Source organism: Lactuca virosa, chromosome 9 (assembly GCF_052849685.1).
Source record: "Lactuca virosa cultivar CGN04683 chromosome 9, Lactuca_virosa_CGN04683_v6, whole genome shotgun sequence".
NCBI lineage: Eukaryota > Viridiplantae > Streptophyta > Magnoliopsida > Asterales > Asteraceae > Lactuca > Lactuca virosa.
The window spans coordinates 237,667,412-237,739,500 of NC_136434.1; the positions used below are offsets into that span (position 1 = coordinate 237,667,412).

At 37.8% G+C, this 72,089-nt stretch overlaps 2 protein-coding genes and 1 long non-coding RNA gene across 3 annotated transcripts; 2 read left to right on the forward strand and 1 right to left on the reverse strand.

The window, feature by feature from the left end:
• The first annotated feature begins 23,761 nt into the window (after positions 1 to 23,761).
• LOC145136012 (uncharacterized) lies at positions 23,762 to 26,501 on the forward strand. The gene is made up of 2 exons (XR_013720173.1): positions 23,762 to 25,389; positions 25,776 to 26,501. It is a non-coding gene; the product is annotated as an uncharacterized LOC145136012 (long non-coding RNA).
• A 1,387-nt stretch (positions 26,502 to 27,888) lies between these two features.
• On the forward strand, positions 27,889 to 28,443 carry LOC145140408 (uncharacterized). The gene has a single exon (XM_079073911.1). It carries the CDS (start codon positions 27,889 to 27,891, stop codon positions 28,441 to 28,443), a length of 555 nt encoding a protein of 184 aa, XP_078930037.1.
• Positions 28,444 to 31,106: 2,663 nt separating this feature from the next.
• LOC145137543 (endoglucanase 25-like) lies at positions 31,107 to 34,992 on the reverse strand. Its single transcript, XM_079071673.1, has 6 exons — positions 34,317 to 34,992; positions 33,436 to 33,749; positions 32,900 to 33,361; positions 32,189 to 32,324; positions 31,931 to 32,103; positions 31,107 to 31,823 (listed from the first exon to the last, which is right to left on the reverse strand). The coding sequence occupies exons 1-6, from the start codon at positions 34,687 to 34,689 to the stop codon at positions 31,419 to 31,421; spliced, it is 1,863 nt and encodes a 620-aa protein (XP_078927799.1). The 5' UTR covers positions 34,690 to 34,992; the 3' UTR covers positions 31,107 to 31,418.
• Between the last annotated feature and the right edge of the window lie 37,097 nt (positions 34,993 to 72,089).

Sequence of the window (72,089 nt, forward strand, 5' to 3'; positions counted from 1 at the left end):
GACGTTGCCTATGGGTGGCCATGACATGGAGTCCTGTTGAGGTTGACTTTGAACTTGACCGTTGACTTTGACCATGTTTGACTTTTGGTCAATTTTGGGGTTTTAGGGTGTAGACAAGAGAGGGTACTTATTTGTTGTTGTTAGGTGTCTCATTGTACCTATCTACCCAATGTGCGAGTTTTTGGGTGTTAGCTGCTATTCGCGAGGTGAGTCTTTACACTATACTTGCCTGTGTGGTAGTATATGTTGACTAACTGGGTCTTATCTATTGATTATTGCTATATGTGAACTGACTAACTGATAACTCCTAGAGTGCTGTGAGTCCATGGGACTACTGATTGTAATGCCCGATTCCTAGTACGTAATTTTAAATATGAGTTTTACATTTTATACTGGGACTTGACGAGTTGGTGGACCCAAACTCGTCGAGTAGGGGCTAATCTTGGACGTGGGTGGAAGAGTCTACTCGACGAGTCAGAAGCCCCAAATCGACGAGTAGATCTGTCTAAATGAAACCCTAAATTTTAGGGTTTGCACCCTATTTAAACACCTTATATGGCCTCCACTCCAGCCTCCATCACCCTCAGACCCTATTCTTGAAACCCTAATCAGTTTGTGAGTGTTCTTGAGCTATTTTGTGGCTTTTTAGTGATTTGAAGCTTGGAGAAGGAAGGAAAGGCTTGGAGGTTCAAGAAGAAGGCAGTAGATCCAAAGTTTTGGTTGCATTTCCAGTTTGTTTGAGGTAAAAAGCTTCAACCTTGGATTTCCATCACTTAGATCATATTTAGGGATTTCATCTTGTCATTTTTGGGCCATTTCTAAGTCACTCTCAGGATTTGAGTGCATATTAGAGTAATGACTTCTGATCTGGGAACTTTTGGGCTCAGGAAGCTCAAAGTTGCCACCTTTATTGAGTTATGGCCCTATCCCATTCATTAGGACTCCTTTATGGCTTAGTTTTGGTGTTTTAGCTTCATAACACCCAAGCATGCACGTAAAGTTTGTAACTTTACATGTTATATCGACCCTAGGAGGCCAGATCTATGGTTTGGATGCAATAATCACGACTGAAATCGACTGTATGGACTTGGACTTTAGGGGACTCGGCAAGTAGGGTTATGGTTCCCCAACCTTTTATGTTTATGAGCAATCTGGTTGAGTCTAAAAGAGGACTCAACAAGATGGACGTGAATATGGACTTGAAGATCAAGGAACTCGACGAGTTCCAGGATGAACTCGGCGAGTTCAAGACGATGTCCTAACTGATATGAAGTAGGACTCGACGAGTTCAATGATGAAATCGGCAAGTCAATGAGCAAATGTTCCGACCTGTATGAAGGAGAACTCGACGAGTCCAAGGAAGGACTCGACGAGTTCAAGTGGAAAGTCTCGATTCTGTCACAAGGAGACTTTCCACCTTTATTGAGTTACGGCCCTATCCCATGCATTATGATTCCTTTATGGCTTAGTTTTGGTGTTTTAGCTTCATAACACCCATGCATGCACATAAAGTTTGTAACTTTACGTGTTATATCGACCCTAGGAGGCCAGACCTATGCTTAAGCCCGACTGAAATCGACTGTATTGACTTGCACTTTAGGGGACTCGGCGAGCCATTCATAGGACTCGGCGAGTCGGGTCATGATTCCCCAACCTTTTCTGTTTCTGAGCAATCTGGTTGAGTCTAGAAGAGGACTCAACAAGATGGATGTGAATATGGACTTGAAGATTAAGGAACTCTACGAGTTCTAGGATAAACTCAGCGAGTTCAAGACGATGTCCCAACTGATATGAAGCAGGACTCGACGAGTTCAAGGATGAACTCGGCGAGTCAATGAGAAAATGTTTCGATCTGTATGAAGGAGAACTCGACGAGTCCAAGGAAGGACTCGACGAGTTCAAGTGGAAAGTCTCGATTCTGTCATAAGGAGAAACTCAGCGAGTTAGAGGATAACTCGATGAGTCCGATCGCAAATTCGAGTTTCTCTGAATTATGGAACTTGACGAGTTGATGGAATAACTCGGCGAGTTGAGTCAACCAGGATGTTGACTTTGACCATGGCATTGACCTTGGCTTTGACTTTTACCTGAGTTGACTCTTGAAAGGGTTATGAGTATGAAATGGTAATTAAGGAAGGTTGTTATGTGTAGGATTTTGAGAGTAGTCGATTCCAGTGCCGAGGACAGTTCAGTTACTGCACGACACTGAGGTGAGTTACCTTCCAGTAGGAGTGGGTCTAAGGTTACAATGTCGGCCCACTAGTAGGAGATGTTTGTTAGATGATTGTCTTTGTGATAATTGTTCGGTGTGCCACTATGCTTTATGTGCTAGTATGTTATGTCATAGTATAGTAGTGGTAGGGGTGAAATAGTCCCCAGTTATCGGTTGAAAGATACCGAAGGGGAGGCCAGCACCCAGATATGCTAGGTAGTCTATGATAAATGTATGTATGCTAGGGTATTATGTAGTAGTAGTAGGGGGTGAAATAGTCCCCGTATCCGGTTGAAAGAGACCCAAGGGGTAGGCCAGCACCCTAATATCCTAGGCAGTTACCGGTTGAAAGAGACCGAAGGGGTAGGTCGGGCACCCAGATATGCCTGACAGTATGATGTTATATGGTATGTGGTATCATAGGGGAACTCACTAAGCTTTGTGCTTATAGTTTTCAGTTTTGTTTTTAGGTACCTCTTCATCAAAGGGGAAGGAGCCGGCACGGTACATCGCATCACACACATACAGGATTTCCGCATTATGAGATTCTTGGGATTGTAATCTGACATTGTTACTATTTTATGATATGGTTTTGAGATATGTAACTATGGTTTTATGAAATGATATGACTCGATGATGTTTTCTATAAATGTTTTTCTAAATCGTTATATCAAAATGAAATTTTTGGTCTTGAAAATTGGGATGTTACAAGTTGGTATCAGAGCCTTGGTTTGAGGGATTCGGACACACCTTCGGGGATGTCTGGACTCAGATCGAGGGTTTGAATGATTTTTTAAAAGAAAAATAGTTTTTCTAAAATTTAAGGTAAGGAGTTTTGATAAAGAACAAGGTGTGTGATGTGTGCAACCGGCTGAGGTCAAGTAAGTTTTCCCCAAGATTCCCATACATGTTATGTTATGATGTGATACGATTATAAGAATTTCATGCTAGATTAGGGCTAAGGATCTAGGAAATGCCTTATGCGCCTGCTATATGTGCTTATTGAATTACATGCTAGAACTGATTAGTCCGTAATATGATGGCCTGAATAGGATATGTTGTTGGATTAGGTGTCTAAGCCCATAACTATAATTAGTATGTACTTGACCCGAGAGTAGCATGGTCCATTTGGGTTGCATATCACCATGACAATTTGATAGGATGGACTTTTGAGAAGAAGTAATTTATGATTTATTAATATATTATAAGTTCTAATATATTAATATGAAATCATATTATTTAATTAGTATTGATCAATAATTAATTTAGTGATCAAAAGATACTAATTAAATATAAGGGGTTGATTTGGTAAATCATTCATTCTTATGGTGTGGGCCAATGATCCATGATTCCTTAGGTTGGGCTAAACCCATGTGACAATCCATGGATGATCCATGGAGGTTTAAACCCATGGAGCCTAAGGAATATGGAAGGTCATGCCCATTAGGGTTTACATGGTGTAACCCTAATCACGCCACACTATATAAGAAGTCCCTTAGCATCCAAAAATGCACACTAGTGTTCTATGAGTTCATATGAGGCATTTTTGGTGCAAGACATTCTCTCTCAAAAGGTCTTCCTTTGTCCAAGGTGTGTTGTGATTCCATTTGAGGCATTCACATTATTGGTGCTAAGTTCTTAAAGGTCCAAGGTTTCTAGCTACAACAAAAGGTATGTCATCTAACTAGAATTTTGTAGTAAAGATACTTCATTGTATGCTAGTTAGGATGATGCTTTGGAAAAACGAAGTTTGCATGTATATTAGAGAAAACGTAGATCCAAAGCATCTAGGGTTGCATGTACACAATAGGAGTGTTAGAATGCTCAAACCCATCGGTGGTATCAGAGCCTAGGGTTGTTTTACAATATACTTGATGCTACTTGCTTTCAAAACCTTAAAAAATCAATTTTCTGCTGTCTAGTCAGTGGACTCGCCGATTCCACTGGGGAACTCGACGAGTCCACCCTATAATCTGACCAACTCGCCGAGTCAGTTCATGCACTCGACGAGTTGGTGCTCCTGGATGCAGATTTTCGAGTTCTAAGGCTGGAATTGGACTAGGATCATTACCCTAAACTGTTTTTGAACTTATAAACCCGTTTTTGATGTGGTAATGACCATGCTTATCCAATTTATAAGATAGTTGTCAAAGTTTCATGTTTTGTATTAGTTTATATGGTTAGGCTAATTACATGAAATTTGTTTGATATGAATTGTCTTGTTCTTATGAGTTTAATTTAGATCATAGACAATTTTTTTGATTTTCTTGTTAGAATTTTTTTTTTATCTAAATGGTTTTGATGAATTCCATAACTTGTCCTCAAGTTATGGAAAATGAAAGGTTTTTTCTTTTAAAGAGATCATTAAAATCATAGGTTATGGATTTTCAAGAGTCTTTTCATTAAAACCTATATTAAACTCATAAGTTATGAATTTAAAAAGTTTTGACAAGTTTCAAAACATGCCCTCAAGTTTTGGAATTTGTAAAGTTTTACCTTTTCAATACTTTAGTTCCAAACCCTAGAGTTTTAAAAGTTTAAAATTCAACCCTTATACTATTATAATATTATAGGTTTAATATTTATATATATGTATAAGAGTAAAGTCAGTCTTACCGTTAATAGGCCTCATTCACGAAGCCAGTCTATAAGGTTACTGCCTATAAAATGGCAGTTTAATGGGTGTCCACTCTTACCCACCGCTTCCTTGACTGGTGGAGGGTTGTTAGCCGAACGGGTTTGACAGGACATTTAAATTCTCATTAAAAGTATAATGAAATCCTAAGTAACTGAACACTTATAAATTCCCAATCTTAGTTACTTAGGAAAATGTGAATTTGGTGCTAACCCATGAAATTGCACTTTACACTAGGGATGAAAGTGGGTCCGAACCCGACCCGTTAGACCCGGACCCGGAAAACCCGGAAACCGGAATTGAAGGATTTGAAGACCCGGAAACCGGACCGGTATATACAAACCGGTTCCGGTTCGGTTCTGGGTATGTGGCCGGTTTAAGTGGGTCTAGAACCGGAAAACCAGGAAATGTCAAAGTTGATAGGATGAAACCGGGTAAAGTGGATTTAGAACCGGAAAAATGAAAAAAAAAACTGAATTTTTGTACTTAGTGGTTTGAAATGAATTTATGTAATATATACTTATATAGTATATAGTTTAAGTAATATATACTTATATAGTAATATATATAACTATAACCTAAGGAAATGAAATTTAATTTGGATCAAACTCATAAAAATTGGTTTGAATGTATCATGTTGGAATATTTTAGGCTTTAGATAACTAGCATGAGTTGTTTTGTCATCATTTTTTAGGGGTTCTATCATCTTATATATAATTGGTTTGAATGTTTGAATTTTCTGTTATGGTTTTAATTTGCTGATTATAAAGTCTAACAATTTGGATTTTCTTATGGCATTGGATCAAACTCATAAAAACAATATACGATAACGAACGAATTTGTAAATTACTATTGATTCAGCTATTATACTATTTTGTACATAATAAGGCATTTTATGTTTAATCATTTTAAGAAGGCTGTTGTAATCTAACGATGCTCATAAATACAAATACAATTTGTTAGTAAGAGACAAACCACCGAATTTCAATTTTCTAAAGATGCTTAATAAATACAAATACAATTGGTTAGTACGTGATCACAGAGAGTAGAGGTGTGAATTGATTTTTTTTTTTGCTAGTTACGTGATCACAGAGAGTAGGTTGATGTCGATCACAATGGCTAAGTAAGGAAAAAATCAATAATGAAGAGGAATGTCAATCACAGATTGAAGAGCACCATCGAACAATGTGAAAAATATGGAGACAAGGATGTGTATATGTATCCAATTAAGCTAACGGCTAAGTCGACGTAGCTTAAAAAACTCTCTACATTCCGGGTTTCCGGCCCAATTACCCGGTTCCGGTTCTTTTACCCGGTTTACCCGGACCCGTTGGACCAATACCCGGAATACCCGAAACCCGGATAAGGCTATTCCTAAAACCCAATACCCGGACCGGTTTAGCATATTCCGGTTCAACCGGTTCCCGGTCCGGTCCGGTTCCGGTCCGGTTTTCCGGTTATAAATCTCATGCCTACTTTACACCTTGTTAAGTCGTTAGTGGAGCGTGTGTGGTTAACCGACACACTAATCTGGGACTGACAGTGCGTGGCAAATGGTAGCTTGATGTTAGTCATAGATCAATGGAGCGTGTGTGGTTAACCGACACATTGATTAGGTGGTTGTAACATTGGGTGTACCAAGCTAATTTGCATGGTTATTCACACCTTGTTTGTGATCCTCGGCATCCCAGTCACAAACATGAAGGGCGTAATCAAGATTTAAACATGCCATTGAAAAGTTCAATGAATCTCAAAGGATCTAGGAGTTTCAATTCACTTAAAACCTAAAATTCTTTTTCGTTTTTCGTGGTGGAAATTGGTAAATCGTCATTTACCTACCTTCAAATATTTTGCAATTGGATTACGGCATCCCTCTTCCGAATTGTAAAATATTGTGTTGGGTCCTAGCCTTAATATTTCATTTGAGTGTTATATTAAGGACCAAAATCAACTAAACTTGAATTTCTCCCATTATAGATGTCTAGTTTAGACAACTATGGTCTTATCAAATCTTTTGAATAACCTTTCTTTATAAAGATGATTTTCCATAAGGCGATCAAGGTGAAAGATTAATCCCTTCTTCGTGCTATAGTGGAACTTCACATCCTCCACCTCCTCCATTTATTCTCCCTAACCCACAAGTTCAAGGTCACTCAAAGCCCTATTGGCAGGAAGGAAAGTCTATATGTGCTCACATCTTCGAGATGAAGTTACATATTGACAAGCTGGGAGAGTTGGGTGTCGAAGTCTCAGGGAAGTTGGTTGTTGACTGGGTTCTTCAATCACTTCCTAAGTCATATAGCGGGTTCTTTAAGGACTACTATATGGGAGATCATGACATGACCCTTATTAATCTTAACATATTTTCTTGTTGCTGCTGAATCAGCAATGATTTGGCGCACTTGTAAAGCAATTTGATTGGAAGAACTACTCTCAAAACTTCCATGGAGAGTGACAATGGTAACATTGAAAGTCTAAAAAAGCTTTCTCTTCCCAATGGAAAGGGATCGGCCATGGTCAAGTCATTTGACCAAATGGTAAAGAGAAAGGCTAAGCATGAGATAGTCCTGTGTACAATTCACAAAGAGTCCATATGTTTATGTTGCCAAGAGAAGGGGCATTGGTTGCGAAGCTGCCGTATCTACCTGAAGGACCACGAGGATGGTAAAGTCAGAGTGTATGACTCTACTTCATGTAAAATCCACTATCTAACTCTATTAAGTTCCTGTTTGGAGATTCTTAATACATGATGTAATGTAATTACATTTTGATGTTTTGAAGAATCGAAGAAGAGAAAGGAAGCTTAAAGGAAGAGTATGTTGAATCTGGTCGCGAAGATGGATTTCGATCGCATGGTTCGATGATCGGATTTTTGAGCTGTTGCTTAAGAGTTATGATAGGTTGCTTGGAAATATCTAGTAACATAGTTTCATTTGTAATTGCATTGTAAGGAAAAGTTTTTTCGCATTTTATAAATAAATGAAAATTTTGATTTTGTTTTATTTTATATCTCCTTACAATGACATTTGTGAAAATTGATGTTTATGTATGTTTCTAGCAATATTAGGAAAATGGATTTGATTCTTTCGTTTGTGTTTGTGTCATAATTTACCAAATAAGGAAAGATTCTCATCACCCAAGTTTCAGTTGGATAGAAACTTGGAATCATGCAACTTGTAGTGTGTGATGAATGAGAACCTTCATCTTTGGGAAATTAAGACTAATTCTTTGTTCACATGTATATGTGAGTCAAGTGAAGGACTAGGGGATCGGGTACACTGGGTGTGCGCTAGTCAGGTCCACCACAAAGAGCGATAAGACTATTCGTTATAATGGTTATGCTTACAAGTTTAAGTGTAATTCTGAAACATTGGAATAGTTTCAATGTTTTGCATAACGAATGAGAAGAATCAAATTGGGCAGAAAGATAAAAGTTTCTCCGATCTGAAAAGATGGGAGAGTACTTGAGTATCATGTTTTATGATCATCTTAATGATTATGAAAACCATGTCACAATTGATCCTCTTAGGATATCTTAGTGCATTTGTATGGCTAAGAAGAGGAATCGTGAATTGTTGAAATGGTTAAATCAAGAAGATGAGTCATACTTCGTTGCAAAACAAGTCTTAGAGTCATACTTCAAGATTGTGCCTTGAGTGACATAATCATAGGAAAAGTTTGTAACACTCATCAAATGTAGAGTTAAATGTTTTTACTCTTGTACATTTGAAATCGGTAAGTTGTGATGTCTTGGTAAGGACAAAGACCAACTAAGACCAATTGTGTGAAGTGTTTATCTTGATAAGAATCTGCACTAACTCTTGAATATTTATTTTGTCAAGGAATGGTTCTTGACAGAGAATCTTATATGTCAAGAGGTCAGTGGGAGTCTTAAAGATCTTGACAAGTTTCAAGAACTAATCGAGAAGAAAACCTCTTGTTTATCACTAGCACATGACTTGAGGTTTGTAACCTATCGTGTTGACATATTCTTGTTTCGGTGCCTATTCCAGTTAAAGTTGACTATGTATGTGAGTTCTATGAGTTCTCAATTGTTTGCATAACAACTTGGAAGAAATGGTAGGCCCTTGTGCCGCCAGGTGGTAAGAAATTAAGATTGAACAAGTTCAGTCCATATGAGTTTGGATTTGTCACTACCCTTGTCTTATGATTATGGTTATGATAAATTCACATGGATAGGAACACATACACCATAAAATCTAAGTGTCATAAAGTTTCTCTCCGATTCATGAAAATGATGGTGAGGAAACGCTTTCACTAAGTAGATTTTAAGGAGATAGAATTGTGATATTTGCATTCTCCAATTCAATCATGATTACGGCATCCCTATTCATAATTTGAATTGTGAGAAATGGCAAAGGGTCAAAACATTTGAGACTTATTGCAGTAAGTTCTAAAATTGTTAAGACACACATGTGAGCTATCTAAGGAAAGGTGTATGAGTTTGAGAAGCCTAGATAAAGTCTTATCAAAGCATCTCGTATCAGAAATCTGAACTTTGATAATGAAAGTCAATAAGTATTGATTTCTAGAAGTCCAGCTGATTTCTGGGTACATGTCAAAGCTAGTGGGAGCATAAATGTTATGCTAGTAAAAGTATTGATTATTATGCTAGTGGGAGCATAATCAATTATGATGAATGTTGCAAGTTAGCAATGTTAATTATAGAAAACAAAAGTTTCAATTCGCAAGTTGCAGGGTTTGAAAAGTTGTTTTGCTATAATTAAGGGAGAGGAATTCATACTTCATTTCAAATCTAAAATCTTAGATTGAGATTTTAATCAGATTTAAACAAATATATATATGAATGTTATGTTGGAATGGTTCAACATAAGGAAATTCTATATATGGGTGTGTTAATTGTGTTCTCAAAATTTGACTATGATTACGACATCTCTTTTCATAATTCGAATGATGAGAACATGGCAAATAGAAATATTATAGCAAAAGACTGGTCAAGTATCATGTCTTTATGTAAGACATCATGAATCGTGTCCTATATGCTTCAGGTATAGGATCGATTACATGTGCTATAATATTCATTCGTTCTAAATATTTTCCAAATGCCTAGGGCATTAAGAGGGAAAAAAGAGATAGAACCGGATATGACTAAAGTGGTTAAACAACTGTTAAAGGACAATCTAAGGTTCACCGAGGATTGGTCACTTAAGGGCAGTTGGAAGTATAGTAATGGATGGACTATATCAACATTATTATAAATAGAAAGTATTCTTTTAATAATGAGTTGTCATATGGAAAATATGGAATGTTTTCATATTGGGTGTTGGATATTAATAATCTGTGGTTAGAAACTTTTATGCAAGAAGGATGTTCAAAGGAATGCACTTTGAATTTGAGACTTCGCTTCCATAGAATTGTCTTGTAACAATCTCCAAAGGAATACTTTGTAATATCATTGGTCAAGTCTCCGTGACTTTTGGTACCTAGACATTACAAAGGAATCATTGCATGATAGTTTAGAATCAAACACATTCTGGCAGTGACAAGAATTTAGAATTCTTACACTGGTGATAAAGATTTGGAATTGTGAAATGAGTTTCATTGAAGATGTGTTCAATTGATCTATTTCACAAAGTAAGGACCATAGACAAACATAGTGTGCATGCTTGGAGCATGGCATAGCTATTGTTTTAATTCAAGTATTAAGTTGATTATTCAAAACATTATACAATGAATAATGAGTAATCAATATGGCTCAAAAGTTTTTGGGGCATATAGGATTAGCATTATTATTGTGTTTCACTTTGCATGTTTTGACTTCCTGAATAATTAGGTTATTCAAACCATCCACAGTCGATCATACTTTGGAAGTAGGTATTGAGGAAAGACTGTCATGAATGGGTCTGTAGTTTGTCTAGGTCTTTTAGACATAGCTGCAGTGTTCATGAGTACTCCTGGAATAAGATTCGAGTATTAGATTCAACCCACGCTCATCTGAATCACTTCATGGATTTTATCACGAGTAATTAGTGAGACGATAATATCTTTTATTCTTGAAACAGAGACATGTGAGTTGTAGTTACAAGTCGGTTGCACATTGATGATATGTAAACGCACCGGTAACTCGGTGTTATAAAACATATCGTTGTGTGTGATTTGATGAGTATATAGAGCAAGAATATGAGTCGAAGTTTATCCAATCCTTTTACCCTTGGAGGGATAAAAGCGATATCTGTGGGCCCCTCGATGATTTAGTGATGACACCCCTAAGCGCTTGGCCAAGCCTGGACTGATTTGATTTGTTCAATTAGTCAGTCGTCATAAATCGGAAATCGGGAAACAACAGATGGACAGAGAGAATGATTTTAAATCCGTGTCTCGGTCCATCAGATATCTAGAATAGAGGAATATATGATCCCTTATCTAATGGACGTGTCATTGACTAGGTCAGAGTTCGACAGCGGCTTTTAAAAGCTACGATTGCTAGTCAGGATTTTGGAGTCGTACTTACAATTATAGTTATTAGGCTTATCCAAGTGGGAGACTGTTCGATTAGGTGTCTAAGCCCATAACTATAGTTAGTATGTACTTGACCCGAGAGTAGCATGGTCCATTTGGGTTGCATATCACCAGGACAATTTGATAGGATAGACTTTTGAGAAGAGGTAATTTATGATTTATTAATATATTATAAGTTCTAATATATTAATATGAAATCATATTATTTAATTAGTATTGATCAAGAATTAATTTGGAATTAATTTAGTGATCAAAAGAGACTAATTAAATATAAGGGGTTGATTTGGTAAATCATTCATTCTTATGGTGTGGGCCAATGATACATGATTCCTTACGTTGGGTTAAACCCATGTGACAATCCATGGATGATCCATGAAGGTTTAAACCCATGGAGCCTAAGGAATATGGAAGGTCATGCCCATTAGGGTTTACATGGTGTAACCCTAATCATGTCACACTATATAATAAGTCCCTTAGCATCCAAAAATGCGCACTAGTGTTCTATGAGTTCATATGAGGCGTTTTTGGTGCAAGACATTCTCTCTCAAAAAGTCTTCCTTTGTCCAAGATGTGTTGTGATTCCATTTGAGGCATTCACACTATTGGTGCTAAGTTCTTAAAGGTCCAAGGTTTCCATCTACAACAAAAGGTATGTCATATAACTAGAATTTTGTAGTAAAGATATTTCATTGTATGCTAGTTAGGATGATGCTTTGGAAAAACAAAGTTTGCATGTATATTAGAGAAAACATAGATCCAAAGCATCTAGGGTTGCATGTACACCATAGGAGTGTTAGAATGCTCAAACCCATCATATGCTTGGTATGGTTACCCAATGCTCGAATGCTGCTTGATTTGTGCTTTTAGGAGTTCTAGTTATCTTTAGCTAACTAGTAAATGAATACGTTAAGTTACATATTGCGAAGACTAAATAATTTCAGAAGGTTAGGTCTAGCCCTATTGCGCAGCTCTTGTTTGAGTCCAACCGTTGTAGGGTAGGACCTCTCATTCGAAGAATTATCTGGTCTTAGCAATATGTAATGGTATTCGCAAGCTAGTTAGGTAAAGGTAGCAGGGATTCCTTATGCAACTGATGGCAGAGAGTAGGTCGGAGAGTTACCCTAGGGTAAGCCTAGGATGAGATTAGTGCAGTAAACAGTAGTAGTAGAAGGGACTTGGTGAAGTCAAGGCAATACTTGAGGAAAGTACGAAGAATAGATGTGGAAGGTAGTATGGGCCCGTACTACTGAAAGCAGAGGATCCGTACTCGAGTCAAGGAGGGCTGAAATAGAACCAGGGAACTTGTAGTATGTGAGACCTCTCGCTGTTATGTAACACCCTAACGATTATGTGTTTTGTTTCAGAATGGTGATGATTACGCGACACGGAGGGGGAGGATCAGGGTCAGGATCAGGTTCAGGTTCAGGATCAGGTGTCGAGCCAGTTGATGAGGGAATGCGTGAGTTCATTGCTTCTAAGATCACGAGTGGCATCCTTGAGTCGACCCCGGTGATTTTCGGGTCAATCAAGGAAAGGATTATCAAGCTGATGGAGGATCGCCTCAGGGCATTTCAGAGTGACATGGCTGCCATTCAGTCAGGGACACACACACTCTCCTTCAAGGACTTCAGGGGATGTGGTGCACCAGACTTCCATGGGGTGAAGGACCCCATTGTTGCTAGGACATGGATTGTAGACATGGAGTCTGCTCAGTTGACAAGCTTCTACCCTAAGGGTTCGAAGGTCCGGTATGTTGCAGGGTGTCTGAGGGACAGAGCTAGAGATTGGTGGGAGGTGGTTAGTGATTCGCTGGGAGCCCCAACCATTGAGGCCATGACCTGGTCAGACTTTGTGATCAAGTTTAGGGCTGAGTTTGCGCCGGCTGTGGAGCTTCAGCAGCTGGCCAGGGAGTTTATGGATATGAGGCAGACGACTGAGATGGTGGCAGAGATTACCGCCAAGTTCAGGGAGAGGGCCTTACTGGTACCTCAGTATGCGGGGGATGAGGATATGCGGAAGACCCGCTACCATGACATGTTGAGAGCTGACATTTGGAAACATGTCAGCTACTCAGCATGCCCGACATTGGATCACATGATTGCGAGGGCGAGGGAGAGGGAGATTGACATTGAGCACATCCGGAAGAGGAAGGCGGAGACTGAGCAGGTTACTAGGGTTTCAAGGAAGAACACAAGGGATCCGACTCTAGGTCGAAGGGCCCGCATGGCTGGGGCCGCTGTGGGAAATGCGGCAAGTCACATGAGGGAGTTTGTAGGTTAGGGACATCGGGCTGCTACAAGTGCGGCAAGACTGGGCACTTTGGTAGGGATTGTACTACCCCTACCCCCACCTTTCAAACATCAGACCTGATTTGCTTTCATTGCAATCAGAAGGGCCATAAAAAGGCCAATTGCCCGAGATTGACAGTAGCAGCAACGCCAGTGGCGGCGCCAGCTCCAGCGACCCTGCAGATTACAGATAGCCGACAGGGCAAGACGGATGCTCCGGTGGTGAGGAGCCGAGCCTTCCAGCTGACCGCCAAGGAGGCGCGTGCCGCACCAGATGTGGTGACGGGTATGTTTTCTTCTCCCTAACTCTTATTTCATGTCAGTTTTGATATTTATGTGTTGTGTTGATGTGTTATATTTAGGATCGTTCCATGTGAACGTCATCCCAGTTCAGGTGTTATTCGACTCGGGGGCTACCCGATCGTTTGTCTCTCTTGCCCTTAGTAAGAGGTTTTCTGAGTCTTCGGGGATGTTGGATTATCCCTTAGAGGTCGAGATTGCTGACAACCGATCTGTCCGGGAATCATAGGTTTTCAGAGATTGCGTTTTGAGGTTATACGACGAGCGTTACCTCGTGGATTTGGTTCTCATTCTGTTACATGGGAACAAGGTTATCATAGGTATGCACTGGTTGAGCCCTAATGGGCGGTGATCGACTGTGCGCAGCAGCTGGTACGTATCAGGACCCCAAGTGGGGGAGAGCTGGTGATTCAGGGTGAGAGGCCGCAGCGAGGGCCAGCTTTGTGCTCAACAACGAGGGCTAGGCGCTACCTTCAGCAGGGTTGTGTAGGGTATGTCGCCTACGTTATTGATACCCGGGAAGTGGGTAAGGCGACCGTGAGCGATGTGCCAGTGGTGCGAGAGTACCCAGACATATTTCCAGAGGATCTGCCTGGGATACCTCCGGAGAGACAGGTAGAGTTATGGATCGACCAAGTCCCTGGTGCGGCTCCGATAGCCAAGGCACCATATCGGTTGGCTCCTCCCGAGATGCATGAGTTGTCTACCCAGCTGCAGGAGCTGCTAGACATGGGATTTATCAGGCTGAGCAGTTCGCTTTGGGGAGCCCCGATCTTGTTTGTGAAGAAGAAGGACATGTCGCATTGGATGTGTATATATTATCGGGAGCTGAACAAGGTAACGGTGAAGAACCGTTACCCACTCCCGAGGAACGATGATCTCTTCGACCAGCTACAGGGGGCATCTTGGTTTTCCAAGATAGATTTGCGTTCAGGCTACCACCAGATGCGATTCAGGGAGGAGGACGTGCAGAAGACTACTTTTCGGACTCGCTATGGCCACTACGAGTTCGTGATGATGCCCTTCGGGCTCACCAATGCTCCTGCCGCATTCATGGACCTCATGAACCGCATGTGCAGACTGATGCTGGATCGGTCTGTGATAGTTTTCATTGATGATATCTTGATTTACTCCAAGACATAGGAGCAGCATGAGGAGCACTGGCGGGAGGTGTTGGATACCCTGAGGAGGGAGAGCTTGTACGCCAAGTTCTCCAAGTGCGATTTTTGGTTGCGCGTGGTGCAGTTTCTGGGGCACCTGGTCAACCAGAACGGGATTTTGGTTGTCCTGGCCAAGGTGGAGGCTGTGATGAGATGGGAGGTTCCGAAGTCTCCATCTGAGATTCAAAGTTTCCTAGGGTTAGTAGGCTATTACCGGAGATTCATTCAGGACTTCTCCAAGATAGCAGTACCCTTGACCCGGCTGGCGAAGAAGGTCGTTGTGTTTCGCTGGGGGCCTGAGCAGCAGGCAGCGTTTGAGACTTTGAGGCAGAGGTTGTGCGAGGCGCCGATCTTAGCCCTGCCTGAGGGCATGGAGGATTTTGTAGTAAACTGCGATGCGTCCATTTCAGGATTGGGCGCAGTGTTGATGCAGAGAGGGCACATCATCGCCTACGCCTTGAGGCAGCTGAAGCCTCACGAGGAAAACTACCCGACGTATGATCTAGAGTTGGGGGCGGTTATTTTCGCTCTGAAGATTTGGCGACATTACCTCTATGGGGTCCGTTGTACCATTTGCACGTATCACAAGAGTCTGAGATACCTCATGGATCAGCCGAATCTAAACATGAGACAGCGTCGGTGGCTAGATGTGGTGAAGGATTATGACCGTGAGATCCTCTACCACCCGGGGAAGGTCAATGTGGTGGCCGATGCTCTTAGCCGCAAGGCAGCCCCGATCAGAGACATTTGCATGCGGATGACAGTAGTGACTCCGAATCTGGAGCAAATCTGAGAGGCCCAGCAGGAGGCTATGAAGGAGGAACATCGGAAGAGTGAGCGTATTGTGGATCAGGTTTCCTCCATCGATTATGATAGCCGTGGGTTGTTGACGCTACACCGTAGAGTGTGGGTTCCATATCATGGAGGTGTGCGCTAGGTCTTGATGGGGGAGGCGCACAAATCCATATTTTCTATTCATCCCGGGGGGACGAAGATGTACAGAGATCTTCGTCCTGATTACTGGTGGCCCTACATGAAGCGGGATGTAGCCTGTGTCACACCCCCAAACCAGAACGGCGGAAATGTTCGGCGGCGGAGGACGTCATGTCAAGTATCACAACACATGCATTATAGTAATCAAAGTACAACAACCATTGCATTAATAAGGTATAAGTTTTTACATAAGTGTTTAAACATTACATATTCGAACATCAAAAGTAGATATAGTAAACAACAAAAGACACAACACAGTACTAGGTTGTACCTATCTACTGGATTATTGAGAATACAAGTTATTTCGAAAGAGAGGATCAGCATTTAAGCTGGTGAGTTCATAAGTATTAGTTATGGTTGTTATAGTTTTAAGAAAATGATTGAGTACGCTCCAGAAAGTCCTATACTTTCTGCTTCACAACTAAAAGTAGTTTTAATCCCATAAAACCGTTCTATTCCGTTTGAGTGTTATTATACTCATAAAAAAGGATAACATAATTTTAACTTACCATAAAATTATAAGAAGGATGTTTTCCATTTTGTTTGTGGAAAGTGATTGGTACAGTAGTATTTCTTAAAAATACACTACTGGTGTAATAACCACCCTATTATTAAATTGGTTAATTAGGGTTTAAATGTGATAAAGTTGTAACCATGCTAATAGACTAGAATGAACACGACGACCTTCCGGTGTCGAAACTAAATATGTGACATTTGTCACCCCTTGGCCTGCCTGCCGGACTGTAGCTAACAGTCGGGATGTGGGATTGTCAGTCCCGTATAGATATATACACACAATGCCCACTCTCCCTCCAAGAGACTTTTTTTATAATAATGTAGCATAGCAAGTATATTGATATATCCTGAAGACGTACTATCACATTTTGGTTTAAGTAAAAGATCGAATTATATCTTTTTCTTGACAAAGTAGTTTAACCTCGTATACTTATCTAGAAAATAGATTTCTCGTTTGTTTCATAAATTATTCCTATTATAATTTATATGGTCTATCTATTTAGCATGATTTCTCATGAATGTACCCCTTTGCTCAGCATGATACAAAGGTAATGATACCAACTGAAGTAACATTTTATATTCATATATGTATAATATATATAATTAAGAAGGAAACGACCTTCGGACAAATAACACCACCTTAAGCCTATATCCAAACAAGGAAAAGGAAATAAGGCAATTCATTAGTCCTAAGCCCTTTAAGCCTTATTTATATACTTGTACATATATAAACATGATTTTGACAATTATACATTTAAAGAGTTATAAAAACATTTAAAAGAGTTTAATGGTATTCCTAAAAGAGTTTATGTGACTTTTAAAAGAGTTTACATGACTTAAAGTCATTATGGAAGTATTTGGTAATCCTTCATTTTAAACACAATATTTAAAAGCATAAGGATTAATAGTAATGATTCTTTAGAAGAATGGTAACCACAATAGTTCTTACTATAATCAATTAGTTTATACTGACTATATATAAGCTAATATCGAACGGACAGTTGAATGTGTGAATCTGCCCTAAGTCCACAATCAAACAAGGAACAGGAAATGAGGCAGAAGTCACACATTCCACTGCTTATCGGATATTAATTATATATAACTCTGATGTATAAACTAAGAAATTATACAATTAACCATTAAAAGGTGCTTTATGTTTTACTAGTTTAATAATCAGTATTAAACCATTTGTGTGATTGTTATCACATGTAAATATTAACACAATTTAATTGTGTTCAACTTGTATTCCCCCCCCCCCCCCTTGAAAGTATTTAAAACCATTTAAAAGGTAGATTAAAGGGGTATGAACTCACATTGTGTGCGGTTATGAATAAATATCGAGACGAAAGCGGTGACCTTCGGGATATAATACGGGAAAGTTGTCGTGATCCTAATGATTTTAAAACACACAATAGTGTGTGAATAATATGGTAATATAAATATAAGTGTTTTCATAAACACTGAATAATATGTATAATACTTACTTAAACTTGTATCTGTTTGAAAGAAGAACGATCTTCTGGAGCTGTTTGATCTTAAGATTCAAAGAAATTGGTTTGCTATTTGAGAGAGTTTGGATGATGTTTTCGTTACTGAATGTGAAAATGAATTTCATTTGCACCTTATATATGAAAGAAAACTCATGAGGCGGTGTAAAGTTTACGGAGTTTATCTCATTAGGAGGTCGAATTAGATAAGATATGAAATATTTAAAAGGGTTTACGGTTACACTTAGGCCGTAAACACCATTTGAATCAAATACAAACCGTGAACTCCCTTTTCTCATTAATTCAAACTGTGAACTCCATTGGAGTTTACTTCTTGGACCGTGAACAATAATGAGAATTGATTGTCTAGCTGTGAACTACATTTAATGCATTAATTCTCCAACCGTGAACACTCTTTTGAAGTGAATTATTGGCCGTGAACTCCCAATTGGAGTTAATTCTAGGTGTGAACTCCATTTAATGCATTGATTTCTTGGTGAAAACTCAATTAATGGAGGTTATTTATGTTTTAAACCCTTAGACTTGTAAGTTATCCTCATTTATAACATTCAAATTTAGTTTAAGTTTTCAATCCATACCTCTTTGTTAGTTCTTTTAACAAGCCCTAAAGGCTATAGATGTCAAAATGCAACAAAAATTGCAATGTGATACTCACTAGCACTTGGTTAGGGTTTAGACCATGCTAGGTCTAAAATTTGGAGTTGTGACAGTCTGGTACGTCGAGAGATGCCTGACCCGCAGGAAGGTCCAGGCCGAGCACCAGAGGCCTCACGACAAGACGCAGCCGTTGGATATCCCTATGTGGAAATAGGAAGCTATTACTATGGATTTCATCACAAAGCTTCCCAGGACTGTACGAGGGGTGGATTCGATTTGGGTCATCGTGGATCGGTTGACCAAGAGTGCTCATTTCATACCGATCCAGGAGAGCATCTCGACCGAGAAGCTGGCCGATATCTACATCCGAGAGGTAGTAGATTGACACGAAGTGCTAGTTTCTGTGATTTCTGACCGAGACATGCGATTCACTTCCAGATTCTGGAAGAAATTCCATGATGAGTTGGGTACTCATCTGCATTTTAGCACGACTTTCCACCCTCAGACGGATGGTCAGAGTGAGCGAACTATCCTGACCTTGGAGGATATGTTGCGAGCCTACGTATTAGACTTCGGTGGTAGTTGGGATACCTACCTTCCCTTGGCAGAGTTTTCCTACAATAACAGCTACCACACGAGTATCGATCGTCCTCCCTTCGAGATGTTATATGGGAGGAAGTGCAGGACCCCGATATGCTAGGGAGAGGTTGGACAGAGGGTCATGGGGAGTACCGAAGTGGTATTCAAGATGACGGAGAGGATCCAATAGGTTCGGAGCAGGCTTCAGACTGCTCATAGTCGGCATAAAAGTTATGCCGACAAGCGCCGTTCGGATCTGGAGTTCCAGGTCAGGATATGGTTCTTCTGAATGTGTCACCTTGGAAAGGTGTTATCCGGTTCAGGAAGCGGGGCAAGTAAGGCCCCAGGTACATTGGACCTTTTAGGGTTGCAGCCCGGGTGGTCAAGGTAGCGTATAGGTTGGATCTGCCAGCCGAGCTTAGCCAGATTCACAGTACCTTTCACGTCTCCCACCTGTGGAAGTGCCTGGTAGACGACTCTGCAGTGGTGCCTCGAGAGGATATTCAGGTGGATGACAGCCTGAACTACATCGAGCGAACAATAGCTATCCTCGACAGGAAGTCGAACGATCTGAGGAACAATAGGGTCGAGCTAGTGAAGGTGCAATGGCAGCACCACAAGGGCTAAGAATGGACTTGGAAGCCGGAGGACGAGATGAGGGAGCACTACCCCGAGCTTTTCCAGATGCAGCCGCAGCAGACTTCGAGGATGAAGTCTAAAATAAGTGGGGGAGATTTGTAACGCCCGGTTCCCGGTACGTAATTTTAAATATGAGTTTTACATTTTATACTGGGTATTGACGAGTTGGTGGACCCAAACTCGTCGAGTATGGGCTAATCTTGGACGTGGGTGGAAGAGTCTACTCGACGAGTCAGAAGCCCTGACTCGACAAGTAGATCTGTCTGAATGAAACCCTAAATTTTAGGGTTTGCACCCTATTTAAACACCTTATATGGCCTCCACTCCAGCCTCCATCACCCTCAGACCCTATTCTCGAAACCCTAATTAGTTTTGAGTGTTCTTGAGCTATTTTGTGCTTTTTTAGTGATTTGAAGCTTAGAGAAGGAAGGAAAGGCTTGGAGGTTCAAGAAGAAGGCAGCATATCTAGATTTTTGGTTGCATTTCCAGTTTGTTTGAGGTAAAAAGCTTCAACCTTGGATTTCCATCACTTAGATCATATTTAGGGATTTCATCTTGTCATTTTTGGGCCATTTCTAAGTCACTCTCAGGATTTGAGTGCATATTAGAGTAATGCCTTCTGATCTGGGAACTTTTGGGCTCAGGAAGCTCAAAGTTGCCACCTTTATTGAGTTATGGCCCTATCCCATTCATTAGGACTCCTTTATGGCTTAGTTTTGGTGTTTTAGCTTCATAACACCCAAGCATGCACGTAAAGTTTGTAACTTTACATGTTATATCGACCCTAGGAGGCCAGATCTATGGTTTGGATGCAATAATCACGACTGAAATCGACTGTATGGACTTGGACTTTAGGGGACTCGGCGAGTCGTTCATAGGACTCGGCAAGTAGGGTTATGGTTCCCCAACCTTTTATGTTTCTGAGCAATCTGGTTGAGTCTAGAAGAGGACTCAACAAGATGGACGTGAATATGGACTTGAAGATCAAGGAACTCGACGAGTTCCAGGATGAACTCGGCGAGTTCAAGATGATGTCCTAACTGATATGAAGTAGGACTCGACGAGTTCAAGGATGAAATCGGCAAGTCAATGAGCAAATGTTCTGACATGTATGAAGGAGAACTCGACGAGTCCAAGGAAGGACTCGACGAGTTCAAGTGGAAAGTCTCGATTCTGTCACAAGGAGACTTTCCACCTTTATTGAGTTACGGCCCTATCCCATGCATTATGATTCCTTTATGGCTTAGTTTTGGTGTTTTAGCTTCATAACACCCATGCATGCACGTAAAGTTTGTAACTTTACGTCTTATATCGACCATAGGAGGCCAGATCTATGCTTAAGCCCGACTGAAATTGACTGTATTGACTTGCACTTTAGGGGACTCGGCGAGTCGGGTCATGATTCCCCAACCTTTTCTGTTTCTGAGCAATCTGGTTGAGTCTAGAAGAGGACTCAACAAGATGGACGTGAATATGGACTTGAAGATTAAGGAACTCTACGAGTTCTAGGATAAACTCAGCGTTCAAGACGATGTCCCAATTGATATGAAGCAGGACTTGACGAGTTCAAGGATGAACTCGACGAGTCAATGAAAAAATGTTTCGATATGTATGAAGGAGAACTCGACGAGTTCAAGTGGAAAGTCTCGATTCTGTCATAAGGAGAAACTCAGCGAGTTAGAGGGTAACTCGACGAGTCCGATCGCAAATTCGAGTTTCTCTGAATTATGGAACTTGACGAGTTGATGGATCAACTCGGCGAGTTGAGTCAACCAGGATGTTGACTTTGACCATGACATTGACCTTGGCTTTGACTTGGACCTGAGTTGACTCTTGAAAGGGTTATGAGTATGAAATGGTAATTAAGGAAGGTTGTTATGTGTAGGATTTTGAGAGTAGTCGATTCCAGTGCCGAGGACAGTTCAGTTACTGCACGACACTGAGGTGAGTTACCTTCCAGTAGGAGTGGGTCTAAGGTTACAATGCCAACCCACTAGTAGGAGATGTTTGTTAGATGATTGTCTTCGTGATAATTGTTCGGTGTGCCACTATGCTTTATGTGCTAGTATGTTATGTCATAGTATAGTAGTGGTAGGGGTGAAATAGTCCCCAGTTACCGGTTGAAAGATACCGAAGAGGAGGCCAGTACCCAGATATGCTAGGCAGTCTATGATAAATGTATGTATGCTAGGGTATTATGTAGTAGTAGTAGGGGGTGAAATAGTCCCCGTATCCCATTGAAGGAGACCCAAGGGGTAGGCCAGCACCCTAATATCCTAGGCAGTTACCGGTTGAAAGAGACCGAAGGGGTAGGTCGGGCAACCAGATATGCCTGACAGTATGATATTGTATGGTATGTGGTATGATGGGGGAACTCACTAAGCTTTGTGCTTACAGTTTTCAGTTTTGTTTTCAGGTACCTCTTCATCAAAGGGGAAGGAGCCGGCATGGTAGCAGCGCATCACACACACACACAAAATTTCCACATTATGAGATTCTTGGGATTGTACTGTGATATTGTTACTATTTTATGATATGGTTTTGAGACATGTAACTTTGGTTTTATGAAATGATATGACTCGATGATGTTTTCTATAAATGTTTTTCTAAATTGTTATATCAAACGAAATTTTTGGTCTTGAAAATTAGGATGTTACACTGATAGTCCCTAGGGTTGCTGATAACCCGTGAGGTGTGCTGTTAATCCACAAGGCTTGCTGTTAGCCCACTAGGATTGCAGATAGTCCCCAGGGTTGCTGTAAACCAATAGTTAGAACATATGTGATTATTATGCTATGTTGTATGTGATATTTTGGGGGGAACTCACTAAGATTTGTGCTTACAATTATGGACTAAATAGTTTGCATGTACTTATCAGATTGTGAAGACGGGACTGTACACACACATCGAAAGATTTATAATTTGAGTTTCCGCATTGTCTTCTTTATAACTTTGATTCATGAATAATGGTTTATGAACAAATGTCTTGACTGAACGTAATTTTGTTAAACTGGATGTTTTATTATCTTAAAAATGAAAAGTATTACCTGGGATTTTGGGAAGTTAAAAATATCCTAATACTAGTGAAGAACTGGATATGATGAGTCGAGTCCTATATGCTTCTGCTATAGGATCGATCGTGCATGTCATGGTATGTACTAGGCCTGATGTATTATGTACCTTGAGCATGACGAGTCGTTATCAGGCTAACCCAAGCGAATGTCATTGGATCACAAAGAAGAACATTCTAAAGCATCTTAAGAGGACTAAAGATATGTTCTTGATCTATAGTGGTAAGAAAGAGCTAATCATAAAGGTTTATGTAGATGCAAGTTTCCAAAATGATAAAAACGAATTCCTAATGTAACACCCCGTTTATTTAATAAATAAATAAACAAATTAATGAATGAATAGTAGCCCTGTAATTTATAATTATATAGCAAGGTGTGGGTCTCGAGGAGTTAACTGTCATAATTTTAGAAGGCGGGGATTAAAGTGTAAAATCCGGACTTAATTAGTAAGTAATATTGAAGACATGGGATGTTTGGTAACAATTAGGACTTGATACGAAAGGAATTATGAAAACAAGGGCTAAAGAGTTAATTAAGTACCTCATTTGAAAATAATTGTAGAGGGTGGGGCCACTTAGTAAATTATGGGACTTATTTTGTAAAGGAGTTACATGGATGGTGTTAAAAAGGTAAATTTCGGATTTATTTTGGAAAAGACAAGGGAAGGAGGGACCAATCTTGTCAAAATCGGATAGAAGTTATAGTGGAGACGGGTTTAAACCCGTCACTAGCCTCCCCTCCCATAAATATGGAACCCTAACCCTAATACTCAACTTATTCTCCAGCCGCCAACCTCGTGTCCAGCCGCCATCGTCGTCAGAGCTGGAAACCATCGGTCGAGTGCTGCTGTCACCGTTCCGCTACCGACGAGGGAGAGAAGTCGATGACCGTTGTTGCCGCACCTCTACCTTTCTTCTTCTCCTTCTGTTCTGTCTCCGTTCGTAGTCGTTCATGGTGGTCGCCGGCGTCTCAACTGCCCTTGCTCCTGACGTGACCTTGCACCAGCCGGTCGCCGTCGTCGTTCCATTCGGTGGTTTCTACTATGTTTTGGGTACCGCCGCCACAACGAGGATAGCTCACTCGGGTGGCTTACTCGTGTTGTATATCGTGCAGTGGGTGTATCGACTTCAAGCCGTGTGTGGGAGATATTGGCTGGAAAACGCATGAAGACCACCATGGCAGCCAACCATGGTGGCTGCCGCCATCAACACCACCGTAGAGCGGCTGTCATCGCAGCCTTTCCGTTCCTGCCGCCTCAAGATTTCCAATGTGGTGCGTTTTTGTGTTCAAAGCGGGTTGTGTGTGCTATGTGTTGCTGCTATAAGACGAGAGGTGTATGTGAGTGGGTTTAATTAGCCGGAAAAGCCACCACTGACCACCACCGGCCACCACAAGGGTGGCTGTGTGTGTTATTATTAGTGTGTGTATTATCGAGTTGTACATTGTAATGGTGCCAAAATAATAATAGAAATCTCAAACCACCACTGTAGGGTGGTGGCTGCCGCCTCCTGCCGCCACCGGCCGCCGTGTCGGGTGGCGGTGTGCCTCGTTTGTATTGTGATTCATTTTGGGATGCTTGAAACCCTAATGGGCCCAATGAAGCCCTATTGGCCTAGTGAAACCCTAATGAATCTACTAAACCCTAATTGGTCAAAGGACCTAGTTATTGGGCTAATGTGGGTTGGAAACCCTAATTAAAGTTTGGAAAACCCTAATGCCATGAAATCCTAATTTGGGACTTATCGGGACCGCATCAGAATTATTTAATGAGCTTAAAGTAGTAATTAATAACCATTTGCAATTAACCTAAGGCCATGTGGAACTGAATGGATTAAGTCCTTAATGGGTTAAGTAGGGAAACTTAACCTTAATCGTCATTTTATGAGAAACCCTAATTTCACTTGGGTTTATTCTTGGGCCTTGATGATTGGGTTATTAATGGGCCATCCAAAATCAAGCAAATGGACTAGAATAATTAATGGGCTTTGAGGTAAGGCCTATATGAGGAGTTGGCCCAATTTGGAAAATTGGACCATAGATGGGCCATAGTTTGGGCCTTAATGATTATATGACATCGGGCCATTAGAATGTCAAATGTTGGACTGGAATAAATGGTTGGGCCTTAGAGTGAGACCATGTAAAGGTTTGGGCCTAATTTGCAAAATTGGGCCATATGTTGGGTTTTAATTCCTAGTCGACTTTGAGCCTATGGATTGGGCCTTGGGCTTGAATAAGCCAAGCTTGGGGTAATGTAGTAATTATCCAAAGTAGGTACTTATGGTTATGTAGTTGAACCCAATTGTTAATTGGGTGTTATTTTGGTGTTCGACAGTTCGAAAATCTGTCATCCAACAGCTGAGGTTGAGTCTATGGGACTTCATCAGTGTGGGGTGAGTCTTTTCACTATACCTTACCTAGAGTGGTAATTATGCGTGACCGAAAGGTCTTATGTCCTTATAAGGGTTATGTGATATATGTTTTTATGTAATATGTATATGTTATATCCTGAGTTTGCATGGTTTGGACCGGAAGGTCAACAGAGTTTGGACCGAAAGGTCAACAGAGTTTGGACCGAAAGGTCAACAGATTTAGGACCGGAAGGTCATCATGGGTAGGACCGGAAGGTCTACCAGAGTTATGGGACCGGAAGGCTCCACTGAGACACATTGACCGGAAGGTCTCGTAGAGTTATAGCCTTGAGTGGCTAATTATGAGTACGTGGTATTTTGGGGAACTCACTAAGTTTCGTGGTTACAGTTTATAATTTTGGTTTCAGGTACTTTGTTTCAAAGGAGAGGAGTCGGGTTGGTCGCAGCGCATCACACTATGTTTTCCACACACGGGATCTTTGGGATTGCATTCTGATATGGTTTTATAATACTATGTTTTGATTATTGACACTTTGGTCTTGACATGAGATATTATTATGAAAGTTTTTATATTGATCGGTTTTATGCAATAACTTAATTAAAATGAAATTTTTGGCCTTGAATTTTGGGATGTTATACCTAATATTAGTCGGGATTTGTGTTCTTGATGAATGGAGGAGCGGTGACTTGGAGGAGTTCTAAACAAGAGACCGTAGCCGATTTGATGATAGAGTTAGAGTATATTTAACTAATGAAGCTGCAAAGGAGGCAACATGGTTGAAGAAGTTCATCATCGATCTAGGAGTTGTTCCTGACATAACTAATCCTGTCGAGATCTTTTGCAATAACGAGGGTGCAGTCGTTTTGGCTAAATAACCTTGAGGTCACAAGCGCTTAAGACACATACTCAGAAATTTCGACTACATCAGGAAGCTCGTAGAAAAGGGAGGCATTATAGTGAGTCATGTATCATCTGAAGAAAACCAATTTGATCTGTTCACTAAACCATTTTCACGGATGGTCATACTAGATCGATATGCATTAGACTTATTAGTGAGTTGGTTTGATTACTTACTTTATAGTTTGATATTTTAAAACTGATATAGTTTATATATTCTATCTGATTTGGTGATTATTTTGTGGAGACTTAATTATAAGGTATTGCTACCATTTACATTAATATATTTTTGTGTTCCATTTTGAATGTTTTTCCCCTCGATGATTTGGTGGTGATAATCAAATGTTTGGCCGAGATGAGACCGAGTTGGTAAGATCAGTAGTCAGTCTGATATGATCATCACAAATCTCTATCAAGAAACATAATCGTGAACACCGAGATTGACTCATTATCCATGACACTTACAACTATTTAGTAATATTAATATTAATGATAATGTCCTTTTGGGTTACATGCAAGAGCAAATATATGTAACATTAGTCGAAAAATATTAATAGAAATTTGTTTTGTTAATTAATTAAGTCTTTAGATAATTAAATGAAACTTATAGATCTAGAAGGGTCTAGTGTAAGAATTTGATATTGAGATAATTATCAAAGATAAGAACTTACCAAGGAAATAATTATCCCTTAGATTTTAAATCCTTCCCTTAAAAATAGAGACACCTACAATTGGATTTGAACTTAAAGTTAGTAACTGTTATAAGTCATTATTCCCGGATGAAACGAAGCCTAGATTCTAGAAGTTCAAAAGCTCAGGCATGTTAGAGCGACGGGTGTGGGCAACGCCATAAGGGCGTTATCTGACGTGGCCGCCCCCATAACGGCGCCATAACGTGGAAACACCACCCCACCCTCCCGTTATGGGGCGTTACGCCATGACGCGTTATCATGGTAACGGATGTTAACGCCATTTTTTCGACCGTTGCATTTTCTTTTCCGTTGAAAAACGGTAATATTACCATTTAAAAACGGTAAATTCTAAAAAAAATTACTACTTAATTTTTTTTAAACTATATCAATACATATATACCTCATTTTACACTTCTATTTCTCTATATCTATCTCTATTTCTTTTATCATTCAAAACAAAAAAACCACTATGGATCAAAGCCCGAATACCCCTCCTCCGAACACAAACACATCCACTCCATTAGGTTTTGCGGGATACGAGGGATACATGAACCTTCTAAACTCCTAAAACTCACCACAAATTCCATATTCCGATAATTTTTTCAATTCGGCCTTACCCCCACTACAATTCTCTATCTCACCATTTATGCAACAAAATGCAAACATTCAACAAAACCTTTTTAACATATTCGATCCCATGCGCCAAACAATCACACAACCCCCACCCACGCAAGAAACCGTTGTCGAGACGCAAGCCGGGGGTAGTCAGAAAGCATCGGGAAAAAAGGGAGACCAAAAAAGAAATGGAAATAGGTCGTTGTCGGGGCGGATCAAACGGAAGCACCTCCAACATGGTGGACACCGGAGGAAGAGCATGCGTTGGCGGTGGCTTGGTGCGGTACTTCAAAACAACCAACTGTGGGGAAAGATATGAAGAAAGTTGCTTTTTGGGATGCTGTAATTGTCAAATTCCGCACAATTTTGAACAATGGTGACACATATCGCAATAATGATATGCTTAGTGGCAAATGGACTCAAATTAGCCGGAAGTGCACCAAATTCAATTCCATATACAACAAACTTTCTTCGCAACGTCAAAGTGGTGCCAATGATTTCGATGTGTTTAGAGCCGCGAGGGAGGAATATCACGTGCAAATGGGTCACGTATTTGAGTATGAAAAAATATGGGAGATAGTGAGGAAAGATCCAAAATGGATGAAAACGCCAACATCATCGGAACAACAATTAAAGAGGTCTCGTGGTTCGGGTTCGGTTGACGTTTCCGACGGACACACGAACATCGACCTCAACGCGGACACCGATGAGATCCCGGACGAGTTTGATGACATCGAGGAAATCTCTCCGCCACGACGACCGATGGGGCGCGACAAAGCCAAGCGCGCGCAACGACATTCGCAGGAGAATGAAAGTCGGCTTCGAGAACATGAAAAAAAAATTCGACGCCCACACGGAAATCGCAAATAAAAGATATGAATTGCAACGAGAGCATTTGGATTTCCTTCGTCAAGAAGCCGAACAAGATCGCATATCGAAAGATTTGACAATTCTTACGACAAACGAAGAAAATTTGCCACCGAGACGAGCTGAAGTGATACGGAGGATGAAGGCAAAGATCGAGAGCAAATACTTGGACGAAGAATAGTTTGTCAATGTTTTTTTTTTAAATTATATGACATAAATAAAAAAATAAAACGAATTAGAAATATATGAAGTAAATAAAAAAAATAAAACAAATTAGAATAATAGAAATTAAAAACATCAAAAAAAAAAAATAGTATGTGTTATCCCATGTTATTTGGTGTTGTCTATTTCCACATTTGGTGTTATAACACCAAATTGTGACTAGGATGATGTGGTGGACAATTTGGGTGTGATAACATGTAATAGCATGTTGACCACACCTAATAGTCTTACGTAGGACACCCGTCCTCGAGTATATGATAATGTTTCTTTTGAATTGCATATCAAAGCAACCAAATTTTTTTTAAGACGTAGACATGATGAACCGGATGCAAACCAATCAGAATGAGAAAGCTTTTTGACGAAATAGAAGATGTGGGTGTTCTAACATATTTTTGATTAGTTAACCATTATCTAAATATGTATTTATGTTGTTAACTAAAAGCTATTGAAAGTTATTGTATGATCTATATTCTATATTAATAATTTTTTTATTGTTGTTAGTTACATAATAGATTCTTTTTATAAACAGATCGACCAAAAGGGTTATCTTCACTTGGTTTGCTCATTTATACCTCCCATGCTTTAATGTGACGTCTACCATTTTGCTTAAGGGGTACATAAGCAGTGACAAATCTAGAACCAAAAATCACGTGGTTCCTTATATAAATGAAACTAAAAAAATACTAGTGGTGACGGGTCGGGTTGTATGCGGGTCGGGTTCTATACTTGGTCGTTCAAATAGATCAACGGGTAGTGAGTTTAAATCAACCTTCGTATATTTATATTTATGTTGGCGTTCATTATCTTCTTTCTTTTTATAAAACTTATACAAAGACATTTTTGAATGATTGAATCTTGATTCTTGATTCTGAAATTTAATGTTCTTATATCAAATAGACAATAACAAATTAACAACTCTAAATAAACAATAACAACTAACACATTGAACAATGTTCTTATATCAAATAGACAATAACAACTCTAAATAAATTTTAAATTGAATGTATATTAATCAAATGTTAATCATACAAAGCCACAAATGGTTTTGATTTCTAAAATCTGATCAATAGGTCAATGAAATCGATATGTATTATATAATCATTAATCATACAAAGCCACAAAGGGTTTCGATTTCAAACAAAAAGAAAGTTGTAATCTAAACTTGTATAACATACAAGCATGAAACGAGGTTGTTGGTTGAGTGTTGGGGGAGAAGAAACTGATGGGCTGGACTGCTGTCGACTGTCGTTGGACGGCTGAAGGAAGTCGACGCCGACGGCCTAGCCAGACAGTGACCGGAGCAGCCGACGATCGTTGGATGGTGATCGATTTCGGAACAGGGACATCGAGAAGCTAAGAACAAGACACCATACGACGTTCGGTTTCTTATTTTCTATTTCTTATTTTCCTTTTTTTTTTTAAAAAAAAAATTAATGGATCATTGGATGATTGGGCTATTGATTAATAGATGTGAACTTTTAAATATGAATGATATGAGTTGTTGATAGAAATTTTTTGCCAAAAAAGAAATTAGGTAATTCCTTTGATAAAAATAAGATAGGTCCTTATTTTTTTTGATAAATCCTTAATGCATTAGAAAAGAAAAAAGGTAGGTCCTAGGACCTACCTTCTCCCTCTTTGCCTACGCCACTGTACGTAAGGCTCATCGGTGTGGAGTGCGGTTTGGAACTGCATTCGTGCCACGTCGACCGCAAACACCGCCCCCTGGGTGCGGTTTCGTGCGGTCTTGGCCGCACTACGGCTAGAAAGAACTGTGGCCTGTGATTGGTTGGTGCTTGATTCTCTTGGTGACCGTTGAACGTTCCTAGACTGAATTCTTTTTTTTTTTTAAACTTTACTCTCTCTCTCTCTCTCTTTCTCTCTCTCTCTCTCTCTCTCTCTATATATATATATATATATATATATATATATATATATATATATATATATATATATATATATTACCATTATTTACACGACCTTCATTATTTACAAAACCTTCAACCAAAATCTTTATTCTTTTCCTCGAATTTGGTGTTTTTTTTAATAAGTTGTAGGTTTTATGTTTTTAATCTGCTTTTCTAAATTTTTAGGTTTTTTTTTAAGTTAAGCAATATATAGTATTTGTATTTTTAATTAATAAAATATTATCTTTTTAAAATTATGTTTTTTTTTGTTAAAAAAGAAGTTTTATTAAATTAAAATAGCTAAAAAAAACAAAAAAATAAAATAAATAAATAAAAGTGTGGCACCACTCCCTTGGTGTGGCAAAAACCACACTGGTGTGGTAAAAAATGACGTGACGCTTATGTGGCGGTGAAGGGATTGCTGTTTCGGTGACACCACTCCCTCCAGCCTAAGAGATCGTCTCAAGATTAGTTGATAGTTAACAGATATTGTTTTTAAATCGGCAATAACAAGATCCAAAGTGTTCCGTAACAAAATTGAAAACCACTGAAAACCCAGAGATTTCATTTAAAAACAATCACGAGTGTGACAAACTGTTCATTGTTTCGAATTATACATACATTTGATCGTTTTTGTTACATTCAAAAAACACATATATAATATGTATACCATCCATACACTTCCATTTACGGGATATCATTTTCAGAAGTAAATCGCTACACACCTCCCGACCACATGCTTTCATTTCCCATCCTAAAAGAAACTAAACCATAGCAAAATCTTGTTCACTATAACTCACACACCATAAAACACATCACCACCAGTTCACCACTCCATCCGCCACCCACTCAAGGCTTCCATGGTGCTGGCGGCGGTGGTGGAGTTGGAAACATTGGCGGCACCGCTGAAAAAATAGTGTTTTTATCGATCTTCTTTGTTGTCCGGTCACCGGAAAGTGCCACTAAAGCGGCAACTAAACCGGCATTTCCGGCGATGGTTGGCTCTGTGTAATTGTAATTTGACCGGACATCGTGAAAACCGTCATGCCTATCGGGCCCCGCAACCATAGCACCGATAATGGTGTTTGGATTAGCTTTTTTGGATTTTTCCCATTTAATTCCTCCGGTACAGCTGTACTTGACTCTATTCTTGGGGATGGATGCGCCTCTGTGGTGGACTTGCTTCGGGTAGTGGGTCCCGTAACCCACAAGATAACTCATTTTTCTTGGGTTGTCTCCGAGGATATAGTTGATCTATGAGATTAACACGAAAGTGTGTTAATAGGTTATAGACATGAAAATAATAATATAAAAAAATGTTAAATACAAGAAATAGGAAATGTAGTTTTAGTAGTGGGTACCTGTTTCTCTGCAAACTTGCGTAGTACGTCAGTGGAATAGAAATTTGGGCCACAATACCAGCCAGGGGTATCTGCAGCATCAAGATAGTCACTAAACAGGGTAGCTAAGAAGGCTGCATTCACCACATACTGAAGTGGCTGAGGTCTCCCATGGTTCAATTGGATCAATCCACCTGAAATGGAAGATGAAGATTATCGTTCATATAAAACATCTATTCACTTAATATTATAGACAAAAAGGGGTAATCGTTGGGTTACCTTTTGTTCTGTTGAAACTTGAAAAGTAGGGCAGGTAAGAACACATGACTATGCTTGTTTGGTTGTGAAACGTTTGCAATGTTTCTTCGTATGGGTAACCGGGGCTCAGGAATAATCTCAACCGAGTCAATAGCACCTAAAATTTGTAACAATTTGCATCAGCAATAAGCAATTAACCAATTTTGATAATGATTCGGTTATAGTAAACTATTGTTCGTTAAGCTCTTGTATGTTACTTAATAACAAAACAAAACAGGTTGCACTGTTTTTGGCATACATTGGATTGAAACTGCTCAATGGGACAAATTTCAAATTTTTGCCCCACCCAAACAAGATGGGACAGGGACTCGCCCTTGATATCTCGTGCGTGCAAAAGACGTCAATGTTATTTCCTTATTCTTATAATTAAAAATAACCCTAGTAAGTTTGTACAGTCCTGTCTTATCGTGTCCTATCCTGTGTTGTATAACAAACACTGAATAGGACATGATTGAACTTGATAGGACTGGACAAACTTTCTAGGGCTATTTTCGACGATGAGGATGAGGATGATATTCATGTCTTTTGTACACAAGGGAGATCGAGAGCGAGTCCATATCCCACCTTGTTTGGATGGGAAAAAAATTGAAGTTTTCTAAACACAGTACAACCTGTTTTGTTGAATTATCAAAAAAAAAAAAAAAAAAAAAAAATTATAGTTTGACAACGTACTTGGGCTCCTGTAAGCTTGTTGTCCCAGCTAAAAACACCATAATCGGGCCCACCCCAAAAAGCACCAGCATGCTTAGCAAGTTTGGGGTGACTAGCAAGGTAAAGATACGATTGATTCCCAGTAGCATAATACATCCAAGTTCCACCCCAAACAAACTCATCCCAATACATACTCGAATTATAAAAAGTTGCAGCATCAGCTCCACCTGCGCTATAACTCCCACGTTGATCTCTCGCAAACTTCCAAAGCGTCGCAGCACCATGAACAAGTTTCTTCGAGTACGCTTTGTTGTCCTTGAACACAATCGACGCAGAAGCCAGAGCCGCCGCCATCTCCGCCGCTAGGTCAGAGCAACTCGAGCACTCCGTCACCGGCCGCTCGTAGTCGATGTCTTCCGGTCGCATCCAGCAACTATGATCGTTAGGGTCATCTGGCCCAGCCGATGTATCCCCTTTCCCGACCTAAAATTGGAAGCAAGTTTAGCAATTGGATCACACCATGAGCAAGTAAGACGATTTTAGGTATGAAAAATCACCTGAGCGACGATTTGACTGATGGTATCGGCGGAAGAATTGAAGGTTTTGAGAAAGTAATCGGTGCCCCATTTGATAATATCTTTTACGTGATTGAGTTCTCCAGCAGCTTCGTATTTGGCGCTGTATTCGATTACACTCCAACTCAACATAGTCATGGCGAAAGCTTTTGGGAAATGGAACTTTATCGCATCTCCGGCGTCGTAATACCCGCCGACGAGATCTTTTAAAACGGCGCCGGATTTATCGGCTTTCCCGTCGTTTAAACATGAATTACCCCTCCATGAAACGTTATTATGCTTTGGGAGTTTTCCGGCTGCATTTATAAAAACAAAAAAGAAACAATAACATAAGCTTTTTGAGACGGATCAACCTCATTCCATGATAAAGATTTAATCTTTCATTATGTTTTACAAAATTAATGCATTTAAATTACATCTTTGTAGTACGTTACGTATATCGATGCATTTTTGTAGCAATTTTGATCCTTTTTTTATAACTGTTAGATTTCAGTCATTAAAAGTTGCAGAATTTGGTAAATAAGTGTCGAAAGCTCAAGTAAAACTGTTAAACACTTCAATAAAATATTGATCCGCCGACACTTTTCTGGCTATTTTTATAGTAAAGATGAGGCCATTTGACATGTTAAGTCAAAAGTGTAACCTACAGAATAAGAATCTTTTATCAAATAGTTGCAGCATTTAGTAAATAATTCACATATAGCTCGAGTAAAACTGTTGAATTTGATTCATTATTAGCAAAAATTGATCCACCGACACCTTGATGTTTATAAAAAGATACCATCAAATCAGAGATGAATTCATATGGAAGATTAACATCAGGTAATAGATCAAAATCTGGATAAAATTAGAAGCGAACTTACATTTTTGGGCATTGAAGAACATGAGAGCTTTTTGAAGTGCAATAGTGTAATTATCAGGAGGAGGTGGGTGTTTGTGATGCCTAGGCACAGTTTTGACGATCAACGTGACGCATCCGGCGATGAAACCGGCTGCTAGAATCAATCCAACCGTCCAAACGAAGATCTTACGGCTGACAATGATACAACCCAGATCTACATACTTCTTCTTCTTCTGTTCTCCGGGACCCAACAGCCAGCTCTGTTGCGTTTCATCTAACGGCCGTGACAGCGCCGCCCTATCAAAGTCGTTTAAGTTCCTGCTCCGATCATCGTCCGTCGCCGAATCCGCGTTGTGTATCTCCAATGGCCCACCCCATGGATCTCTCCCGTACATATTTGTGAATTGAATTCGATTCAATCAAAACACGATACAGAGCTTTGAATCTTGATCTGATTTGGAATTTGAGATTCGATTGATAACGAGATTCAGAACCCAGATGAAATCAAGCTTGTGGAAATGTGGATTTATGTGGGGGTTGCTTGAAATAGCAAAAGGTTGCTCTGTTTCCGTGTGTGAAGGGTGAGAAGTGAGTGGGGTTTTGGAGTTTATGATGAAGTGAAGGAGAGAGGAGGGGATTAAAGTAATGCTGTTGGTGGATTTGTTTGTTTGGTTTTCTGTGATTTATGAATAAATATTTCATAATAATTAAATGATTGTCTTCATGAAGAATAGAAAATTGGGTGGCAAATGACTGTCGAGTCCACAAAGCAACAAAGACAGTCTGTCTAACGCTCTTGCTCTTTCGTAAGAAAATTCAATGGCGACATTAAATCTAAAAGGATTTTTTTATTTCACCCCTGTATTATTCAGGAATAGCTGAAGAGGTCCCTTGATTATAAGTTTATAAACACTTCTGTTTAGTTTATTAATGATGAAATAGAAGAATGTGTGCCTAAAAGCATCAATAAGACAATAACTGGTATAAATCCTTTCAAGCATCTTGAGATGGAATTTGTTAAGTTTTGATGGGATTAAATCATTAAAATAGTGCTTAGAAGTACTTTTGCCTACTTAATGTCGAAATTGCAAGTGATTTTGACAACTTTTAATAGGTTTTTCTCTATTTGATTTCTTTGTTGTTTTTAATTGTAACAAGTACATGTATCACTTCATAAATAACAATCATTTTCAAGTATGGTGTCTTTTTTTTAGAGAAAATACTTGTTAATTGTAAGTGCATAAAAATTTGGGTAGCAATAACTTTAACGACATTCTAAAACATGAATTTATAATATTTATAACCAAAATACATATTTTAAAATGACATTTGGGTCCCTACTTATTTAAGTGTATGCCAAGGAATTTGAGAAAAAATTATTTGATCATAATTAGAAGTTTTCGTTCGTCCATGTTCACCTTTATGATAAAAATAGAATCTATGACGCCCTCTTCTTGACTTTTAGAATTACGTGTAATCACTTGTATAAATTATTTATCATTTGTATATTGACGTGAGTTATACGTAGATAGTAGATACAATACTTTTTTCCCAACCTATATGTTACTTATTTATACACTCAATGGAAAAAGTTGTATTGAATAAAATGAGATTCACTTAAGTAGAGAAGCAAGAGAGTTCAAAAGGATCATGTGATCCTTTTGATGAAGTGTCATTAATAGGGCTGTAAACGAACCGAACGAACACGAACGGGGCTTGTTCATGTTCGTTCGTTTAAGTTAGCCGAACAAATAAACGAACACGAACGGATAAACGAACGAGTTTCCTTGTTCATGTTCGTTTGTTTAACAAATTACATTGTTCATGTTCGTTCGTTTATGTTCGTAAACATGCTAAATGAACATAAACAAATGAACATAAATGAACAAAGATAAAAAAAACATAATTGAAGATATATATGAACATAAATAAACATATAATACACTAATGAAATCAAACACAATTAAGCATATGTGAACATAAAATGAAATTATATGAACAAATGTAAACGAAAAACATAAACGAACGTTCACGAACATAATTGAACGAACGAGACCATTGTTCATGTTCGTTCGTTTAACTAAACGAACGATAATTTGTGTTCATGTTCGTTCGTTTATTAAATAAACGAACATAAACGAACTTCTTGCCGAACGGTTCACGAACGTTCGTTGAACGTTCAGTTCGTTTACAGCCCTAGTCATTAAGTTATGTGAAGGACTTTTTAACATTACAAACTAGTTGTACAGGAAAGATAAGGATATCAAGACAAATGTATGGACCAAACTTGCATATCCATGAATACATGAGGGATTAATTTTGTAATTTAGTCTATATATTTGGTGGCAGGTAGCAGGTACGAGTGATTGCTTCCCTGCACCGACTTTTGCTTCGAGTGCACTGCATTGCATTCTGTGCCAACATGTACCAAAGTGTCACAAAACAAGTTGTTCCTCATTGTGTTTTTAAAAAATTTAGTTATATATATTAATAAAAAAAGAGTAAATTACAAGAATGGTTAACGTGGTTGCTCAAAATTTTTAGTTTAATTATTCTTTTTATCAATAGTTTTGTTCTTAAAATGGAATCTTTTTAGTTTTTAGTCGTCTTACTTTTTTTTTTATCTACGGATATGACCTAAAATAAAAATCTTGCGTAATATGATTTTATAATTTATTTATATTTATATTTATATTTATATTGTAAAAAAAAAATAAATATCATCAACAAATTCTTCCTATTTATCCTCTTATTCTATGGATGTCAACGGAGACAAACAGGATGGGGAGTGCATCCTCCACCCTCGCCCCCTAAATTTCCCGTTCCCTCGTCCTCGCCCCCGCCCCCGAAATGTCCAGTCTTTCTACCCTCGCCCCCGAATCCTCCTTATTACCTCTGCCTCCGCCCCCGTTCCTCAGCCTCCGATGGATTTTGAACTGCATTTTTTTGGGCTAAAAGAAGTTGTTATTTGGGCTAAAAGAAGTTGTTTTTTAGGTACCAAATAATTATTTATAGTAGAATTTTACTTGTTAAAAATAAAAAATTTATGACATCTTAAAAACATTATACTGACAATTTAAAAACATGTTTTTTATTGAATTTTGGAAGCTCAAAATCATATTATTGTTTATTATATTTATATAACTAATATATGTAAATATATGTATAATTTATTAGCGGGGTCCCCATTGGGGTTTCGGGACGAAATTGCCCACCCCGCCTCCACCCCTGAAATTAAAACAGGGGTTAACCTTCCCCTGTCCCCGCACCCGATTTTTTTAATAAATACCCCCAACGGAAACAGGTTCCCACATGACTTTTTGACATCCCTATCTTATTCATATAAAATTATCATTTAACAATTTCTTTCTTATATTATTATTACTAATAAATGATGAGCCACAACCCCACCATTCTTCTTCGCCGTCTTCCATTAATAACTTCACTTTCATCAAGTCCTTCGTATATGATATATCTAAATCATCATGGCCTTCGTATAACCAAATAATCACCATCTCTTATGAGTCAGAATTAATATCTGATACTCAGATCAACTAGACAAATAAATTATCACTGCATATTTTTAATCAAATCTAACACACAAGGAAAAATGTCATTAGAAATAAACAAGAAAGAAAGGGCGATCGACAATTCGACAATTCAAATTGATTGTTCTTTTGCGTTTTAAAATAAAAGTGATCTATTTTTGTGCTTAGATATGTAAAGGGTGATGTTATAGTCAAAGTGGTACTGATTTCATGAATTAAAAAAACAATAATATATGTGATTTATGACTCATGGATTAAGAATGCACATATTTCCCGTCATCATAATCTTTTATGCCTTGAAATCAAACTAGGTGGTGCAAATATTGCTAGAAATAAACTAATCTAAAAGCAATTTTAAGCAATCCAACGAACAACGGAATAACATATAAAGTTTAAAGTTATTCCCAATAACTGATCTAAACGGATTTACTATGATCAAACCAAAAACACAACATGGGAGTAAACAATTTTACGTTGAATGTGGGGATATTCTTTGGTGTAGAAAAAATGATCTGATCTGACCACCTTTATAATACCCGACTTTTAACACAAAGTACACCCAAAATTAAAAAAAACCATGTGGTGTACATTTATGTCAAACAACTAGATACAAGTAGTTATCAAAATTATCATACTAATTAAAACAATACAAGGACCCAAGTTACGCACTACCAACTTCATATTTCTCTATCGAGTCTACCTGAACTTGAAAGGAATACAACAAAAAAAGTAAGCTACAAAGAACTCAGTGAGTAACCCTAATGACATTGTGCATAATAATCAAAACATTGATTATATAAATAATTCAATGCCCGCTTAATTAAAATTTCCCCATGCCTTTCACCCAACTTCGTATACACCCAATCATGTATAATCATACAATTACGTCAACCACCGAATATTCTATCATATAATATTTTTTATATGATTCAGACTCCTCACCAATGAATATCAAGAAATATACATTATATATATCACCCAACATTCCACATCACACCTAAGAGATACTAAATTTATAACATCATTTTACATCCTCACATTACACCCCTTTAGATATACGCAGTCTAAAAGTACATCTTGTATCACTTTTCACCTAGGTGATCCCAAACCTATATAACATCGGATATGTAGGTGCTATAATAAAACAACCTATATGGTATATTGTATTTCTTTGGATGTACATTATCCTAAGTTCTCTTATCTCACACTGCACCTATTTGGATATACATTGTCGAAGATTATATACTGATATTATCTTATGAGACCAATAAGACTTATTAATAATTACTAATGTTTTTAACACACCCTTTTGGATATACACCATCCAAAGCTAAACATCAAACTAATATATATATTATATATATATATATATATATATATAATGCTATTTGCTAATGACATATGATCCTATAAAGTCACACCTTATAGCAAGATACTACTTATTGAATATTTATTAGAGTAATTTGATTATTAATAAATAAATCAACACTTGTATTTGATTGGAAAATTATTATTTTATGGAAATAATATTTTAACAACTAATTGAGAAATTATTATTTCTATGAAATGATAATAAAAAAGAAACTAGTTATATTCATATGATATGAATATATTAGTCATGTACAATTAAGTGGACACTTTGAGTAAACATCTAGTTGGAACATGTATCTACTAGTTAATAAGATGGAGTGTGGCACACTCTTGTTAATGACTTTCATGCCAAAACCATCAACCTCCAAGGAGGTTAGAGGTTGAGTATGGTCGTGTACTCGTGTTTCTTACATCCCATACTAATTATAGAATGGGCCATGCTTTGACTTCTTGAGGTATGGTGCTTAAGTACATATGTATTAGTATATAAAGAAGAAAGAGTGAAAAAAAAACTAGCTAGTTTTTCATCTTCTTTTCTTCTCTTTTTAGGGTGCCAAAACCAAGAGTAAAGTGTTCTCTCTCCTTTCTCTCTATCTTGCAATTTGGTGCATGATTTAAGGGTTTATAAGTTGCTTCTCCTTAAGATTAATTTTTTATTAGTTATTAAGTCTTAAGAAAAACTTAATACAAGTGAAGACTGACATCTTAAAGTGGTTTAATCTTGCTTGGTGAATACCTCTAGAAAGCTTCTACTTTGGAGCTTCTTGCCATCTTCACCAACTTCCAATCTCCCATGAGAATCAAAGTCTTCAAAGTTGTAATACTTTTTTCTTCTATGGTTCTTCAAAGCTGTAATACTTTTTTCTTCTATGGTTGATATAATATTTCCATGCTTTGAAAAATGATATTTGGTGGGTAAAATTGGTTTTAAGTTTATTCAAATCTTAAAATATTTTCGTTGCTAATCACTTAGTTTTGAAAATATATTTAGACTAGTTTTGAATAAAACCCAACAATATATATATATATATATATATATATATATATATATATATATATATATATCATCGTATTAGGCATTGTCATCCCCAAGTAAATATATGTTTCCACATGCATCAAAAAGGTAAAATATGGACTGAGTTTTTAAGAAATAGAGAAGGAAGGGCCATTTCTGTCATTATGGGTTGAAGTTAGTATGGGAGTCGGGTATATAGCTGTCCACCCCCGTAACCCTAACCCTAATCGGATGTCAGCCGCCATCTCCTCGCCACCATCGAAGAATCACCGGAGCAGCCACCTTGTTCTGTCGCCGGCGAAGAGGAAGAGTCACGAGGAGATCGAAAAGCTCATTCGTGGCTATTGTTGTTGTTCGCGTTTGGGTTGCTGCCTCAACCCACGTCCGCCGCTGTAGCGCTGTTGAACCGTAGTTTTGCCGTCGAGTGCCAACCACCTTTGCCATTCCCAGTGATGTCGGCTGCATCCGTGTCCGTCAACGAAGACCGAGCAGGGGCCCTCTTCTGCCGCTGCTGCTGCGATTAGTGCCGTCCTAATTCTTCTTCTCCATTGCTCCGGTGTTGGGCCATAGTCACGACCGCTGCCACTCGTATGGCTCGTTCCTGTTTCTCCGGTCAACATCCGCCACCCTAAGGGAGGTTGCATCGTGCATTCTAGTTGCTGTGTCGCAAGTATGTGTGAATTCTGAGGTTGTTGTTCGTTGTAGGAGTGAGTCTCGGCCGGAAAATCAAGAACAACTACCACCACCACCGTGAGGTGGTGGCTGCCGTCATGTACCATCGCCGGCCACCACTAGAGTGGTTGTGTGTGTGTTTATGTTAGTGAGTGTGTGCTATTGGGATTTGTGTTGTACACTGTAATAGTGTCAGATTAATGAAAAGAAAACTCAAAACCACCACCGTAGGGTGGTGGCTGCCGCCACCAACAGCCGTATTAGGTGGCGGTGTGCTTTTGCTTGCGTGTAGTTGCTTTTTGGATGCTTGGACAAAAATGGACTAGAAACCCTAACCACCACCGTGAGCCGCCGTTGACCACCACTACCCGAGCTGGTAGTGGGTGGTGCCCGACTAGCGAAACCCTAATGGGCCTAGTGAAACCCTAATGGGCCTAATGAAACCCTAATGGATCTAAGGACTTAGATTTTGGGCTTATTGGGTTCGTATTGTGTTGGATACCCTAATTAGGGTTTAGAAAACCCTAATTTTTGGAAGCATTGGCTTGGACTTATCAGGACCCGCATTTTAGGCCACTGGAATTGGATCATGTATTAAGCCCGACTACACCCTATGATTTATATAGTAGAGTAATGGACTTAATGGATTAAGTCCTTAAATGGTTAAGTAAGAAACACTTAACCCTAATCATCATTTTATGTGAAAACACTAATTTCACTTGGGCCTTGAGTTGGGCCTTCCTATTAGGCTTTGGTGATTGGGCTACTGATGGGCCATCCAAGAACAAGCATATGGACTAGAATATTTGGATTGGGCTTTAGGATAAGGCCCATTGGACAGGCTTGGGCCCAATTGGGAAAATTGGGCCATAGATGGGCCATAACTGGGCCTTGATGATTATGAGACATTGGACTATCAGAGTGTCAAGTGTTGGAGCAAGAATAAATGGTAGGTCCTTAAGGCAAGACCATGTAGAGGTTTGGGCCCAATTTGGAAAATTGGACCATAGTTGGGCCTTGGTTCAATATTAGACTTTTGGGCCCTTGGATTGGGCCTTGGGCTTGAGTCAAGCTAAGTTAGGGGTAAAGTAGTCTTTTACCCATAGCATGGACTTATGGATATGTGTTGGGGATCCAATTATTAATTGTGTGTTATTTTGATGTTGACAGATTCGGGAATCTGTCATCCAGCAGCTAGGGTTTTATCTGCGGGACTTCAGCAGTGCGAGGTGAGTTTTCTCCAGTAGGAACGAGTCTACGGCCACAATGCCGACCCGTTTAGATGTTAGTAGTTCCGGGCTACGGCCCGATGCCAGGCATGGCCCGATGTAGGTTATATGCTTTCCGGATTTCGATTCGATGCCGGGGAGGTCCCGAGGAATGTTATGTATGCTTGATGTCTTTGTGATTCTTGCATGTTATGTGTTATGTGTTTCGGGCTTCGGTCCGATACCGGGGCAAGCCCAATGTATGTTAGCTTATATGTTATGTGTTATGTGTTCCGAGTTTTGGCCCGATGCCGGGGCAAACCCTATGCATGTTTAGCTTACGTGTTATGTGTACATGTTCCGCACTCTAGTTTGATGCCGGGGCAAACCCGATGAATGTTTTTATGCTTATGTTTATATGCTTATGTTTACATGCTTATGTTATATGCTATGTATATGAGATGTTGTATGTCGGGGCAAGCCCGATGCCAGGGCAAAACCGATGTCGGGCGGGGCCCGATGCCAGACGTGGTCTGATGCCGGGGTAAGCCCGATGCCGGGCGGGGCCCGATGCCGGGTAAGCCGATGTCGGGATTCATCCCGATGCAGCTGGGCGGAGTCCCAAGTTATGTTTATGTTGTGTTTTTATGTTATGAGCATTTTTGATATGTTTATATGTATACCAGATCTCGGTCCGATGCCGAGCGGGGCCCGATGTAGTGGCCTAGGCCCAAGTTATGTGATTGAGTGTATGATATGTGGTAGTTTGGGGAGACTCACTAAGCTTCGTGCTTACAGTTTTCAGTTTTGGTTTCAGGTACTTCGGTTTCAAAAGAGGAGCTCGGGATGATTGCAGTGCACACACCATTTGTTTAGCCTGGGATGTTTATACTCTGATATATTTTGACATGTGATTATGATACATGACTTATGACTTTTATACGATGAGGATATTTATGGTTTTACTAATGATTTAAAAATGAAATTTTTGGACTGTATTTTTGGGATGTTTCATCGGGCCCAGCCCACACTCAGCTACTAACGTATCATATATACGGGCCGACCTTGGTGCCGTAGACCCGTTCCTACTGAAGGAAACTCACCTCGTATGCTAGCTGTGAAATCTCGTGTGAGGAATCTCTGACTGCTGCTCCGACGACTCCCCGACTATCAATTTCATAATAACACTTAATCAAAATCTAATAATCCTTCTTAGGGTAAAATGACCATTTTACCCCTGGTGAAAGTCAACACTTGGGTCAAATTCAACCTTCTGGTTGACCCAACTCGTCGAGTTGCTCCATCAACTCGTCGAGTCCTAGAACCTGAAATCGCGATCTAACTCGTCGAGTCTCCCCCTAACTCGTCGAGTTCCCAGGCTACTCACAGTCATGATCTACCGATTTAACTCATTGAGTCCCTTCACCGACTCGTCGAGTTCTACCTTAAGCTAAAACGGGACAAACCATCTGAACTCATCGAGTCCCTCTATGGACTCGCCAAGTTCCTCTTTCTGATTGAGCCATCTCAATGGATTAAGCTCCTACCCTTCAGACCTAAACTCCATACTTCACCTACACACTGGGAATACACTTTTAAGGGTAAACTTTCCAACTTTACCCACTATTAGTCTTTCTATATGTGTTTAGCTCAAACCCTAACTCTTTAGAACATAGATCTTGGTCCACAAGCCATAATACTCTAAACCAAAGCACATTATAATAGATCTAGGCCTTGGACATCAGTTGGACACGTAAAGTTCCAATCTTTCCTTCCATCCATGGCCTTTTAGGGCTAAAAAACCATAATAACGCTTTTAAGCTTGCATGGGGCTTCCATGGTCATAAAGTTTGCACCTTTATGCCATGGAACCCCTTCTAGATCCCAGATCTGAAATGTAAGTCACTTGGGACGTCCAAATCCCAAAGACCAAGGTTCTTGAACCAAAACCCTCATAAAAATGTAAGTAAGAAGATCCAATGAATGAATGATCAAGTTAGAGACTTGATTACCAGAAAGTGATGATGATGGAAGGAAATCCCTGGATCTACTATCTTCTCCTTGAACCTTCTAGCCCATTCTTGGGAGGCTGGAAATGAGTCCAAAAGGTGGGGATTAAGATGCTTAAATAGGGTGCAAAACCTCGAAATTAGGGTTTCATTCTGACAGACCTACTCTCCGAGTCGAGGGCTTTTGACTCGTCGAGTAGGTGGCTGAAATCCCGCGTCCAAGATTCAATTCTACTCGACGAGTCTGGGGCTTCCAACTCGTCGGGTAGCTTTGTAAAAATGAATAATTTGTAAATAATTGCGTACCAGAAACCAGGCGTTACAACAATTCCATGGAAACGAAGTCTCACATTCAAGGAGCATTCCTTCAACATCCTTCTTGCATTAAAGTTACTAATCTTACACACATATTGTAACATCTCGACTCCGAGGTATAAAATTTAAAGCTTTATATCCATATTTTTAGACCTAATCGACGATTTGGATGCCCCCAACTCGTCATGTAGAAGCTGATCAGGCCGCGTGAACTTTAGGACCTAGTCGACGAGTTGGAGGACCCAACTCGACGAGTAGAGGCTATGCTTGGAAACCCTAATTTTTAGGGTTTGCAACCTATTTAAAGGACCTTAAGTCCTTCCTCCAGCCTCTATTACCACCTTCACATCTAGAAGCAAACCCTAATCAAGCTAACCTTCTAGTTTGAGTGTGTGTGAGGCTAAAGAGTGTGTGTTTGGTGCATTCTTGAAGAGGCTTGAAGATTGAGGATATTGGGACGAGAAGAAGCTTGTAGATCTAGTATCTACTTCGTTTTGGCTCTCATTTGAAGGTAAAAAGTCATTACCTTCATCATTTTCTTGTTAGATCTCTTCATTCAAAAGTTTAGGGTCTTTTTAACCCATTTTGGATCTATTTTTGGAAGTTAAGCATGGTTTGAAGTTGTAACTTCATATATGGACTCCTCTAGGCCCCATTAGTCACAAAGTTATCAACTTTATCTAGTCTTGGCCTTTCTCCATGCCCAAAACCTCTTCCTAAGACTAGTTTGGGTGTTTTAGCCTCTTGAAGCCTTGCATGCACGTAAAGTTAGCAACTTTACGTGGTAACTACACCCTAGAAGGCTAGATCTATAGTTTGGAGCCTTGGTTTCACTTAAAATTGTCTGAATGAGAAAAGGGCTGAAGGAACTCGACGAGTTGCATAGCCGACTCGAAGAGTTGGTGAGGGTTATCCCGAACCCTATGGACACTCCATGGACTCGACGAGTTGTTTGGTAACTCGGCGAGTTGACTCGAGTTTTCGGTCTCTGAGTTCTGAAGGAACTTGACGAGTTGGGTCAACAAGGACTGTTGACCTTGACTGTTGATTGTTGACTTTAACCAGGGTTGACCAAGTTTGACTTTAAGGGTACTTTGGTAATTTGGGTCTTAATGGAATTGGTCCTATGATGATTTTAGGTGTTTGACTTTGGAGCTGTGTTTGAGAGTTTGACATTATCATCCAGTGCTACTTGTGAGGTGAGTTATTCTCACTATATTAATAGGGTCTAAGGCACCAAGGCCGACCCTTTATGATTGTATCCTGGTTATAGGATGATGCTATGTTAGTGATCTATTAGATCTGTATCCTGGCTATAGGATGTTGTTATGTTAGTGATCTGTTAGATCTGTATCCTGGTTATAGGATGACGCTATGTTTAGTGATCTGTTAGATCGGTATCCTGGTATATCTCATGATTCTATGATTAGTGATTTATATGATTACCTGTACATGCTAGCTAGAGTATGATGTTTATGTGTTGATTGTGTGATTGGGGGTGTGTTGAGGCGGTCCTGCTTTGTGCTCTAGGCCAACATACCCAGGGCGGTACGGATAGACTGCAGAACCGGTAGGGCGTACTAGTCAGGCTGAAGGCCCGGAGAATGGTCCAGACAGTCTGATGGTCCGGAAGGGCGGACCAGACATGCTGAAGGTTCTGAGAGTGGGCCAGATAGGCTAAAGGCCTGGTGAGGGCGGTCCATTCATACTGAAGACCCTGAGAGTGGACCAGGTAGACTGAAGGCCCGGTGAGGGAAGACCACTCGTACTATAGACTCTATATATGCATGCTGTCGCTATGATATTGTTATGGTTCGTATGGCGTTGGTATTTTGGGGGAACTCACTAAGCTTCGGGGCTTACACTTGTTGATTTTGTTTCAGGTACTTCAGATGATTGCGGGAAGGCGAAGGCGTGATCGTTCACTTCCTCATATTTTATGATTTTGATTTCTGGGATACTATGACATGAAACTATTTTGAAAACAATTTTTGATAATTAATGGTTTTTAAATGGTTGAAAAAGTTTTAAATTGACTTGAATTTTATGGATCTTACACAGATTTCAATAACTAACTCCCACTATGGAAACATTTCCATATTCCCATATGACTATCAATTCTGAACAAGAGTTACCTCTACTCAGAATATGTCAATATGGTTCTTACAAAAAATATACTTCCAACTGTCCACAAACAACCAATCTTTGGCAAACCTCAGATTGTCCTTGACAGTTGTTTAACAACTTTAGTCATATCCGGTTCTTGTCCTTTCCCCCCCTTAATGTGCTAGGCATTTGGAAAATCAGAACACATGAATATTATAGCACATGCAATCGATCCTATATCCGAAGCATATGGGATTCAATTCATGATGTCTTACATACAGACATGACACTTGATCAGTCTCTTGCTATACTATTTCTATATATCTAATTTCCTATGTTGAATCACTTCAACACGAAATTCATACATGTTTATGACTAAGTTCCATTAAAACTTCAAACTAAGCATTTAGATTCGAAATGAAGTATAAGTATCTTCTCCCTTAAATCTTTCTATAGCGAAACAATTTCCAAACTATGCAACTTTGAAAATTGAAAACTTTTTTTCCCATAAATAGCGTCGCTAACTCGCAACACTCATCACAATGATTATGCTCCCACTAGCATAACAATTATGTTCTTACTAGCATAACGATTATGCTCCCACTAGCTTTGACATGTACCTAGAAATCAGCTGAACTTCTAGAAAACAATATCTATTGACTTTCATACTAAAGTTTAGATTTCTGATATGAGATGCTTCGATAAGTCTTTATCTAGACTTCTCAAGCTCACACACATTTCATTAGATAGCTCATGTGTGTGTCTAAACCCTTTCAGAACTTATAACAATAAGTCTGGAATGTTCAAACTATTTTCCATTTATCACAATTCGAACTATGAAAAGGGATGCCGTAATCATACTCGAATTTGAGAACGCAATTATCACAACTGCTAACACTAATGATATTAATCAATCCTTTAAAATCTACTGGCGAAAGCGTTTCCTCACAATCATTTTCATGAAGTAGAGAGAAACCTCTTTCCACTTAGATTTTATGGTGTATGTGTTCCTATCTATGTGAACTTGTCACTTCCAACCACTATCATAAGACAAGGTTTATGACAAACGCAAACTCATATGGACTGAACTAGCTTAATCTTAATTTCTTGCCATCTAGTAGCACAAGGGCCTACCAGTGCTTCCATGTTATTGAGCAGCTCACCCATACAGATCAATGTACATTAATTGATGAAGGTGCTTCGCCTTATGCAGTCAAATGAGAACTCATAGAACTCACATGCATAGTCAACTTAACCGGAATGTCATAGAAACAAGAATATGTTAACACGATAGGTTATCAACCTCAGGTCGTGTGCTAGTGATAATTAAAAGGTTTATTCTTGATTAGTTCCTGAAACTATTCAAGACCATTAAGACTCCCACTGACCTCTCGACATATAAGATTCTATGTTAAGGAACATTCCTTGACAAACAAATATTCAACAGTTAGTGTGGGTTCTTATCAAGAAACACTTCATCTATTTGGTCTTATTTGGTCTTTGTTTTAACCAAAACATCACAACTACCAATTTCAAATGTGCAAGAGTAAGAAAACATTTCTACTCCACATTTCATGAGGTGTTATAAACCTACTTAGAACATGTTACTCAAGGTACAACTTGGAGTAACTAGAGTGTGACTCTAAAACTTGGTTTTGGAACGAAGTATGACTCATCCTTTTGATTTAACCATTTCAACAATTCTTGATTCCTCTTCTTAGTCATACAAATGCACTAAGGTGTCCTTAGAAGGATCAATTGTGACATGGTTCCAAAATCATTAGGATGATCATAAAACATGATACTAAAGTACTCTCATTTCCTTTTAGATTGGAGAAACTTTTATCTTTCTGCCTAATAGATTCTTCTTACTCGTTCTGCCATTCTTTGAAACTTTTCAAAGAATCAAAATTACACTTAATCCTATAAGTATAACCATATTTACTGAACCATCAATAAATCATGACGAATAGACTTATTGTCCTGTGTGGTCGATCTGACCAATTCACATCAATGTGTACTAGATCCTTTAGTCCTTCACTTGACTCACATATACACGTGATCAAGGAATTTAGTCTTAATTTTCCAAAGATCAAGATTCTCATACATCACACAATTTAAATCATATGATTCCAAGTTTCTGTCCAATTGAACCTTAGGTGATGAGAATCCTTCCTTATTTGGTAAATTATGACACTACCACGAGGTATATAACTAAGAATCAAATCCATTTTCAAAATTGCTAATAATAGAAATATAAACACCAATTTTTATAATTGCCATTGCAAGTAATCATAAAGTAAATAAGATAAACCACAAAAATTTACTTTATTGATAATGTGCGGAAAACTTGTTCTTATAATGCAAATACACATGAAAGCTATGTTTCTAAATATTCCTACGTAATCTATCATAACTCCTAAGTAGCAACTCCGAATCCTGATTATTGAACCATGTGACCGAAATCCATCTCTTCAGATCAAAATTAGCCTTCACTTTCCTTAAGCTTCCTTCTTTCTCTTAGATTCTGCAAAACATCAAAATGCAACTTTCACATCATGTATAAAGAATCTATGAACATGAACTTAATAAAGGAGTTAGATAGTGGAAGTACTTGAAGTAGAGTCATACAATTTGACTTTACCATCTTTAAGATCTCTCAGGTAGTCAGGGTAGCTTCTCTTCCAATGCCCGTTCAATCGGCAATTGAGACAGATGGACTCTTTAGGAGTGACACGTGAAACTATCTCAGAATTTGCCTTTCTCTTACGGTCAAACTTTTTGACCTTGGCCGATTTCTCTTCCTTAGGAGAAGAAATCATTTCTGGACTATCATCGTTGTAATTGCCTACGTCCATGGAAATTTGGGAGGTAGATCTTCCAAACAAATTTGCTTGACCAGTGCGCCAAAGCATTGCTGCTTCAGCAGCAATTAGCAAATATGTCAGATCACTAAGGGTCACGTCATGGTCTGTCATATAGTAGTCCTTAATGAACTGACTATATGACCCATGAAGCGATTGAAGAACGAAGTCAACAACTAGCTTCCTTGGGAAAACGACACCCAACATTCCCAGTTTGTCAATGTGTGACTTCATCTTCAGGACGTGTGCACACACATAACTTCCATCTCGGTGTTTGCATGCCAATAGGGCTTGAGTGACCTTGAACTTTTCAAGTCGACGAAAACACGGGTTAGGGAGAATCACTTGAGGAGGTAGAGGAAGTGAAGTATGATTTCCAGTTCCACCAATGTACGAGGAAGGGAATGATCTTTCACCTCGATCGACACGTGGACCATCATCTTCAAAAAGAAAGCTTTTTCCAAAGGATTGAGGAAGACCACAGTTGTCAGAACTAGACATCTACAAAGGGAGAAAATTCAAGTGAGTTGATTTAATCCTTAATATAACACCCAAATGAAATATTAAGGCTAGGACCCAACACAATACTTTACAATTCAGAAGAGGGATGTTGTAATCCAATTGCAAATTATTTGAAGCTAGGTAAATGACGATTTACCAATTCCACCACGAAAACAATTTTTTTTAATGAATTAGGTTTTAAATGAAATTCCTAGATCTTTTGAGATTCATTGAACTTTTCAATGGCATATTGAATCTCGATTATGCCCTACCATTTGTGACTGGGATACCGAGGATCACAAACAAGGTGTGAATAACCATGCAAATTAGTTTGGTACTCTCGATGTCATTTATCACCTAATCAATGTGCCGGTTAACCACACACGCTCCATTGAGCAACGATAATTTACGAGAAACCCATTGTCAACAATATTATTCCCATATTAGTGTGCCGATTAACCACACACGCTCCACTAACGACCAATAAGGTGCAATGTGAAATTTCATGGGTTAGAATCAAATTCACATTTTCCTAAAATAACTAAGATTGAGAATTTTATAAAATCATTTAGTTACTTTATAATACATTATACTTTTAATGAGAGTTTAGTGTCCTATCAAACCCGTTCGGCTAACGACCATCCACTAGTCAAGAGTGTGGTGGTTAAGAGACCATCCACTAGTCAAGAGTGTGGTGGTTAAGAGTGTATTCTTAATGGCGGTGATTTTACAGGCCGCTTCCTTAAACACCCCTTATAGACCAGCTTCGTGAATGAGGCCTACTAACGGTAAGACTGACTACCATATATATATATATATATATATATATATATATATATATATATATATATAATATTAGACTTTTAATTTTATATAGTATAAGGGTGCATCTTAAAATTTTAAAATACTAAGTGGTTTAATCCTTTAATAAATTAAACTTTTAATTTAATTAAATTTAAAACATATATGGATTTATCAATTGTCTTTTAATTAATATTTTAATCAAATTGTCAATAAAATTCATAAGGATATTTTTCTAGGTTTTTCCATTTAAATTTCCAAAAATAAACTTTTAATTTCAAATTTAAATTATAAAACCAAGAGGGTGTATTTTAAATACCTTTCAAAATACCAGGTTAATTTTTAAATCAAAATAATCTTATCATTATCCAAATTTAACCAAATCCTTTAATTATGATAAAGATATCATATTACCTTTCAGAAAATTCAGTTTTAGGCATTAAATACGAACTATGGTAATTATCCTAATCAAAACGAGATTTGAAAATCGAAAAAATTGGAAACTAACGAGTCAACTCGTCGAGTTGGACACTGAACTCGTCGAGTTCATCCAACTCGTCGAGTTTCACATTGAACTCATCGAGTTCTGGGTTCAGACAAGAAAAAATGATTTTCTGCTACTTTGGACAGTTCACTATTTCATCAAATCAATTGAAAAACATCCTAGGCCCTGATACCACTGATGGGTTTTCAGCATAACAACAAACCTTTGTGTTCATGCAACCCTAATTGCTTTGGATCTAAGTTTTTCACTATTGACCATGCAAATTGAATACCAAAGCAATAACCCTAGATCTAGCATACAATTTTTCGAAGTTCATACAAAAAATTAGGGTTAGAAGATTACCTCACTTGTTATATAGTAATAACAAGTCTAACTTGAAGATCCTTGACTCTTGAAAAAGTAGTGCCTCAAATGTTGCACCTCTAATGGAGTCACAAACACCCAATGCAACAAGATTATAAGAGATATGAAACATCCCAAAAATACAGTCCAAAAATTCTGTTTTAAACTTATAATAAAACCATAAATCATCCATCATCATAAAGAAAATCAAGAATCATGTATCTCAAAACATCATGTCAAATACTGTATCAAAATCATATGAGAAAAATATCAGAGTCTAAACATCCTAGGCTAAAACGGTGGTGTGTGCCATGCGATTATCCCAAGCCCTTCCCCTTGCTAGTGGAAGTACCTGAAACCAAAACTAAAAACTGTAAGCACGAAGCTTAGTGAGTCTCCCCAACTACCACATACCATACACATAACATATAAGCATATCTTGGGCCCCGCCCCTACTACATCGAGTCAAGCTTAGCATCGGCTTTCCCGGCATCGGGCCCCGCCCGACATCGAACCCTATTCGGAATCGGGCCTCGCCCGACATAAGGAGTCCATGCTATCTCCCCCTAACTAGCTCGTGAATACTATTACATATCACTAAGACTAGATAATTCTTCGAATGAGAGATCCTACCCTACAACGGTTGGACTCAAACAAGAGCTGCACAATAGAGCTGGACCTAACCTTCTGAAATTATTTAATCCTCGCAATATGTAACTTAACATATTCATTTAGTAGTTAGTAAGAGATAACTAGAACTCCTAAAAGCACAAAGCAAGCAACATTCGAGCATCAAGTACACATAATCAAGCATATCACATTCAGGCCATCACTGACTAATCTGTACTAGCATGCGGTTCATAAAGTTGAGATACACATAACAGGCACATAAGGCATCCTTCCTAGATCCTTAGCCCTAATCTAGCATGCAATTCTCATAAAGCTGCTACACATATAATAGGCACACAAGACATCCTTCCTAGATCCTTAATCCTAATCTAGCATGCAATTCTCATAAACATATCATAACATAACTTGTATGGGTAATTTAGGAGTACTTACTTGAGCTCGGCTGATTGCATGCACCACACCCTTTTTCTCTTTTCAAAGTTCTTTTCTCTTTTAAAAAATTCTTTTGTAAAAATGATTTTCTTTTGAAAATTTTTATACCATGCCCTTAGTTTGAGTTCAGACACACCCGAGAGTGTGCCCGAATCCATCAAACCAAGGCTCTGATACCAACTTGAAACATCCCAAAAATACAGTCCAAAAATTTCATTTTAAACTTATAATAAAACCATAAATCATCCATCATCATAAAGAAAATCAAGAATCATGTATCTCAAAACATCCTGTCAAATACTGTATCAAAATCATATGAGAAAAATATCAGAGTCTAAACATCCCAGGCTAAAACGGTGGTATGTGCCATGCGATCATCCCGAGCCCTTCCCCTTGCTAGTGGAAGTACCTAAAACCAAAACTGAAAACTATAAGCACGAAGCTTAGTAAGTCTCCCCAACTACCACATACCATACACATAACATATAAGCATATATTGGTCGCCGCCCCTGCTACATCGAGTCAAGCTCGGCATCGGCTTTCCCGGCATCGGGCCCCACCCGGCATCGAACCCTATTCGGCATCGGGCCCCGCCCGGCATCGAGCCTCGCCCGACATTGAGCAAATCTCGAAATACATAAGAGCATAACCACAATACACATAAATATAAGCACATAACATTAATACTTAAACGTTCCTCGGGCCCCGTCTGACATCGAACCGTAATTCGGTAACATACTAACATTTCTCGGGACCGCCCCGACATCGAACCAAAGTCCGGAAACATATACTACAAAACACATGAAAGAATCACAAAGACATCAAGCATACAAGCATTCCTCGGGACCGCCCCGACATCGGATCGAAATCTGGAAAAACATATAATCCTACATCGGGCCCCGCCCGACATCGGACCATAGTCCGGAACTACTACTAACTAAACGGGCCGGCCTTGGTGCCTTAGACCCGTTCCTACTGGAGGAAACTCACCTCTCTTGCTAGCTGTGAAATCTCGTGTGAGGAATCCCTGACGGCTGCTCCAATGACTACCCAACTTTCAATTTCACAATAACACTTAATCAGAATCTGCTAATCCTTCTTAGGGTAAAATGACCATTTTACCCCTGGTCAAAGTCAACGTCCTGGTCAAACTCAAAGTCAAGGTAAACTACCAGTCAACCCAACTCTTCGAGTTATCTCCCAACTCGTCGAGTTTCTGCACAACTCAGACTCGTGGTCAACCGAGTCAACTCATCGAGTCCCTTCCCAGACTCGTCGAGTTCTACCTGTCATAAAATTCGGACACCCGGCTTCAACTCGTCGAGTCCCTTACTGGACTTGCCGAGTTCCCCTGTCTGTTTGGGCTATCTTAAAGGATTAAGCCCCTACACTTCAGATCCAAGCTTCATACTTCACAATAACCCTGAGAATGTCATTTTTGTTGGGTTTTATGTACTATAACACTCCTATGGTGCACATACAACCCTAATAGCTTTTGGATCTAAGTTTTCTCTAGTTATACATACAATAAAATTTCCAAAGCTTGAAAACTACAACTAGCATACAATATTGGTAATTGAAACATAAAAGTAAGTTGGAAGAATACCTCTTAATTGTAGCTTGTGAGAATTGGTCTTTCAAGAGCCTAGCACCTCAAGTGTGATGCCTCAAATGTCTTATAACAAACTAAGAACAAGAGGAGGAACTTGAGAGAGAGGTTTGGAGACACAAAAAACGTCTAGAGCTTCTTGGAATCACTAGTGCACGATTTTTGGCTTAGGGGTTACATTTAAATAGTGTATAATCCAAGAGTTAAACCCTAATCCACTTCCTTGGGCCTTAATCCAATAATCCATATGATAAGCCCTTTGGACTAACTCTTCATGGAGTCTTACATGAACTTACTCCATTACTAATCAATATGGATCATTAGCCCAACTATATATATCACTGATTTACACAATCAGTCCTCGTTAATTTAATTAGTTTCTTTTGATCACTAAATTAATTCCAAATTAATTCTTGATCAATACTAATTAAATAATATGATTTCTCAATTAATATATTATACTTATAATATATTAATAAAACACATTAACCTCTTTCTCAAATATCTATCCTATCAAATTGTTCTAGAGTGTTACAACCCAAATGGACCATGCTTGTATCGGGTCAAGTACATACCAATTATAGTTATGGGCTTAGACACCTAATCCAACAGTCTTCCACTTGGATAAGTCTAATAACTATTATTGCAAGTACGAATTCAATATCCGATTAGCAATCGTAGCTCTAAAAAAGACCGTGTCGAACTCTGATCATACTAGTAAGGTGTCTATTAGATAAGGGATCATATATTCCTACATTCTAGATATCGTATGGACATGAGACATGGATTATAATCATTCTCTCTGTCCATGTGTTGTTTCCCAATTTCCGATTTATGACGACCGACTAATTGAACAAATCAAATCAGTCCAGGCGTGGCCAAGCGCTTAGGGTTGTCATCACTAAATCATCGAGGGGACCACATATATCGCTTTTATCCCTCTTAGGGTAAAAGGAACGAATAAACTTCAACTCATGTGCTTGCTATATTTACTCATTAAATCACGCACAATGATACGTTTTATAACACCGAGTTACTGGTGCGTTTACATATCATCAATGTGCAACTGACTTGTAGACTGCAACTCATATCTCTCCGTTTCAAGAATATAAGATATTATCGTCTCATGATCACTCGTGATAAAATCCATGAAGTGATTCAAATGAGTGTGGGTTTAGTCCAATACTCAAATCTTATTACAGGAGTACTCATGAATACTGCAGCAAACTTGTGCTATGTCTAAACAGATTTATACAATCTACAGACCCATTCATAACAGTCTAGCTTCAATACCTACTTCCAAAGTATGATCGACTGTGGATAGTTTGAATAATTTCATTATTCGGGAAGTCAAAACATGCAAAGTGAAACACAAGAATAATCGAATCCAATATGGTCTCAATCTTTTGAATATAAATAAAACACCTTTTATTTAATCACCATATTGATTACACATTATTCATTGTATAATGTTTCGATTTATCAACTTTATACTTGAATTAAAACAATAGTTATCCCACGCTCCAAGCATGCACACTATGTTTACCTATGGTCCTTTCTTTGTGAAATAGATCATATGAATACATTCTTCAATGAAACTCATTTCACAACTCCGAATCTTTATCACAAGTTTAAGAATGCCAAAATTTTGCCACTATTAGAATGTGTCAGATTCTAAACTATTATGCAATGATTCCTTTCGTAATGTGGAGATACAGAAGTCATAGAGACTTTGACAACAATATTACAAACTATTCCTTTGGAGATTGTTACAAGAACAATTCCATGGAAGTGAAGTCTCCATTTCAAAGTACATTCCTTTGAACATCCTTCTTGCACAAAAGTTTCTAACTTTCACATAGATTCTTAATATCCAACTCCCATTATGGAAACATTTCCATATTTGCCATATGACAACTCATTATTAATAGAATCCTGTCTATTCATAATAATGTCAATACAGTCCATTCATTACTATATGTCCAACTGCTCATAAGTGACCAATCCTTGGCGAAATTTAGATCGTCATTGACAGCTGTTTAACCATTTTAGTCATATCCGGTTCTAGTCCTGTTTCCCTCTTAATGCCCTAGGCATTTGGAAAATTAGAACACGAGAATATTATAGCATATGCAATCGATCCTATGCCCGAAGCATATGGGATACGATTCATAATGTCTTATATAAAGACATGATACTCGACCAGTCTTTTGCTATTACATTTCCATATATAGAATTTCCAATGTTGAAACATTCCAATATGGTAATAATATATATATATATATATATATATATATATATATATATATATATATATATATATATATATATATATATCCATGACTAAGTCTAATTAATATTTCAATCTAAGTTTTTAGAATTTAAATAAAGTATAAGTATCCTCTCCCTTACCATAGCGAAACAACTTTTCAACTTTTGCAACTTTGCAAATTAGAACTTTTTTTCCTATAAATAGTATTGCTAACTCGCAACACTTACCATAATAATTATGCTCCAACTAGCATAACAATCATTTTGTTACTAGCATAACATTTATGCTCCCACTAGCTTTGACATGTATCCAGAAATCAGTTGGACTTCTAGACATCAATACTTGTTGACTTTCTTACCAAATTTCATATTTCTGATACAAGATGCTTCGATAAGACTTTATCTAGGCTTCTCAAACTCATACACATTACCTTAGATAGCTCACATGCGTGTCTAAACAATTTTAGAACTTACAGCAATAAGTCTTAAATGTTTAGACCTTTTGCCATTTCTCACAATTCAAACTATGAAGAGGGATGCTGTAATCATAATTGAATTTGAGAATGAAAATATCACAATTGCTATCTCCTTAAAATCTACTTAGTGAAAGCGTTTCTTCACAATCATTTTCATGAAGCGGAGAGAAACCTTTGTCACTTAGATTAATGGTGTATGTGTTCCTATCCATGTGAATTTGTCATAACCATAATCACAAGACAAGGTTAGTGACAAATCCAAACTCATATGGACTGAACTTGTTCAATCTTAATTTCTTGACACCTGACAGCACAAGGGCCTACCATTGCTTCCATGTTGTTATGCAAACAATTGAGAACTCATAGAACTCACATGCGTAGTCAACTTAACTGGAATGGGCACAGAAACAAGAATATGTCAACACGATAGGTTACAAACCTTAACTCGTGTGCTAGTGATTAACAACAGGTATATTCTTGATTAGTTCTTGAAACGTTTCAAGATCTTTAAGACTCCCACTGACCTCTTGACATATAAGATTCTCTTTGTCAAGCAACACTCTTTGACAAACAAATATTCAAGAGTTAGTGCCGGTTCTTATCAAGAAAAACACTTCACACAATTGGTCTTAGTTGGTCTCTGTCTTATCCAAGACATCACAACTTACCAATTTCAAATGTGCTATAAACCTACTTAAGATATGTCACTCAATTCACAATCTTGGAGCATGACTCTAAGACTTGGTTTTGGAACGAAGTATGATTCACCTTAATTGATTTAGCCATTTCAACAATTTCTGATTCCTCTTCTTAGCCATACAAGTGCACTAAGATGTCCTTAGAGGATCAATTATGATATGGTTTTCATAATCATTAAGATAATCATAAAACATGATGCTAAAGTACTCTCCCTACTTTTCAGTTTGGAGAAACATTTATCTTTCTGCCTAATTGATTCTTCTTATTTGTTCTGCCACACATTGAAACTTTTTCAATGATTCAAAATTACACTTAATCTTGTAAGTATAACCATGTTTACTAAACTTTTAGTAAATCATAAAGAATAGTCTTATCGTTCTTTGTGGTGGACCTGACCAGCGCACAACCAAGTGTACCCGATCCCCTAGTCCTTAACTTGATTCACATATACATGGGAACAAGGAATTAGTCTTAATTTCCCAAAGACAAAGGTTCTCATTCATCACACAATACAAGTTGCATGATTCCAAGTTTCTGTCCAATTGAAACTTGGTGATGGGAATCTTTCCTTATTTGGTAAATTTAGACACTACCACAAACGAAAGAATCAAATCCATATTGCTAATAATAGATACATACAAACATCAATTTTCACAAATTCCATTGTAAGGAAATATAAGATTAAATCAAAAATTTTCTTTATTTATAAAATTGCAGAAATCTTGTCCTTACAATGCAATTAAAAATGAAAACTATGTTACTATATACTTCTAAGCAATTTATCAAAACTCCTAAGTAGCAGCACATAATTCTGATCATCGAATCATGCGATCGAAATCCATCTCTTCTTGATCAGACTCATCATGCTATTCCTTTAAGCTTCCTTTGTTTTCTTCGATCCTACAAAACAGCAAAATGTGATCTCATCATATCATGTATTAAGAATCTTCAAATAGGAACTTAATAGAGTTAGATAGTGGAATTACCTGAAACAGAGTCAACCACTTTGACTTTACCATCCTTGTGATCCTACAGGTAAATGAGGCAGCTTCGCAACCAATGCTCATTCTCTTGGCAATAGAAACAAACAGACTCTTTCGGAATGGTACACAGGATAATCACTGACTTAGCCTTTCTCTTTACCATTTGGTCAGTTGACTTGACCATGGCCGATCCCTTTCGATTGGGAAGAGAAGACTTTTCTGGACTTGCAATGTTTCCATTGTCAATGTCCATGGAAGTTTGGGAAGTAAATCTTCCAATAAAATTTGATTTACCAGTGCGCCAAATCATTTCTGATTCAACAGCAAGTAGCAAATAAGTAAGATCAATAAGGGTCACGTCGCGCTCTGTCATATAGTAATCTCTAACGATCTCACTATATGACTTAGGAAGTGATTGAAGAACCAAGTCAATAGTCTTGAAACAACGACACCCAACATCCCCAACCTGTCAATGTGTGACTTCAACTCCAAGATATATGCACACACAGACCTTCCATCTTGGTGTTTGCTAGCCAACAGGGTTTGAGTGACCTTGCACTTTTGAAGTCGACGACCATGTGGGTTAGGGAGAACTATTGGAGGAGGTGGAGGAAGTGAAACATGGTATCCATTTCCACGATCCAATCGTGGGACATCATCTTCGTAAAGAAGGCTTTTTTCATAAGATTCGGGAAGACCATAGTTGTCAGAACTAGACATCTACAGGGAGAAATTCAAGTTAGTTGATTTAAGTCTTCAATATAACATCCAAAATGAAATATTAAGGCTAGGACCCAACACAATATTCTATAACTCAGAAGAGGGAAGCCGTAATCCAATTGCAAAATATTTGAAGGTAGGTAAATGACGATTTACCAATTTGCACCATGAAAAAAAATGAATTTTGGTTTAAAATGAATTGAAATTCCTAGATTCTTTGAGATTCATTGAAACTTTTAATGGCATTTTTAATCTCGATTATGCCCTTCAAGTTTGTGACTGGGATAACAAGGATCACAAATAAGGTGTGAATAACCACGCAAATATGCTTGGTACTCTCAATGTTACAAATCACCTAATCAATGTGTCGGTTAACCACACACGCTCCATTGATCCATGATTAACATCAAACTACCCTTTTCCACCCTTGTTAGTTCCAAATTAGTGTGCTGGTTAACCACACACGCTCCACTAACGACTTAGCAAGGTGCAAATTGCAATTTCATCGGTTAGCATCAAATTCACATTTTTCCTAAAGTAACTAAGATTGGGAATTTATAAAAATTTTAGTTACTTTATATTTCATTATACTTTTAATGAGGATTTAAATGTCCTATCAAACCTGTACGGCTAACGACCCTCCACTGGTCAAGAGTGCGGTGGGTAAGAGTGTATACCCAGCTTCGTGAATGAGGCCTACTAACGGTAAGATTGACTTTTAAGTTATACATATATAATATATTAGACTTTTAATTTTATATATTATAAGGGTGTATTTTAAACATTTAAAATACTAGGTGGTTTAATCTTCTAATTAAACTAGACTTTTAATTTAATTAAACTCAAACCATATAATTATGGATTTATTAATACTCTTTTAATTAATCTTTTAATTAATTATCAACAAAACCATAATTAAAAACTTTTAATTCTAAACTTAAGTTATGAAGCCAAAAGGTTTAGCATTTAATATTTCACAATTAAATTCTTTTTAATCAAATTTTAAATTCCAAAACTTGAGGGCAAGTTTTGAAACCTTTTAAAAACACTTTAGTTTTATAACTTATAATTTTATGTCACATAAATGAGACTTTCCAAGTTCCATAACTTGAGGACAAGTTATGAAACTCTTCCACACCTTTGGACTCCAAAACTTGATGGCTAGATTTGTAACCTTTCAAGACTCTTGGAATTCATAACTTAAGGAGTTAATTTGTTTTATGAATGACACTTTTCATATCCATAACTTATGGAGGTTTCATGAACTCTTTAGATCAATCTTTTAAATTAATAAAATAATCAAATAATTTTATCTTTAACTAATTTGACCTAATTCAAGTTCATATATCAAAATGATTCAAACTGTACACATAATTATTTTTTCATAAAACAAGTAATTATCTTAAAATTTGACAATCATCATATTATTGGATGGGGATAGTCATTACCATATTAGTAAAATCCAATTTTATGAAATAAAACAATTTGAGGTAACGTTCCTAATCCAATTCAGGCCAAAAAAACCCGAAAAACTGCCATCTGATGATCCAACTCGTCGAGCCAGGCTATGGACTCTTCGAGTTCATGACCAAAATCATCCAACTCGTTGAGTCCAATAGTGGACTCGTCGAGTTCATGCTGACAGAAACTGTTTTTTCATTTTGCTTCAACTTTGAACAATTAGCTATGCATGAATATAACAGAAAACTACCCATGACTCTGATACCACAGTTGGGTTTTATGTACTATAACACTCCTATGGTGCACATACAACCCTAATAGCTATTGGATCTAAGTTTTCTCTAGTTATACATACAATAAACTTTCCAAAGCTTGAAAACTACAAATAGCATACAATATTGGTAATTGAAACATAAAAGTAAGTTAGAAGAATACCTCTTAATTGTAGCTTGTGGGAATTTGTCTTTCAAGAGCCTAGCACCTCATGTGTGATGCCTCAAATGTCTTATAACAAACCAAGAACAAGAGGAGGAACTTGAGAGAGAGGTTTGGAGACACAAAAAATGTCTAGAGCTTCTTGGAATCACTAGTGCACGATTTTTGGGTTAGGGGTTACATTTATATAGTGTAGAATCCAAGAGTTAAACCCTAATCCACTTCCTTGGGCCTTAATCCAATAATCCATATGATAAGCCCTTTGGACTAACTCTTTTTTTTTGAAAGATTTTTGGACTAACTTTTCATGGAGTCTTACATGAAATTAGTCCAGTACTAATCAATATGGATCATTAGCCCAAACTATATATATAACTGATTTACACAATCAATCCCCGTTAATTTAATTAGTTTCTTTTGATCACTAAATTAATTCCAAGTTAATTCTTGATTAATACTAATTAAATAATATGATTTCTCAATTAATATATTATACTTATAATATATTAAAAAACATATTAACCTTTTTCTCAAATATCCATCCTATCAAATTGTTCCACAGTGTTACAACCCAAATGGACCATGCTTGTATTGGGTCAAGTACATACCATTTATAGTTAAGGGCTTAGAAAACTAATCGAACACTTTTAAGGGTAAAGTTTATGACTTTACCCCTTAATACCCCTTCTTAAAGGGTTTAGATCAAACCCTAATTCATTGGGACCTAGAACTTGGTCCTTAAGCCATCCATTCACCAAACTAAGGCTTACAACTTCAGATCTACTCTCCTAACACTACTTGGACACGTAAAGTTTCAACCTTTTTCCACATGCATGGCCTTTTGGGGCATAAAAGGCCATAATATCATCCTAAAGGCTTGCATGGGGCTCCAAAGGCATAAAGTTTTCACCTTTATGCCATAGTAGCCCTTAATGGTTCCAGATCTGAAAGTAACATCGACTTGGGACGTCCAAGTCTCATAAATAAAGCTTCTTGGACAAAAACTCCATAAAAGTGACCATAAGGAAATCCAAGAAGCTACAAGACAAGTTTGAGGCTTGATTACCAGAAAATGATGAGGATGGGACGAAATCTCTGGATCTATTATCTTCTCCTTAAACCTTCTAGCTCCTCCTTCTTTTTCTAGATTGAAGAGCACACAAAATCACTCACAAAATGCTCACACAATCACAAAATGCTCTAGGGTTTAGTGGATTACGGTTTGGGCTTGGAGGCTGGAAATGAGGCTAAGGGATGGGGATTAAGATGCTCAACTCGTCGAGTAGAGAGCTTAAACCCCGCGCATAATCTGACCTCTACTCGACGAGTTAGGGCCACCAAATCGTCGAGTCCTTCTCATAAAATGGATAAATAAATATTTAATGCATACCGGGGATCTGGGCTTTACAAGAGACAAGGAAAAATCGGCTTTCTAATACATAATCATTGACCGAAAATTCCAAGAGGTGGAGTTCTTAATATAGTTGTGGGATGCTAGGGTTTCTGGAGGAAACCCTAATTTTTGCTTAAGGCTTAAGCAGCCCATGGAATTTTAAATAGCAAGCCTTGGACGAAATCTATAGGGCTTCCCTATAAGATTTCTTCCACTCCTAATTAAGGAGTCCATCAGCCTAGTTCTGCAACTATCAATGATTTGCAAAACAACCCCTCCATTATTAATCAGTTCCTTTAATCCTAAAATTAATATCAAATTAATTTCTGATTAAATACTAATTCATAATATGATTTCCAAATAATATATTATTCTTGTAATATATTAATAAAATCATTTTGAGTACCAATTTATTATTTCACATAATAAATTCTACTCTCTCTCCACTATTCATCTTGGCAAGTTGCATGAGTGAAGGCAACCCAAAAGGATCATGCTACAATCAAATCAAGTACATACCAATTATAGTTATAGGCTTAGACACCTAATCCAATAGTATCAGCATCAATCTTTCGGTCTAAAACATTAATAACAACCCATCAAATTCTCTCATGAATTCTTTCTGAGTTCCCGCAAGAAAATTATGGAACTCAACTATATATACATATTGCATCTATCGTGGAGACGCATCGCATCACCTCCATAGGAACGTCGCGTCAATGTGTACTACATAGACCTCGCCACATGTCGTTCTCCTTCTGCTACATATCCTGATGGGTTTATTAGGTTACAACAAAAATGCTCAATGCGGAAAATCACTTAACAATTAAAAAAGGGCACATGTGTAACATTCGAATTCTTGTATGTTTCCTTTTTAACCCTTAATGCTTAATTCATTACATTTTGGTCCCTAGCTAATACGCGGGGCGTAATCTATGAGTACTCTTAGCGTACTATCTCTTTGATTGATCGCGGGTTCACCCACATACACTAGGCGTATGTGGGAGTATGCAGGGCATATGCACGGATTGGGCAAACCCGAATTTTTAGGGTTTGTGCCCTATTCAAGCAACTTATTTTGCCTTGTTGGTATCTTTTGGCCAGCCTCTACTTCCCTAAACCCTAGGAACGAAACCCTATTGCCTTTTGTGATTTTTGGAGCTTGGAAGTGAGTTTTGGTGGTATTATTGGTGATTTGAAGGAAGAAGAACTCTTTGAGATTGCCTTAGGGTAGATTGAGCTTGTAGATCTAGATTCTTCATCATCTTTGCAAGTTATTTAAGGTATAAAGTTCCCTACTTGATGATTCATTATGCTAGATCTGGTTTAGGGCCTTGTTTATGAATTTTTGGGTCCTTTAAGCTTTGTTTGGGAGTATGGGCTACTCCAGCAACTTGAGATGTTAGATCTTAGCTCCATTGAGGTCCCTTGTCCATAAAAATGTAATCTTTATGAGTGTTATTGGTCCATGCAAGTGTTAAGATTCTTATTCAGCTTCTTTTTGAGTGTTGGGTCCCATTAAGTCATGCATGGGTGTAAAGTTTCCAACTTTACGTGTTAAGTCACCTTCTAGAATAAGATATGAAAGTTTGGTATGTTGGCTTAACCGAATAAGTGCTTAATAAGTTGGATGGTTGTCTGTGGAGTACGCAGGGTGTACTCAACTCGTACTGGCCGCGGAGGGAGTACACCAAGCTTAAGTATGAGTACGCCCAGCGTACTCAGCTGTTTGACTTTTGGGTTGACTTCCTCGGGTTTGGGCCATATTTTGGGCTTTTAGGATTTGGGCCTTGTTGAGGCATTGGACTTTTGACTTTGGGCCATAGATAGACTATGGACATTCTTAGGATTAGTTCCATAATGATTATTGGGCCCAATTTGGAAGTTGGGCCTTATTGGGCCTTGGGATGCCATTTAGGAATTTGGGCCTTTTGAGCAAATGGGTTGGGACTTGGTTTTGGACCATGTAAGAAACAGGGTAGAATGGTCTTTTACCCTGGATATTGGACAAGAAGCTTAGGTGCTGTTTTTTTTTTCTAAAAAACCACTTATGACCACTTCTTGTTGCGCCGCGCAGCATAAGTGTAACACTTGGCCTTTCACAACTATTTGTTTTTTCAAAAGACTTCTAACTTAAAAACTACTGCGCATGTGCTCCGTGGCACCTCACTAGACCATCTGCTTCAAACCTCTTCACACATTACTTTAACTTATTACAATAGTCTGCAGACGTTAAAAAACTAACAGACTTCTTATTACATGCTGCAGCCGTTTGGTCCACCTCTTCTGCTACAGAGGGTTACAGATGTGGTCCGCAGATTTCAGGCATTTTCGCTTCGAAAAAACAAACAGTAGCTTAGATGAGGTGTTATAAACCTACTTAGTACGAAACAAGCTTCAAGATACAATTTGTAGTTACTAGAGTATGACTCTAAAAATTGATTGGAAACGAAGTATGACTCATCTCTCGATTGAACCATTTCAAAAATATCTGAATCCTCTTCTTAGTCAAACAATTTCACTAAGATGTTCTTCGATGATCAATTGTGATATAGTTCCACAATCATTAAGATGATCATAAAACATGATAATAAATTACTCTCCTTTCCTTTCAGATTGGAGAAACTTTTATCTTTCTGCCTAATAGATTCTTTATATTCGTTCTGCTACTCTCTGAAGCTTTTCAAAGTATCAGAATCATACTTAATCTAATAAACATAGCCATACTTACGGAAACATAAATAAATGATGATGAATAGATTTATTGTCCTTTGTGGTGGATCTGATTAGTCCATATCAACATGTAGTAGATCCATTAGTCCTTCAATTTGAATCACATAAACATGTGATCAATGAATTGGTTATAATCTTCCAAGGATCAAGATTCTCATACATCACACAATTCGAATTGTATGACTCCAAGTTTCTCTTGAACTGAAACTTGGGTGCTAATAATTCTTTTTCATTTGGTTAATCATGACACTACCACAAATGAAATAATAAGAATGAAATCCATAATTAATATCACTAATAATAGAATTGTAACCAAGACTTTCATAGATGCCATTGCAAGGAAATATAAAGTAAACCAACTAGATGAACCAAAATTTCACTTTTATTGATAATAAACGAAAATTTGGAACTTGTCCTTACAATGCAAAAATGAAAACCATGTATCTAGACATTTCCTAAGCAATCTATTAATCTATCATAACTCCTAAGAGTAGCTTCCAAAATATGATCATCAAAACATGCGATCAAAATCCATCTCTCACAATCAGATTCAACTCACTCTTCTTAAGTTTCCTTCTTTCTCTTAGATCCTGCAAAACATTAAAATGTGATCATCACATCATGTATTAAGAATATATGAATAGGAACTTATGGAGTTAGATAATGGATGTACCTGAAGTAGAGTCACAAGACTTGACTTTACCATCTCTAAAATCTTTAAGGTAGTCTGGGCAGCTTTGCAACCAATGTCTCTTCAATTGGCAATAGAAACATATGTACTTTTTTGGGTTAGCACATGAAACTATCTCAGAACTAGCCTTTCTCATTACCATACGATCAAACGGTTTTACCTTGGTCGATCCGTTTCCATTGGGAAGAGAAATCTTTTCTGGACTACCATTGTCACCATTGTCAATGTCCATGGAAATTTTGGATTCAGATCCCTCAAACACTTTTCCTTGACTTGTGCTCTTAAGCATTTATGCCTCAGCATCAATCAACATATGTGTCAGATCTATTAGGGTCATGTCGTGGTCGCTCATATAGAAGTCAACAAACTGACTATATGATTCAGGAAGCGAAAGGAGAACCATATCAATGGTCTGTTCCCTTGGAAAAACGACACCCATTCTATCTAATTTGTCAATGTACGATTTCATTTTCAAAACATGCGTACATACAAAGTTTCCATCTTGATGTCTACTTGCCAACAAGGCTTGAGTAGTTTTGTATCTTTGAACTCATGACGTGGGGAGAGTCACAGGAGTAGGAGGAGGAGGAGGAGGAGGAGGAAGAAGAGTTGGAGAAGCATGGTTTCGATTTCCACCATTGCTTAAATAAGGGAACATTCTTTCACCTTGATCAAAATGTGGAAGATCATCTTCAGAAGGTAGAGGAAAAACACTTCCGGAAGAACGAGGAAAACCATTGTTGTTAGAACTTGACATCTATAATAGGAGATAAGAGAATTCAAGTTAGTTGATTTTAATCCTTAATTATTAACCCATAAATTTAAATTAAGGCTAGGATCTATATTTTCAATTCGAACTTTGAAGAGGAATGCCGTAATCAAATTCGAATCTACTTTAGGTAGGTAAAATTTTTACCAATTTCAATCTTATCAAACTCCTAGATCTTTTGAGATTCATTGAATCTAATCAATGACATGTTTAATCTCGATTATGCTCCCACTTTTGTGACTGGGTGCCGAGGATCACAAACGAGATGTGAATAATCATGCAAATTAGCTTGGTACTCTCGATTTAATTTATGATCTCCTCTTAATGTGTCGGTTAACCACATGCACTCCATTAATCAACGATAACTTTCGAGACACCCATTACCACCATTTATTAGTCCCATATTAGTGTGCCGATTAGCCACACGCGCTCAACTAACGACTTATAAATTGTAATGTGCAATTTCATGGATTAGCATCAAATTCACATTTTTCCTAAAGTAACTAAGAGTGGGATTTTAGAAAATAGTTTAGTTACTTTTTATCATTATACTTTTAATGAGGTTATGTCTTATCAAACCCATTCGACTAACGACCCTCCACCATACAAGAGAGCGGTGGGTAAGAATGGATACCCAATGGCGGTCATTTTGTAGGCCGCTTCCTTAAACTCCCCTTATAGTATGGCTTCATGAATGAGGCGTACTAGCGGTTCGACTGACTTTTTTGTTATGCGTATAATATATATATATATATATATATATATATATATATATATATATATATATATATATATATATATATATATATATATATATATATATATATATATATATATATATATATATATATAGAATGGATACCCAATGGCGGTCATTTTGTAGGCCGCTTCCTTAAACTCCCCTTATAGTATGGCTTCATGAATGAGGCGTACTAGCGGTTCGACTGACTTTTTTGTTATGCGTATAATATATATATATATATATATATATATATATATATATATATATATGTATATATATATATATATATATATATATATATATATATATATATATATATATATATATATATATAACTTTTAATAATATACATACTATAAGGTTTATTTTAAAATAGCAAGGGTTTAATCCTTTAACAAATTAAACTTTTAATTTAATTAAATTTAAACCATTTATGGATTTATTAAATATCCTTTAACTAATCACTTAATTAAATAAATAATAAGATCCATAATGATGCATTTTAAACTTTTCAAAATACTAGAGTTTATTTTTTAAATTTTAAATTTCGAAATGAAACAATTTAATTTAAATAAAAACACATGATTTAATAATTATCTATTAGTTAAACCTTTAATTAATTTATTAAATAAATTTTAGGATTATCCATTAAAGTAATCAAGATAATTTAACCCAATTCTCCCCTCTAATTTTCGAAAATATGGGAGGGATAATTGAAAATTTATAATTATCTAGTTAATCAAATAAGAAGATAATTAGCAAAAATAAGAGACCCTACCAAATCCCTAATTTTTGAAAATGGCAAATCTTGGCGAGGAAGGCAAGGATTTCAATCCTTGCCATATTCGAAATTATGGAGGGTTAAGGAAACCCTAAACTTCGAAACTTGTAGGGAAATGGAAAGGGTTTCAACCCTTTCCTAAATTTCGAAACCTTAGGGCCAAAGGAACCTTAATTTCGAAAACCCTAGTCCATTAGGTATTAGTTGCCATAAACCCTAACTTCATCAATTTAAAAATTGTAATCCATTCAATAGAAAACAAGCCAAGGCTCTGATACCAATTATGGGTTTTGAGCATAACATACAAAAAAAACAAATGTGTTCATGCAACCCTAATTCTTGATCTATGTTTTCTCTAATTGAACATACAACTTTGAACATCAAATAAGAAACCTAAGGATACCTAGGTATTTTCGAAAAAATACTAAAGAAATGGTTTGGTGTTACATACGTTTTAGTTGTTATAGCAAACAACTAAAATTCTCATTTGAAGATCTCTTGGAAGCAAGCACCACAATTTTTGTGTCTCTAATGGTTCACACCCAAGCTAGCAAGAGGAAAACTATATAGAGAGAGAGGGAGGGAGCCAAGATTTCATCCAAGGCTCTTAGAGGGAAGGCATGGACAAAATATGAGGCTAGGGAGACCTTTATATAACTGAGGTAGCTTGGTGCCAAAGCTAGGGTTTAGGGAGGAACCCTAATCCCTTTGTTTGGTGAACAAGCAACCCTTTCCTTTCCTTATGCAAGGGCTTGGACGAAATTCATTGGGCTTTCCCATGTGATTTTCATCCACCTCATCCAATGAGGTCCATGGGCTCCTTTCCTCAACTTTCAATAAATGACCAAACAGACCCTGCACTTTTAATTAATCCAATTAATCCCAAAATTAATTCCAGTTAATTTCTGATTAATTATTAATTAAATAATATGATTTCCAACTAATATATTATTCTAATAATATATTAATAAATCATTTATTATGATTTCTAGTTAATTTATTAACCATATAATAAATTAATAAATCATTCTCTCTCTCTCTCTCTCTCTCTCTCTCTCTCTCTGTCTCTAAAAGCTATCCTATTCAATTGCAAGGTTTGAGGGCAACCCAAAAGGACTGTGCTACCATCAATTTAAGTTTATACCAATTATAGTTATAGGCTTAGACAACTAATCCAACCGTCTCCCACTTGGATAAATCTAATAACTAGAACTGCCAATATAAATTCCAAACTGATCAGCAAATTGTAGCTTCCAAAAGCCGCTGTCGAACTCTGACCCAGTCAATTACGTGTCCTAAGATAAGTGATCAAATATTCCTTAATTCTATAAGATATCGTATAGACATGAGACATGGATTATAATCAATCTCATTGTCCTAAATTTGTTTCTCGATTTGTGATTTATGACGACTGAAATCAGATTACCAATTGAACACATCAATTCAGTCCAGGCTTGGCCAAGCGCTTTAGATGTCAACGTCAAATTATTGAGGGGCCCATAGATATCGCTTTTCCCATTAGGGAAAAACGAACGGATAAACTTCGACTTATATGCTTGCACTATTCACTCATCAAATCACGCACAACAATATGTTTTATAACATCAAGTTACTGATGCGTTTACGTATTATCAATGAACAACTGACTTGTAAACAACAACTCATATATCTCTGTCTCAAGAATATAAGATATTATCGCCTCAAAATTACTCGTGATAAAATCCATGAAGTAATTCTATGAGTGTGGGTTTATCCAATACTCAAAATCCCTATTTTCCAAGTACTCATGAACATTCTAGCAAAAACCATTACTATGTCTAATCTCCATAGACAATCTACAATTCAGTTCATGACAGTCTTAATTTTTTAACTTACTTTCAAAAGTATGAGCGACTGTGGATGTTTGAATAATCCAATTATTCGGGAAGTAAAACATGCAAAGTGAAACACAATATTAACCTAACTAACTATGGTCTCAAAACTATTGAATATAAATAAAACTCTTATTATTTAATCACCATATTAATTAGACTTTATTCATTGTATAATGTTTCGAGTAATCAACTATCCAATTGAATTAAACATCAGTCATGCCATGTTTTGAACATGCATACTATGTCTCTCTATGGTCCTTCGTTTGTGAACAAATCGATTGGACACTATTCCAATTATTCTCATTTCACAATTCCAAATTCTAGTCACTACTAAAAGTGTTAGAATTTCAACTTTACATGCATTGTCCTTTTGTGATGTCGAAGCTTCAAAGTCATAGAGACTTAGCCAATGATATTACAGAATTTTCCTTTGGAACTTTGTTACTTAAAACAATTCCATGGTAACAAAGTCTCAAATTCAAGGCACACTCCTTGAACACCTTCTTTGCATCAAAGTTCATAACTCAGATGTAGATCAACTCCCCCTATGGAAACATTTCCATATTCCCATATGACCATTAATTTTGATCAAGAATCATATCAATCTAAAACATGTCAATATGGTTATTCCAAACCAAACCATACTTCCAACTGTCCACAAGTAACTGATCCTTTCGTAAACCTCAGACTATTCTTGACAGTTGTTTAACAACTTTAGCCACACAAAGTTCTAGTCCTTTTCCCTCTCAATACGCAAGGCATTTGGAAAAATCAGAACGAGTGAAAATTATAGCATATGTAAACGATCCTATATCCGAAGCATATGGGACTCGATACATAATGTCTTACATGAAGGCCTGATATCTGATCAGTCTCTTGTTATAATATTTCTATATATTGATTTTCCTATGTTGAACCATTTCAACACAAGATTCATATATGTCAAAGACTAAGTTCTATTAAATTCCTTCAATCTAAACTTTTAGATCTGAAACGAAGTATGAGTGACCTCTCCCTTAAATCCTTTTATAGCGAAACAATTTCCAAAATTTGCAACTTGCAACTTGAAAACTTTGTTTCCTAAAATTAGTATTGCCAACTTGTAAAACTTAGCATAACAATTATGCTCCCATTAGCATAATAATTATGCTTCTATCTGCATAAAAATTATGCTCCCATTAGCTTTGACATATACCCAAAAATCAACTGGACTTCCAGAAATCAATGCTATTGACTTTCTTGGTAAAGTTTAGATTTCTGATACGTGGTGCTTCGATAAGTCTTCAACCAGACTTCTCAAGATTATACACCTTTCATTAGATAGCATATGTTTGTGTGTGTTTTCAAACCCCTTCCAGAACTTATAGCTATATGTGCTGGAGGTTCAAACAGTTCCTTTCCATTTCTCACAATTCGAACTATGAAAAGGGATGCCATAATCATATTACGAATTTGAGGATGCAATTAACACAACCACTGACTATAATGATATTTATTAGATCTTTAAAATCTACTAGCGAAAGTGTTTCTTCATAATCATTTTCATGAATTAGAGCGAAACCTTTTGCCACCTAGATTTTTTGGTGTATGTGTTCCCATCCATGTGAATATATCATTTCCAACCTACAATCATAAGACAATGTTTATGACAAAACCAAATTCAAATTTAGCTTTCATGGACTGAACTTTGCTTATTCTTAATTTCTTGACATCTGGTAGCACAAGGGCCTACCAATGCTTCCATGTTGTTTAAGAAACTCACCTCCATTGACCAATGTACTATCACTAACTAACATGCTCTACCTTTTACAGTTAAATGAGATCCATAGAACTCATATG

Excerpts from the sequence above, each read along its gene's own strand:
- LOC145140408 (XM_079073911.1), top strand. The coding sequence starts at position 27,889 with ATGAAGAAAGTTGCTTTTTGGGATGCTGTAATTGTCAAATTCCGCACA.
- LOC145137543 (XM_079071673.1), bottom strand. The coding sequence starts at position 34,689 with ATGTACGGGAGAGATCCATGGGGTGGGCCATTGGAGATACACAACGCG. Across the intron at positions 33,750-34,316 it reads GTTCTTCAATGCCCAAAAAT|CCGGAAAACTCCCAAAGCAT; the intron begins GTAAGTTCGCTT and ends TTATAAATGCAG. Across the intron at positions 32,104-32,188 it reads AAGTTTCAACAGAACAAAAG|GTGGATTGATCCAATTGAAC; the intron begins GTAACCCAACGA and ends CTTCCATTTCAG.